We start from the raw sequence: 72,089 nt of genomic DNA, 5'->3' as shown, positions 1-72,089 counted from the left end.
TACTGAACAGACCACTACAGAGCACGGTATTCGGAAAAAGTTTTGCTTGTTTATGATAGCATGATCGAGCACTTTATTTGCACTGCTTACAGGGTGTAAGATGCCATCTCTGTCTATTTTCAGTAAGGTTCATAATCGAAGGGTTGGGAAGGTATAGGAGAAGCTTCATATTGTTCAAGCCCATTGTTTTGCTTGTGTGAAGAGAGTTAGGTTGTTTGTTAACAGTGAGGCTGGATCACCTTATACCTATAGGCTTCAGTGATCTGTACTTTAAATCTATTAAATATGTGTTGTTCCTCCACGCTCGGGAGAACAGGAAATGTACACAGAAACAAACAAATCGGGCGTTAATGTATGCTAGGCATTGCTGAAAGTGAATCATGCAGATTTCTTTTATCTGCTGTTGCTTTATATGTGCAACGTTTCTAACACAGACAAACTTGTGAATATAAATGCTTACGTTTGGGGTAGATGTTTCCCTCGTAATTCAAGTCACAAATGAAATTTATAAGTAACCTGACATGCAGGCTGTTGAGGATGAATTTGTTTTTATACTGTGCATTTAGCTCTTGGTCACGTTTACACGCAGACAAGCAGACGAAGCTGTATTACTGCTGTGTCAGGCCACACGAGCACTTATTAAGTAACCAAGAGAGGATATAGCTTGTTTTGATGATTCCTGGGTTTAGCAAGGGTCGGGGGATAGCATTTTTTTTTTCTTTTTATTGTTCCAAGTACTCGATAAGAAACATAAAACGATGGCTTCTTTTCCTTAAAGTCAAAGTTAACCGAATATATATATATATATTTTTTTTTTTGCCTATTGACCATTGAGGCCGGAGGCCCTGGTCATTAAGGCAAAATTATATATATGTATATACATTGACATATATATACATATATATATATATATATACATACATACATACATACATACACACATCCATGCATATGAACATACACACTTTCATGCACACGTACATATATATATATATATATATATATATATATATATATATATATATATATATATATAATAATTTTTATTTTATTATTATTTTTTTTATGATTTTTTTGGTAATTTTTTTTATATTTTTAACCTTATATTACTTATAAACAAAAATGCCTAATATAAAGACCCTAAAACTAATCACCTAACACAAATAGCTAACCTATACTAAGTCCTAAAAGACAAATAACTAGACCTACAGTACACTAATGGTAAAAAAGCCTCGTCCAAAAGAACACCATCGACTGCAGATATGTAATGCCTTTCTACATTACATACCTGCATTCATCACCTGGTGCCTGTCAGGCGAGGCACAACCTAATACAGGGGACATCAATATATGAAAGGGAACCAGACGAGTCAGGAACATATCCATATACGTCAGCTGTCGGCCCTAATTAGAATAACTTAAGCAAGATGGTATAAGGTATTTACATAATTTATACGAAAAGTGAAGAACCTCGCCCAGCAGACCACCATCGACTGCAAGTGCCCAATACCTTCCTATATTGCACACTTGCACTCATCAGCTGGTGACTGTCAGGCGAGGAACTTGGTTTAATGTAGGGGACATCTATATTAGAAATAGATCAGTGGGAGGAGGAACTATTTAAAATATGTCAACTGTCAACCCTAATTAATATTACAATATATACATATTTACCGTCGATAAAAACCATAACCACACAGTAAAAAAGTCACATCACTCTGATCAGTCCGGTCTCTCTCAAGAAAGCCATCAATTTATCAGTCATAACAATGTCCCCATCACCCAGGATGGTGGAAAGGGTGAAGGGGACGTCTGCTGCGCCGCAGTAATTTATAAGTGAAGCACGTTCACGAATAAATCGCCGACAGCGCAGGATGATATGACTGATAGATAACACCGCATCACAGATGTCACAGTGCGGTGGGAAGCGTCTTTCCATATAAGGTTTCATGTGTTAAAATGGTGGCATTGAGCCGTAACCGTACCGACACTTTTTCTTCCAGGCGACTGGGGCGGTTGGCGGTGTCCCAGTAGCCAAGGTACGGCTTACAGGTCGGAATATTTAGTCTGGTCCACTGACCTTGCCACAGAAGATTTATTGATTTCTTTCCGAGAGAGAGACTCGACCGTAGATCACGAGGAACGTCCCAAGTCTCCTTGAGCTCTACAGCCGACTTTGCAAGTAAGTCAGCCTGCTTATTGCCGTAGATACGACAATGACCAGGCACCCAGATCAGCGTGAATGACTTGTTGCATGAATGCAACTTATTAACGATGCGGCCCTGGATCTCGTGAGAGTCCGTAGTACAAGATGCAATTGCCTGAAGGGCTGATTTTGAATCTGAAAATATGACAAATGAGTCATGTCTAGAATTGAGAGCATAGTCTATGGCTTTGTCAATAGCAAAAAGTTCGGAGGTAAACACAGATGTATGAGTCGGCAACCGATACCTAAGTGCACATTCAGTCGACCACACACTTGCACCCACACATTCACTCGACTTGGAGCCGTCGGTGTACAATTGATGGGACCCCAAGTGACGAACAATGATGTTAAGAAACTATAAAATGGTGGACCTTCGCCTCCGGCGCCTTGGCCTTTGGTGCTGGGAGCCATGAGACCCGAATAATGAAACAAAGTAGACTTATGTACTGTACATACTGCATTTTAGACTGCACACGGAGTAAACAAACCAGAATGTGTGTGTGTGTGTGTGTGTGTGTGTGTTATAGGCTTTAATAAGGTAAGGGAAAAAAAAAAATGATTCGCTTGCTCTAACTTTAGGTTAGTAAAGAACTAAACGATTTGGCTTGTTCTTACTCGTAGTTTCTGGAGATGTAAGTAGACGATAAAACAAATCTTGCAACTAACAAAAGCAAATATAAATAATTTTGTTGTCCGATGCATATTGAAGGTCATTCTGCTTAGGTTGTGCAATACAAGAAGCTTAGTAGTTTATATGCTAACTAAATGTAATCGTTCTGTGGCATTCTCTGCAGTGTTCGTTTGCATTTTGAATGTGTATTTTGGAGCAATAAGCCAATAACTTCGAAGAACGAAGGATCATTTGTTTTATGTGATTTTTGACACACACACACACACACACACACACACACACACACCTGAAATGGTGAAAGTAAAGAAAGACTTGGAAACAAGGATGGAGGAAAAAAACATTAAAAAGGAAGTGAAAAGAATAATCCAAAACAATCCAAAGTTAGTCAGAGATTCAGTAGAAATAAATAAATCAATAGTAATCACTGGTATAGAAGAGGAAGAAATTAAAAACAAAATCACTAGAGACAAAAAGGAGATGGCAAATGTAATGAGCTTACTGAAAGAAGTATCAGAGGAAATCTGTAGTAAAGACATAGAGGAACACAAAAGGTTAGGGAAATATGAGAAAAGCATGACAAGACCTCTAAAGGTGACTTTCCAGAGTGTAAACACTGTGGAAGAGATACTAAAAAATGCAAAGAATCTTATGGAAAAAGAGGAGTTCAAAAATGTATGGATAAAAAGATGTCTAACACAAGAGGAACTGGAATTACTGAAAGAGAAAAGGGAGGAAGCAAAAACAAAAAATGAGGGAAGATCAGAAGAGGACAAGAAGAAATTTTTTTACAAAGTAATAGGATTGCAGGTACGAAAGTGGTACACAAACAGGATGGAAGAAAAAGGAGGAAGTTAGTAGAACCATGTCATGACAAGTATATAAACAAGATGATAAAGTTGATGTACTCAAATGTGGATGGAATGATATCTAAATTACTAGAGATGAATAATTATGTCAGAGAAAATGAACCACAAATAATATGCCTAACTGAGACAAAATTAACACCAAGGATATCCAATGACATACTAAACTTAGAGGAATACAATATATGGAGAAGAGACAGAAATTTAAAAAAAGGAGGAGGAATTATAATATTAACTAAGAAAAATCTAAAAGTCAAGGAAATAAAACTAGATATACCATCACAAGTAGAACTGATTGCAGTAGAGATCGACACATCTGAAGGTAAAGTAATTGTAGCCAATTTGTACATGCCACCCAGATCAACCACATGGGAAAGAGACGAATATGAGGACCTGGCAGAGAGTACAATTCAGAGTATAAGATCCTTGCTACATAAAATGGAAGAGAAATCGGAAAGAATTATACTAACTGGGGATTTCAATACAAATATAAATTGGAATACTCTAGATATAAATAGCCAAGAAAGCTGTTGGGACCAAAAGCTCCTGGATCTCGTACAAGAGTTTTTCTTAACGCAACACGTGAGAGAAACCACTAGAAAAAGAGGACTTGATGTACCTTCAGTGCTAGATCTAATATTTACTAGGCAAGAAAATGACATTGACAGTTTAATATATCACCCTCCACTCGGCAAAAGCGATCATGCAGTACTAAATTATAACTTCAGGATAGCATATGACATAGTAAACAGCAATGACAGTTACAAAAAGAGACTAAACTATAAAAAGGGAAATTATCAAGACCTAAAGAAATATTTCTTAGAAGTTGATTGGGAAAATGAGCTTAGAGGACAAGATTTAAATGCTGTATATAAAAAATTTTGTGAATTTTATGAAATAGGAGTCCAGAAGTACATCCCACAGCACAAAGAAGCAGATAAGAAAATACAGAAATGGTTCAATACAGAATGTAAAAAATCAGAAGAAAGAAGAGATTTGTTGTGGAATAGATACAGAAGACACAATAGTGAAAGGTCGTATAATAATTACAAACAGGCAAGAAACGACTATACAAGAATAAGGAGGGAAGCCCAAAAACAGTTTGAGGAGGATATAATAAATAAAAGTAGTGATCAACCAAAGCTGTTTTACAGCTATATCAGAAGCAAAACCAAAGTAAAAGATATAATACAATCCATCACGGACGAGGGAATCACTTATACACAAGAGAAAGATATTTGTGAAGCACTAAATAAGAATTTCCAATTAGTTTTTACAGAAGAAAAAATTTTGAGAGGGAATATGTGGAACACGCATGTCCACACATACTACCAGATATACAAATAGCAGAAAAAGTAATACAAGAGGAGTTAAGTAGATTAGACAGAGGAAAAGCAAGTGGTCCTGATGAAATTTCATGTTGGGTGTTACGAGAATGTGCAAATGAGTTAAGTAAACCATTATTTTTAATTTTCAAGAAATCCTTGAGTCAAGGGAAACTACCTGATATTTGGAAAAAAGCAAATATAGTCCCCTTATTCAAGAAAGGAAATAGACAAAATCCTCTCAACTACCGACCAGTATCACTGACCAGTGTTGTAAGCAAGGTATTAGAAAAACTTATAAGAAAAGCTTGGGTAAATCATCTAGAAGAACACAGTATGATAACAGAAAGACAGTTTGGTTTCAGAAAAGGAAAATCATGTGTTACTAATCTGTTGAGCTACTATGACAGAGTAACAAACACAATACAGGAAAGGGAAGGATGGGTGGACAGTATCTATTTAGATTTCAAGAAAGCTTTTGACACTACCACACCAAAGACTTTTATGGAAGCTGTACCATCAAGGAGGAATTCGAGGCAAACTGTTTTGTTGGATGCAAGACTTTCTCATAAAAAGAGAAATGAGGACAGTACTAAGAGGAAACTACTCATCATGGAAAGAAGTGACAAGTGGAGTACAACAGGGTTCGGTGCTGGCACCAATCATGTTTCTAGTGTACATAAATGATATAAACAGTAACACTGGAAATGAGAGCTATCTGAAAATGTTTGCAGATGATGCAAAAATACAAAGGAGAAGTACTAGCACAGACTCGTGTAGGGAGCTACAAGAAGAATTAAATAAACTTCATGAATGGAGTAGTACATGGCAAATGGAATTCAATGTGGACAAGTGTCATGTAATCAAGTTTGGTAAAAGTGGAAAAAGACCTGATTGGGATTATAAGTTAGGAAATAAAACCCTATACACATCAGAAAGAGAGAAAGACCTAGGTGTGATTATCAATATCAGACTATCTCCGGCTGACCACAGCAGCGAGAAGGTACGGAACATGTATACACTACTTGCAAATATGAGAATAGCATTCACATACATAAATGAAGACATGCTAAGAAGGATAATAACATCATTCATTAGACCAACCCTGGAATATGCATCAGTAGTCTAGAGTCCTCATCTCAAAAAGCATATAGACAAGATTGAAAAAGTTCAAAGGGCCGCTACAAGATGGATACCAAGCTTAAGGGACCTAAGCTACGAAGAAAGACTAAATAAACCGAATCTACCAACACTACAGGAGAGAAGGAAAAGAGGTGACATGATAATGCTATATAAGTGCATATCAGGAAAGGAGAAAATAGACATAAATGATTACTTAACATATGGAGAAGCATCAGCAAGAGGACACTGCAAAAAACTGCATAAGAAGAGAGGTGATAAAGACGTAAGGAAATTCAGTTTCCCAAACAGAGCAATTGATCAATGGAATGCACTACCGAATGAAATAGTGTGTGCCAAAACAATTCACAAATTTAAGGATATGTACGATAAATATGGTCTAAGACACGGGACAATACGAGCTTGACTCATTCCTGTAAAGATACAATTAGGTAAAATCAATTAGGTAAGAACACACACACACACACACACACACACACACACACACACACACACACAGCAAGAGGACACTGCAAAAAACTGCATAAGAGAGGTGATAAAGACAAGGAAATTTAGTTTCCCAAATAGAGCAATTGATTAGTGGCTTACACTACCGAATGAAATAGTGTGTGCCAAACCAATTCACAAATTTAAGGATATGTAATAAATATGGTTTAAGACACGGACTTGACTCATTCCTGTAGAGATACAATTGGGTAAGAACACACACACACACACACACACACACACACACACACACACACACACACACACACACACGCGCGCGCGCTCAGGCATATACTGTACATACAGAAATAAATAAATAAACAAATATATATATATATATATATATATATATATATATATATATATATATATATATATATAATGTCCCAAAGCTTGACACGCTAGATTTGGGAGGTGATTCTTGGGGCAGTTTTATGCAAAAAATGTTATATAATCATGTGTCCAAATCACAATAATTATAAAGCTACAAGTATTGATGTCCCTGTGGGTGCACTGCGAGGGAAATAAATTTCGCCCATAAGGTCGCCAGGAGCTGTAGCTCCCTAACGGCTTGAAATTTGACCCAAGTTCATTTATCAATTTTTACTCAAAATTATCCTCCCGAAGTTAGTGCAACTCCTAGTACACCATCTCTCTCTCTTACAGTTCCACAAGAAGAGTGTTTAATCAACACTATATAGTTGGGTATGCCGCTTAGTTAGGGTGATTGTTGTTATGGAGAATTTTTTGAAAAGATTAATTCATTAAAATGGTAAAAAAAAAAAAAAAAAAAAAAAACTCAGGAAAGGTTAAGACTTTGTGATAAGAAAATGGCGCTACATGTCGAGAAATGGGTTACTTAATTCATGCTTGTTATTTGCCAAGAATGCACAGCTAATACATGTCCACCGCTTGTAGGAAAATGTCAACGGTTTGCTGGTATCCGTCGTATGCCGATTTATAACTGATATCTGTTTATAAATTTGCAGCAGTTGTTGATAAGTTACATGCTTTGATTTTACTTGTAGAATTTATCCGTGACTTGGCCACAAATGTTCGACATATGCCTGTATGTATCTCTGCCGGATTTCTTTGTAGGTCCAGTAGGCACGTGCCTGGTAGCCACACAAAGGTTATGGGGTCCACACAGGTTGACTATTGAGTAAATGATGAAAATATTATGTAATCAACGAGAGTAAGGTACACCACATTTTGTCTGAGTTGTTGGTTTTTAGTTTACGTATGTATTCATTCTGCACTTAGATTTCCTCCACCCCAGTAACACTGAATAATTTGTACAGCGCCATAACACTAGAAACCTAAGAAGTATTACTGGAAATTTATACGTTGCACAATTCTAAGGTAACTTTCTTCTATTACATTTCTCGCGCAGATAAAAATAAACCAGATAATGTGGGGTCTGAATGTGACTGTGATGGAGAGTTTATTTACGTTTCGATTATGTGGTGAAAGAGGTGTAGATTGTTGCTGAGTACCCCCATTCTGTCTGGCTGAGCAGGCGTATTAACCGCAGGTAAGCAGCCGCCTCCTGCAGGGTCGTTCCGTGCAGTGAACCGATGCCCCTGTGGCAGACAGCGCCTTGCACAACGAGTCGCAGGGAAGAGTGTGAAGGTTGGTTCCTGGATGGATATCCACATTTGCGTCTCTCCCAGTAAACAGGAGCGCCATAGTAAATTCAACATTATTCCGTTATTTGACTACATGGTAGCCACCCAACCTTGTATATAGTTTCTTGGGTTACGGGAAACCATTAGGTTTGTCACTCAGGCCCGTATTTTCGTCAGTTAGGGAAATTCCCAGACATCTCATCCAAACCGATTTATTTTCCATATTACACCTTATTGTCCTCCTCTGTCTTAAAGAAATCCTTCTAATATCGCCACTCTGCTTAAATGACGTATAAAGGTACAATAACCAGCAATTTCCAAAAATAAATAGTTTAGGAAGAGGTGTTAGGGAGCCTTCCTATGCGACGAGAATACAGACCTCAGTGTAGACTGTAGAGCCACCTCAAGTGGAGAAAAGAGTAATAAATGACAGAAGGATGAGGGCAACAGGAAGAGGGGATTGCACACACATAAAAAAAAAAAAAAGAAGAAGAAGAGGGGAGGACACACATTAAAATAAAATAGCAGTACATCAAGTGGGTGGATGATGGCCGCCACCACTACCGCTAAGGGATAGGCTAAACCAAGATCGAATAAACACCAGGTCAACGCATTTCTCGACTCAATTTGGCTTGTTGTGCGCAGGTGACGGGTAGCGGAGGACGTATAAAAGGCGCGGAGGCAAGCAACGTATCAGTTAGTCATAGGAAACCGTATGGGTTGGCAGACAGTGCGTCCTCCGCCGCGGGTATACTTCTTTCCTCCCCCCCCCATTCATTTTCCTGGCTAGCCTATGCCCTTTGTTATGGTATTACTATTACAGTGTACCTACCATATAGCCTACCTAATTTTGCCTTACTAAAATATGAATAGTCGATGATAACCATGTGTGTGTGTGTGTGTGTTTGTGTGTCAAAAGGCAACATCTTGGAAATGCCAGAGGATAAAAAAAAAAACTACATTCTACCCCCTCCCATCAAAAAATGAGGTTTTACAGGTAATTTCCCATTGTAATACAATTTTGAGTAGGGAAGATAAGTGTATAAGTATTAAATGGGGGGAAGGCCGGTCCGACAACTGCAAATGCGCCCCCCCCCCCAACAGACACAAGGCTCCCCCAACTTTTGCCCTAATGTACTTGCATTCCCCTTGTGTGTGTGTGTGTGTGTGTGTGTAGAATCAACTCTCTCTCTCTCATACCTTCTTACCTCCCATCCCTCCTTCCCTACCTTGTGTGTGTGTGTGTGAGTGAAAGAATTATAAGAAAAATTGGATAAATATGCTGAGAACTATCAAACATGCGTCCCTTCTCCCTTCACGGAGGGTGGCCAAGAGGGTGAGAAGGAGGATGATTAAAGAGACATATGTACACATCTTTATGGTCCTTCAGTGGAGGAGTCATACAGCCTCTTTTTCTCTCTCCAAGTGACAGGCAAATCAGAAATCCGTCAAATCAGGGTATGGCAAATCGAATAAAGTGTAATCTCTTATGCTTACTTAGTAACTGAAAAGAACAAAGGAAGATAATCAAGGAGATTGGGAGATGGAGTTAGGCTATTATATATATATATATATATATATATATATAGAGAGAGAGAGAGAGAGAGAGAGAGAGAGAGAGAGTTGAATCCTACATCACAAATAGTATAGTTCCCGCTGAATTATAAACAGAAAACCAGAGAGCGAGATAGAGAAAAATCCTCCGCTTGATCTAACGGAAATGTGCGTATGCGTTGACCTGGTGTTTATTCGATCTTGGGCTAAACATGAATGAGTTTGACTTCGAAAGGAAACGTGGTTGCCCCGTGCGGTGAGCAGATATGATAAATGAGTGTAAGAGCGATAGATGTGGAAGATGATGAGGCTGAGGGTCTGGCAGGGGAACAATCGTTGGTTGAGTGAATTATGTACGTAGAACATGACAAAGGTTTATCACTTTCTTTTTTTTTTAGTTGTTAGTTAAAGGACTAACTCTGTCTGACAGGTATTTCCAGGTGTATCTACAAAGAAAAATATTTTTAAAATATGCAAAAAAATTGAAATGTAAAGTGAAGCCAGGATTTCCGGGGCTTAAATGATGTAGAAATGAGAGTCTGGCCCATTTCACTGGATATGCTGTTGACGGTTCTCCTTTTTTCAGGTTATCTCTTTCGTAATTTTCCTATCCTACATGGCCACTTTCTTATTGAGAAATAGGTCGTCATGATGATGATGATAAAGATGATGCAGTACCTTTGCAATTATGTATTATAGTTTTAAATCTGTGCATGATTTAAATACATATTGCAGGAAGTATTTTTATTATTAAAAGAGGGAGAGCTTTATGAAGGAATATGCAGTCACGCTTGTCTATCGCGGTAAAGTTGTGTTCCTGTGAAACATTTACGTGGGAGTTCTCATTACCTGTATTTTTTTTTTTCCCCCTAGGGGACCAAGAGAGTAGACTGTAGCATCAATCAAGCAGGGCGGTACTCCAAAGGTGGATGGAAAGCTGATGACGGAGAGCTGGAGCTCTTGTTTCATCAGCCCACGGGACTAGTTCCTGACCATCCCCCTTTACTGAAGTTTTTCAGTGTTTCAGTAACACAGTGTTCCTGAACTTGATTCTTCGGAATTCTCGACTCTCTGGCTTCGGCTTTCCTGTCATTCTCTGGCTAAATGTATCTGTGCTGTTTACTTATCCCCTAATTCTACTGACTATGAACAATTCGACTATCTTACTTCTACAACTGAACACATCCTATCCATCTCTCCTTTCTCTGAAATCTCCATTGTAGGATATTTCACTGTTTACCACCACCTTTGGCTCTCCTCTCCTTTCACTGATCCACCCGGTGAACAAGCCTACATCTTTTCTATCCTCAACGACCTAGTGCTGCTTGTATAGCACCCTACCCGTAGCCCTGACCGCCTTGGAGAGAGTTCCAACACACTTGACCTCTTTCTTACAACTAATCCTTCTGCTTACACTGTTAATCTTTCCTTTGCGTTGGGCTCCTCCGACCACAACCTTATCACCTTAACCTGTCCTATTGCTTCAGTACGGCCTGTGTACCCTCCAAAGAAACGTCAGTCATGGCACTTTGGAGCTGCTGATTGTGAGGCCCTCAGGCAGTACTTCTTTGATTTTCCCTGGAATGATTATTGCTTCCATGGCCTTCAGCCATCTTGGTGTGCCATGAGCATTACGGAGGTTATTGTCTCGGGCATGGAAGCATATATTCCTTTCTTATATCCTTTGACTAATTCAAAAAAAAAATTGATTTAATCACGCTTGTTCTAATGCTGTCCACAACAAGAAGGCCTACAAAAGGTACCGGAGCCAACCCACTTCTGAATCACAGCTTCTTTATGTTTCTGCCCGGAATCGTGCTAAGTCTTTTCTTCATCATCATCATCCTGACCTCCTTTCCTCACCCAAGGGCAGGATGAGGAGTAGCAATGTCCAGACAGCCCAGATTTGCCCAATCCAATGCGCTACGCTTCCATTCACTTATCATTCAGGCCCTCGGAATCCTGGCTCTATCGGATACGCCAAAAACGTTCACCACGTTCTGTAGCATCACATAAACGTATCCGATTGAGTCAATCCGGACGCTGTCACGTTAAAAAGGGATGCCAAAATCTCTGATCATTCACTTCTCCTCACAACATTCATCCAGCCAGCACGATCTCTTGTCAGTTCCCTAGCCTCACCGACTTCCAAACCTCTCTTCCTCACACACTTATCCACCATATCACTCCACCTTCTTGGCCTACCTCGCCTCCTCCCTCCTTCAAATTCGCTCAGATATACCTTTGTCACCACTCTATTGTCATCCATTCTCTCCACATGACCATACCATCTCAGTACACTCTTCGATTCTGGTGTCCACTGACTTTCTCACTCCACACCTTTCACGAATCACATTATTTCGTATCCCATCCACCCTGTGTACTCCACATACATTCCTCAGCAGTCCCATCTCCACTGCTCTCACTTTTGACTTTTCATTTTCATATCACACCATAGTCTCACATCCATATCTTAAAGTTGGCACTAACACTCTTTCATGTATGCCTTGTGCAGCTGCAACACTCAAGCCTCTGTTTCTTATCAAGGCCCTCATTGCACCAGCCACTTTTCTTCCTTGTGTCACTCTGGTCTCAACTTCTTTTGCACATTTTCCTCTCTTTTCTATCACTGTACCCAGGTAAATCCTCTCTCACAAGTTCCAGTCTCTCCATTCACTGTAACATCACACTGAGAGTCACCTTCTCACTCAATAACCATCACTTTACTCTTTTTTACGTTTACTCTCAAGGCACGACGCTCACAGACGTCAGCAAAACTATGCACTAGCCTACCAAGTTCTTGTCCGGTACTTGCAAACAGTACTGCATCATCAGTATACAACAAGTTTGAGATATTCCGTTCATCACCATTCATTACCAACGCCATCCCTCTCTCCATTACTCATGTTTTTTATTCTCTCATCACCCCATCCATATATATATTGAACAACCATGGGGACATCACACAACCTTGTCGTACGGCCACACCGATCATTAACCATTCACTTAGATGCCCATTAACTTTCACACATGCCTCACTACCATCATAAAACTCTTGACGGCACCTAGCAGCTTATCATCTACACCGTACATGCGCAAACTTTCCACAGTCCCTCTCTGTCTACTTTGTCGTATGCTTTTTCCAGATCCATGAAAGCCATAAACACCTTATGGGCCTTCTCACAAGCCTTCTCTGCTATCTGTCTCACTGCAAATATTTGATCCACACATCCTCTGCCACTCCTAAAACCACCATGTTTATCACTCACTAGGACTTCTGATATTTCTCTTACTTTCTCTATAATAGTTTTTCCATATACCTTGCCTACCACACCCAATAAACTTATGCCACGATAATTCTTGCACTCACTTCGCTCACCTTTATTTTTGTACAGGGATACAATCACAGCCTTTTTCCACTCTGCAGGCGGTGGCTGAATCGGTAGAGAGGCGGCTTGCAGTCCTAATTGACCCAGGATCGAATCCCGGCTGGGGCAGGGAACAGTTTAAGGATTTGAATTTCCTAAAAAGCAGACTTTCCTGATCTACCAGATGACCCGCCGACATGTCGTAAAAGTAACCCCGCTAATACCAGTACACCAGTCCTGTATGAAACAGCCCTAGAATGTATTTAATATGGACAGTAGGTGTGGAGGTGTAGGAGGACTACTGGGCCTTGGGATAGGCCACTGCCCCCAAGAAATAGGCCCTGAGCCTTTGCCCAGAGTCGGACACTTAAAAAAAAAAAAAAAAAAGTTTCACTCATCCACGCTTTTTTACATATCTTCAACAAGCACCTCATTCCACCCTTTCCACTACACTTGATCATCTCTGCATACACCTCATCAACCCCAGCTGCTTTCCCATTTTTCGGCCGATTCACAGCACTTCACCTGTGCGAGTGTCACGTCTCCTAGCACTGCATTCCTTCTCTGCACACCCCCAAAACCAATTATGTTTACAGCCGCTCCGTTCTCGCTATTCTTTCTGTTCTTCGCTCTGCAAAAAATAATTTCATCCGTACTAAATGCTCTGAACTATCCAACTTGAATTTTTCCCGCTCCTTCTGGTGCCTTGCCAAAAACCTTTCAAACAACTGTACCTCACCATCCTTCCCTCCTCTTTTCCACTCTGATGGCTCTGTAGCTATTTCTTCTACTGATAAAGCAGATTTCGATGCTCAGACTTTCTCCTCCAATACCACCTCCATCACTTCCTCCCCTCCGACTTCCTCATGGCTGACATTACCCCGTCACGTCCCGAGGTTTTCCACACCTCCGACATCCCCCAGTCCCGAGGTATTTTCGATTTTTTTTTTTTTGGCTAAAACCTTCGCTTTTGGTGAGAAACATCGAAAATTCAAAGAGAAATCGCTCACCTGAGGTTTAAAATACCCAATCCAGGTAGGAGTTCCTCCTTACCTGACTGGGTTTTCTAACATGCTGGCACCAAAGAAAACGAGTTCTGTGGGAGGGTAACTATTTTTATCCACTCATAAACGGTATTTATTTATTTACTTGGTACGAATGTATATGTAGTATGAGAGTATATTGGTTTTCAAGCAGTAATAAAGGCATTATAAGCATTGTTTCACTCACTAACTAATCACCATACCTGACCTTTTTTGCCACATTACCTGATCATTATTTCTGGCTGTTTCTTCTTCTAATGCTATGTAAACATTGTCCTCCACATTGTCATCGATTGGGGAATCACTCTGGCCCTGAATATCTGTACTAGCCAGGTCACTGGTAACAGGTCCTTTGCCAAGACAATGGCGTGAGGGGGGGAGGGGGGAGGTTATGTGGTGTAAGGCATTGTCCCTGCTTGGCATCTTGTAGAGGAATAGAGGAAGGTGTCCCGTGTATACATACGAAAAATCACGCGCGAAAATTGAAAATTGTGCAAATTAGGGACCTTGCAATTGCACGACGTACTGGTACGTCACTGGGACTGGCAAATGCAAATTGTTGCAACGTACCCATACGTCGACGGGATGGGGCGGGTTAAAATGTCTTCAGCTGATGTATTTTCTGCCATCACTGGCCTCAATACTAAGAAGGCATATGGGCGTGGTGGGGTCCCTCCTGTTGTTCTCAAGAGCTGTGCATTTGTGCTTACACCCTGCCTAGGTAAACTCTTTCACCTTTGTCTGTCAACTTGTACCCTTCCTTCATGCTGGAAGTTGCTCTCATTCAGTCTGTCCCAAAGAAGGGTGACCATTCCCAACCATCTAACTATCACCCAATTGCTTTAACATCCTGTATCTCAAAAGTTTTCGAGTCTATTCTTAACAGAAAAATTTTAAAGCATCTTTCCTATCACAACATTCTTTCTGATTGTCAGTATGGGTTCCGTCAGGGACGCTCCACTGGCGATCTTCTCAGCTACCTTTCAGACTCCTGGTCATCCTCCTTTCGGGACTTTGGCGAAAGCTTTGCCATTGCACTTGACATCTCAAAGGCTTTCGATCTTGTCTGGCATAAATCTTTAATTTCCAAACTGCACTCTTACAGTTTCTATCCTTCCATTTGTGCCTTCCTCTCTAGCTTCCTTTCTGGTCGTTCTATAGCCGCTGTTGTAGACAGTCACCGTTCTTCTCCGAGATCTACCAACAGTGGTGATTCTCATGGCTCTGCCCTATCACAAACTCTCTTCCTTTTATTCATCAATGACCTTCTAAGTTGTACAATTGACCCTATCCACTCATATGCTGATGACTCCACCCTTCACCTTTCCACTCGGTTCCTGCAGCGTCCATCTCAGCAGTTACATCAACAAACAAGGGATGAGGCTATGCACACATAATGTCTGACTTGGCTCGTATTTTGTTGTTTCTAATGCATCAAAACTCGGTTCTTACACCTTTCAATCCACCAAATCTTCCCCAGGAGTATCCTCTAATGTTTAATAATATCATCATCTTTAACCATACTCCAGGTTTCATTCTCTCAGGATTTATCTTGGAAAGATCATATCACATCTCTTGTAAAATCTGCTTCCAAGAGATTAGGTGTGCTAAGCCGACTCTGTACCTTCTTTACCCTCCACAATTGTTGACCTTATACACGGGTTCTATTCTCCCCTGTGTAGAGCACAACTCTCATGTGTGGAAAGGCTCCCCACATACAGTTCTTCTTAACAAGGTGGAGTCAAAGGCTTTTCGTCTCAGTAGCTCTCCTCCTCTTACTGGCTCCCTTCAACCTCTGTCTCTTCACAGCACTGGTGTATCTTTATCTCTCTTCTTTCGCTGCTTCAGTGGTTACTGCTCCTCTGAACTGTCTGTTTTCACCCCTCCACCAATATGGCGGGCGCGTAGCACCCGTCTAGCAACAAATTCTCATCCCTTTTCTGTCCAACTCTCTAATGCAAGAGTTAACCGTTACTCCCAGTCTTTCATTTATGCAACAGGTCAGCTCTGGAACTGTCTCCCTCTGTCTGTATTTCCTGCTGCCTATGGTCTCCAGTCTTTCAAACGCAGTGTGTCTAGGCATCTCAAAATGATCGGATCTTGAATTTGGCTCTCTATTGTATTTTGTTTTTCTCTTGGAGGGAATTGTTACTGCGGGCTCATGGCCTTTGGTTCCTTCTTCCTCGCATAAAAAAAAAAAAAAATCATCCCTTTTCTGTCCAGCTCTCTAACGCCAGAGTTAACCATTACTCCCAGTCCTTCATTTATGCAACAGGTCATCTCTGGAGCTGTCTCCCTCTGTCTGTATTTCGTATTTCCTATGATCTCCAGTCTTTCAAACGCAGTGTGTCCAGGCATCTCGAAATGAACGGATCTTGAATGTGGCACTCTGTTGTATTGTTTTTTCTTGGAAGGAGCTGTTTGTGGGTTCCGACCTTTTGTTCCTTTGTTGCATTATAAAAAATGATGACAGTTTTATTTTATTCTTGCTACCTTCAGATGATTTTCTTAAATAAAGGAGAGACGTTTCGAAATGGAGAGGTTACTTAGAGCCTACACTGAAACTTTGGCACAAGACATCATTCTGAAGTGGAATACATTATTCTGGAAGTAACAAGAATAATATGAAGTCTTTAGAGTGAAGGGGTTAATTTTGTTGTTTATTGTGTTTTGCTACTGATAAGTTTTTAAGTAATTTAAAATTTAATGAATATTTTTCTCTCCAGTTTTGTGGAAAGATGAGGTTTGCCTCTGTCACCGTGCTTGTAATTAGTTTATCAACATGATTCTGAATAATGAGGTGATGGTGGACCAGTTGTAGGATTATGCTGACAGCTTATATGCCAAGAAATGTATTGCGAATAATGGCTAAAATTTTAAGAAAAGAGAGGGTAGGTGGTGGACATGAAAATGTAAACGATTACGTATTCCTAGTTAACCGTTCATAAGAAATTATTAATTAATTAGTTTATTTATTGCCATGATCAAAAGAATTTTCCATTTTTCATTTTGTGTGAGAAGGGTTTGCCGTCATCAACTTGGATGCGCCGCCATGATGGAGAGAGAGGACCGTAATCACTGAAGAGACAGTACATATAATCTCGAACAGAATTTCAGTGTTTATCATATTTGGAGATACCAACACATGGGAATCTCAGTCCAGAGCTTGTGTGTACAAGGATGACTGAACAGGAAGACAAGGAGTGTTATGCTGGAAAAATTAGAATAACTGGTGAAGATACATATTTGATAACCAACTCGTTCAGTGACTGGGATGTGCTTGATAGGATAAATTACCCAGACATTGCCTGTTATTTGATATTCTCACCAAACCCATACGTAGGCGATGATTTCAAAAGTTTGTCTTGAAGCTTGCACTTAGATGGTTTTGTATCCTGGGGGATGTGGGTATTAGGCCTATTATGTAAGTATAGTTTGCTGACTTTGTCGGAAATTTCTACTGGGGGAGGGGGACAGTGGGGAGGTCAAAGGTCTGACTTGAGGCTCCGGACTTACGCAGACCCCTCCATAGGTAACTTAGGTCACTGTTGATCCTACGGTACCTTGGGCCCCCCATTTGTGGAGACCTGGCTAAGCCACTACCATCTCGAGTATGAAACCATGCTGTCCATCACAAAAATGACTGAGGAACACGTTAGGATTTAAAAAAATAATAATAATAATAAATAAATAACATATTTCCTTATCTGAGTCCAAATAAGCCGAACAGATCCTGATAATACCCATAACTCAGCCGAACAAGCCATAGGCGTTTCCCCTCTCTTCACTTGTTACCTCGCCTGGATGGAATCCAACGAGGTATTGTTTTTGGTTGCTTGTTTATTTCACTGTTTGTTAGCAACATTACGGAAAAACGGTTGAATGAAATTATATGAAACTTCCAGGATATGTGGGCACTGGTTCCCAAAGAAAGTGATTAAATTTTGAAGGTAATCGAGTGACCTTGAAAGGTCAAAATCAGGGTCACCGATTTCAGAGATCTGTAACTTGAAAATGGCTGAAGACAGATACAGTAATTACTATCAGGAACATACAGGCACTCATAATGCAGGCTTTCATTTGGCACCAAGACCTTTGACCTTGAATGACCTTGAAAGGTCAAACCCAAGGTCACGGATATTCAGGGGCTATTACTCGAAACAGGTTGACGATAGAGATATTTACTATTATCAACATGTAGGAAATCCCATATAGGTTTTTAATTGGTACCTTGACCTGTATGGACTTGATGGTAGGTTACTAAAAGGGGTGAAAAGTTTTTATGTAAATAGTAGAGCATGTGTAAGAGTGGGAAATGCTGTGAGTGATTGGTTTCCCGTGAGAGTGGGGCTGCGATAGGGATGTGTGATGTCGCCTTGGTTGTTTAATATTTACATGGATGGAGTTGTAAGGGAGGTGAATGCAAGAGTTTTAGGTGGTCTGAGTCTGGTAAATGTTGATGGTGGAGATTGGAATCTGAAGCAGCTGCTGTTTGCAGATGATACTGCACGGGTGACTGATTCAGAGGAGAGATTGAGACAGTTGGTAGAGGAGTTTGGAAGGGTGTGTGAAAGGAGGAATTTGAAAGTAAATGAGAATAAGAGTAAAGTGATGAAGTGTACGAGGTTGATAGATGGTAGGGGGATGAACATAGTTTTGAATGGTGAGTTGCTTGAGGAGGTAGATTGTTTTAAATATCTAGGGTCACATGTTGCTGTGGATGGAAGAATAGATGCAGAAGTGAAGTTTAGAATAAATGAAGTAGGAAAGGTGCTGGGAGGAATGAAAAAAGTGTTTAAAGGTCGTTCGCTTAGAATGGATGTAAAGAGAAGGCTGTATGAGGGTGTTGTGGTACTGACTGCATTATATGGGGCTGAAACATGGAATATGAGTGTAGCAGAGAGGAAAAGTTTGAATGTAATGGAGATGAGGTGTCTGAGGAGTATGTGTGGAGTGACGCGTATGGATCGGGTGCGAAATGATGAAGTGCGAAGGAGAACTGGAGTTGTTCGGGAGATGGCTGGTAGAGTTGAGCAGAGGGTGTTGTGATGGTTTGGGCATATGGAGAGAATTGATAATGAGCGATTGGTGAAAAAGATAACTAGATCTGATGTGAGAGGTGTAAGGCTGAGAGGAAGACCACGAATAGGATGGATGGACAGTGTGAAGAGAGCGCTGGATGTTAGAGGGATGTCTGTTGAGCAAGGAAGAGTGGCTGTGCGTGACAGAAATAAATGGAGAGAAATTGTGAATGAATAAGTGATGACGCAGCCCTGAGGGGATATTCTCCCGCATTTGGTCTGATCAGCTAGTCAGGTCAGGTGCGGGTAAGGGGATGGGTCTGTTATGATGTGGCAGGGGTAAACCAGTTCTGCTGTCGGGTGTTTGAATGGATGAGTAAATGGAGAGTGTGTCGTCCTGTCTCGGCTACCTCCCTTTCCTTGGGGGAAGCAGCCTAGGTATATAGATAGATAGTTAGACCTTGACCTTTGACCATAAGTGACCTTGAAAGGTCAAACTCAAGGTCACGGATATTCAGGGGACTGTAACTCGAAACTCGTTGAAGATAGAGATATTTTCTATTACTAGGATATAGGAAGTCTCATTTGGCCATTGATTTGGCACCATGACCTTTGACCTTAAGTGACCTTGGAAGGTCAAATGCAACATCATGGATTTTCAGAGGGCATAACTTGAAAATATTTGCACCATTACTTTAGACTTTAATCCATTAACTCCCAGGGTTCCTGTGTGAGGGATTGTGCTGGAAGGGTACTAAGCGTACTGCCCTCCGCCTATTGACTCATAGTCACGAAGTTCATAGGTCCCTACCCCGGGATTCCCTCCATTATTAACTTTTGAAAATGCCCAGTTCCGTCCTACACTGAGGACGCTGGGTGCAAATGGGTTAAATGTGCACTGACATTAAATGGCAGAAATGAGTCAGTATTCAACAGCAATAAAATAACTGCTGTCGGGCGAGGTTTGTTGTGCCTGACACCACTTGTTTTATATTATTTTCTACCTGATTTCCGACTATCTTTGGTAACTTGCAATACTCTAAATGTTTCTTTCGATCCTTCATATTATGACAGCCGTGGACGATGCGAGAACACACCATTATTCAAGCAGAGAACGAAAGGCAGCTACTTTCCATGCTGCTTGCCATCCCTATCTTGACGGACATCAAGTTTGATGACATAACATGAAAACCCACTTTACATGATGGTTTGCAAATTGTGAATTGAGTTCATCCTGTAAACAGAGCCAGTTACCCAGTGAACTTGAGGTGTTCAATACATGAGGCAGTGATGAAGTGGGATACCTTCGCGTGGTGCCACTGGATGAGCAGGTGGCTCCGCTACCTGGTCACAAACACCCCTCAGTTCTCTTCCTGTCCCTCAAAAGGAGGATGGCGGACTGTAGGAGAAGGGCAGCTTCAGCCTTCAGTCCACTGTGTTCACATTTCTGGTGAACCAAGGGCTACGGCAACAACTACTACTACCACTGCTGATTAATGAGGCCCATCTTGAACCTTTCGCCATAGACCCCCAAATTCCTAAAGCCGCCAGTGTCTGCATCCAAGAGACACACAGGAATGGAAGAAGCGAGGGAATGATCAAAATTCTTAAACTGAGAAAGTTTACAAGAGTTTGCACAAAATCTTAATACTGCTCTACTTTGACGACTTGAAATGCTCTAATCCCAGATTTGTTAGTGAATCCTAATTGTATTGTTGGTTTTCATATAAGTGAGGTGAAAGCTAGGGGTCAATGACCGAATTGCGAATGAAAGCAAATAAGTAAAGAAACTATGTCAGTGAGGGTAGGACAATTTCTGGTTGCCTGTTGATCCTTTTGCACCCAGATTATTATTCCTGAACTGTCTGTTGAATAGCCAATTTATTTTTAACATCTGAGCATGTACAAAAAGTAATTCTAGTCCGATAGGTCCATTTGTTGGTTCTTGCTTGCAATTATCAAGCAATAACAACACCATGTCTATGCCACGGACATGCATTTGAGTATATTAATGCTATTCCAGTGTGTGTTTTTGAATGATGCTTAATACTTTCCAATATTCAGATAATCTGGCAAGTAAGTTGCTTAATGTTTTTTGGACGCTGATGAAACACTGTATTCTACATCTGTCCATCATAGTCATTTTTTTCTTTTTTCTCCATCAAGAGCACATACTGTAGGGTCCCGGGACTAAACTATTCCGTCCCTACATTGAAAATTGTGGGTGACCAGCCTCACTTGCCTCCGAGTGATACGTGAGCCATGAGCAATACCTGTAAATTCCAATCAGCTTGAGCGCCTTAACCCATTAGACGACTAGGCCTTATTTGGTTACATGACAACTATCCAACGAAATTAATAGTGTCCTGGGTTACAGGAAACATTTTGACTATTCGTCCAGTGTAGAGTCACCTGGAAACAGTACACCAAGTGTGTGATTGGTGGGAACCCCCAGCCACCACTAAAATTTTGCTATTCATTAATTTTCAAGTTCAAGGCCACCCATGCCCTGGCGCCTATGGGCCCTTCACGAGGTTAATCCGGCATGATGGAGATTTTCGTCCTTTTACAACTTTTACTTCAAGCTCATTGCCGGAATAAGAACATACTGAAGCTGTACATCTTTTTCATTACACTTAATTCGACACTAGCCCTGTATACTAATATTAATATCTTATTACAGCTCACTATTCAAGAGATGGCAATTTTAGGTCGAGTTAAAGTGGACCTAATTACCTCTATCATCTGTTCGCTGTCTGTGTCTTGTATTTATTCTAGCCTTCTCTTAACCCTTCTGTTACTACCATTATTATTATTATTATTATTATTATTTTATAATGAGTACCACTTAGTGGTAGGTGGTGGCGACCATCATCCACTCACTTGAAATAGTGCTTCCTTCACCTTTATAATTCCATTTCTGTGTCTGCACCCCTCACATATCACTTCTCCTTTTCCTTCTGTTACTTTGTTATTCTTCTTTCTGTTCCAGGTGACATTGCACAGAATGACAAGCCTAATGGTTTCCTGTAACCCAGAAAACCATTTACAACGCTGGGTGTTAATCATATAACAAAATAACGGGGTGATATGGAGCCTGCTATGGTACCGGTGTTAACTGGGTGGGGAGACATAATGCGGCGTCCATCCGGGAACCAAATCTCCATACCTTTCCCCGTGCCTCACTCGAGAGGCGCTGTCAACCTCAAAAATACATCTGTTCACTGCATGGGTCGACCCTGCATGGGGGTTGCCTAGCTGCGGCTGTTGGGTTTGCTGGACTAGACAGACCGGGTTTGATCAGCAACAACAACCAGCAATAGCTTTGGTTCTCTTGTGTAATAGCAACACACACACACACACACACACACACACACACACACGCTCGCTGGTGCAGTGGTAACGTTCTCGCTTGCCATCTGGTAGACGGGAGTTCGCGCCTCGCTCAGGTTGCGAAAAGTTTCACTAACGAAGTGTGTGGTTACTGTCCCCCTAGAGCAAGGGGACGGGTGTGTGCGTGTGTGAAGGTCACAGCCTTGCCCTTAGATCGGACTGTATGAGCTCTCAGCTTCCTTCCGGGAGGGTAAAAGCTGGCGATCACGACCATCAGGTGATCTTGACCGACCCGGTGAATTACACACACACACCGCTCGCTGGCGCAGTGGTAGCGTTCTCGCTTGCCATCTGGTAGGCGGGAGTTCGCGCCTCGCTCAGGTTGCGAAAAGTTTCACTGACGAAGTGGGTGGTTACTGTCCCCCTTGAGCAAGGGGACGGGTGTGTGCGTGTGTGAAGGTCACAGCCTTGCCCTTAGATCGGACTATATGAGCTCTCAGCTCCCTTCCGGGAGGGTAAAAGCTGACGATCACGACCATCAAGTGATCCTGACCGACCCGGTGAATTACACACACATACCGGTAGTATATATATATATATATGTATATATATATATATATATATAGAAATCTATATAGATATATATATATATATGTGTGTGAGTGTGTGTGTTTGAGCGCAAAGAACTTTCCATATCTATCTATAAATCTCTCTATTATCTGCACACACACACACACACACACACACACACACACACACACATATATATATATATATATATATATATATATATATATATATATATATATATATATATATATATATATATATATATATATATCGGTGTGCATATGGAAGAACAATGCTATATATACCATAAATTATTCCCTTCAGTCCTAGGAATCATCATCATCATCATTGTTAAAATAATGATAATAATAATAATAATAATAATAATAATTATTATTATTATTATTATTATTATTATTATTAACCCTTAAACTACGACTGGGTTTCCTTAAATTGAATAACATAGCAATGTTCAGTAGAACGAAACGACGTCCTCAGATTTAAGCGAATGAGTTTTAGTAATCAGTTTACTTCTCTCTCTCTCTCTCTCTCTCTCTCTCTCTCTCTCTCTCTTGTAATAGCCTAATTACAATTCTTTCACCTGTCCTAGGCGGATATTATTTCGTGTAACTCGAAGGCAGAATTCAACATTATTTCAGCACTTCGTCCTTTTCGTACCTCCTCTACGCAACTAGCGCCAAATTCTGTTGATTTTGTGTTATAACTCGGCATTTCGGTTGGAGAGACGGCAATTTTAGGACAAGTTAAAGTGAAAAGACTATAGCAAAATCTGCCATGATCGAGTAGCCACACCTTCCCTATAAACAGTCGTGGTCTCCTTGGTGTGCAGGGTGATTGCACTTATTTTTAGGCTTCCCTCAAATTATCATGGAGTGCGGTAGCACTATGGCTCAGGTTCAAACTGGCGTCCCATATTACAGTATAGGATATACGAGCATTCGCGCGTAAACGATCGCAAAGCTTGTTCTAAGCTTATGAACTAAAAGACCTTTGCTATTCAAGGGCAAAACTGCTAACCGCAAAAATGTCGAATTTGTTCTTTTTCTTTACGGTATTTCTTTCTTTTTCATCAGTCATAGCTCCAAAACAAAAAGGCGAACGCGAGCGTACTTGTTATGCGGCGTGTTCTGGGCCCCGACTCCTCGGTTCCAGACACGGTGCGGTTCTGGGTTCTTTATTCCCGACCGGGTCAGTGTCAAAAGCACACTTATATATTATCACAAGGCAAGTACAGACAAGGTTCTATGATCAAAACAAAGGAACTGCAATGACTGAAAATAACAGATACAATAATTACTCTCTACCTAGTTCAGCAAGTCTTACCTTTTACACGGAATTACACCTTCCTGATACACAGTGTTGCAAGCAAGGCTGCACAGGGATGTCAGACAATACACAGTATATCCTCTCTCCAATGCGTATGACAGTGTATCTCCGTCCTTAACTCTACATATCCGCGTCGCAGTTACGAGATCCTAGCTAATACAATGTATCCGCGTGACAGTTACGAGGCCCTAGCTACTCTTAGTCCTTATACGCACTTTATAGGGGAGAGACTATATTATAATGACTGGCGCTAGGTACGACAGGTGTGTACCGCCTGAGACGATTATATATCCTGACCCCGAAGTCTAGGTGTCCGCGTGACAGGTACGAGCTCCTAGATAATACATCCGAATGGCTTGGACAGTGTCCTAGCTAACCTTATATTACACACGCGGTACAGGGGACGAGTGTACACACTACCTTGCATTAACCGTTATGGGAGGGGGTGGGGTGGAGGGTCTGGGGAGGGTAAGTATACTGGGAGACCGGGAGGGGGGAGGGACGCGGACACTGGGGATTGCGGCTCCGTGAGGGAGCGAGTAACACTGGGGAGGGCGGTCACTGTAGGGAAACGGTCCAGTATATGGGTGTCGGGCACTCCGCGTGCGTAATAGGGTTCACTGTGGCGTACTGGGGCGAGTCACACTGGGGAGGGTTGAGAGAGTATCACTAGGGCTCGGGGACAGGGGGAGGGCCTTCGTGAGGGCCGAGACACTGGGGAGGGATTTGGGAGGGTCACCAACAGGATCTACTACTCACAGTTCTGGCGGAATGGAGGACAGGCCCATGGGACAGGAAGGCCTATGCCAGGAGCTTCAGGAGTTGGCGCAGCGTGGAAGGTGGGACGCTCAGTGAGTAATATAGGAGCGGGTGTTCTGCAGGGTTGCCACAAGTCCTCAGGGAGTAAGTGGGTGGTGTATGGGGTGGCTCCCTAGCCGCAGCGGCCCGGCAGGAGGGCGGGCTCTCTGGGCTAGGGCCAAAGAGGGCCAGGAGGCACGCTGCTCAGCGTTGGCCCTTCATCATAGTTGGGGTCCTGGGGGAGAACCCGGGGAGGCCCAGGGCTGGGGTTGGACTGGAGAGGGCGGTGCCCGGGACGAGCTGCTGGGGCATCCTGCAGAGGCAGCCGTCCAAGCAGGGCTGTGGCCTTGCCGTCGGGGATGAGCTGCGGCCTCTCGTCCTGGGGGAGTCCGACAACACCGGGGGCTGCAGGGACAGGCCACCGGCTCATGGGGACATCATGTCTGCTCTGGCTTCTGGTGGAGTCCCTGAAAAGAGACAGGAGTCGTCATCTGGTGATGAGGGATGGGCAGAGGGACACCTCACTTCGGCAACAGAGGGGTGGTCGGGGCAGGAGGTACCTGTCTTTACCGGAGCCTGGGGATGGACTGGAGGAGAGTGGTCAGGGACCGACTCTCCGGACTCCACAGGCCCTGACGGCGGGGAGAAGGCGCCCGATGGATATGCCTGGCTACTGCCACAGCTCCAACGGAGGCTGCACTCCAGCCGTCGTTCTGATGGCGGGAAGAGGGCGCCTGATGGATACGCCCAGCTATGGCCACAGCTCCAATGGAGGCTGCTTTCTGGCCGTTGTCCCGAAGGCAGGGAGAAGGCGCCTGATGGATACGCCCGGCTCTTGCTACAGCTCCGATGGACGCTGCTCTCCGGCCCTTGGTCTGTAGGCAAGGAGAAGGCGCCCAATGGAGACGCCTGGCTGTTGCCACAGCTCTAACGGAGGCTGCTCTCCAGCCCGTGTCGCAAAGGCGGGGAGAAGGCGCCCAATGGATACGCCCGGCTCTTGCCACAGCTCCGACAGAGGCTGCTCTCTGGCCTTTGGGTCTGGGTTTCCCGTCCCGGAGACAGCACTAATGGATGGCAATGGCGCATCTGCTGCTCCTTGTGGGGGATAGCAGCCCTTGAGGCTCCTCCTGAGTCATCTATCAAAAAGGAGACTGATCCAGGGGACTCGGCATCTGAGGGTCTGCTTGGGAGTTTGTCTTTAGAAGTCCCACCCCAATTCTGGCGAGCGATCCCTCTGCCGGAGTGTAGTGTCCTTTTCCTGTATACTGCCGGGTGGTCTGGCTGCGGGGAAGAGGGGCATCGGGGCGCGAGGGATATAAGACGCTCTTGCCCAGAAGCTGTGACAGGTGAGCCAGCCTCCCTGTCATCTCCTAGTGGGGTGGGTATCACTCCCCCCGGGTCCCCCGTACTCTCCTCCTGGTGTGGTGGTGTCGGGCTCACCCCGCCGCACGGGTATTTCAGTACTATTCACCAAAACGCTGCTTGTGAAGTGAAGATGTTTCATTTCATGTTCAGAAAAGCATTCAGGCTACGGTTCGCGAGTTACGGCCTGAAAACCGCATCGCAGTCACGCGTAAGTTCATTTTACTCAATATGGTTTAGCAACAGCTCGCCTGCAGTTAACGAATGTACCAAAACACTTCTCTCGAGATGGCACACTTGTTTCAGTCTTTCAGTTTGGTATGCATGCAACAGTCCAAATCTGACGCTTTATGCATAATTTCCACAAAAAGATTATAAACTAGAAAACAAAAATTTCCTTCCAAAATGATTGTTAAGGAGTAGGAATGGCAAAGGTGCACATATAAGAAATGAAAAAAAGCACAGAAACAAGAGAGCATTCAGGATGGGAGGAGATTTGGATACTTATACCGATTACTACATTCCACCAGCTACAAGTCTGTGGCTAAAGAGTGGAATGTAGTAATGGGTATAGGTCTCCAAATCTCCCATCCTGAATGCTCTCTTGTTTCTGTGCTTTTTGCATCTCTTATCTATGGACTTTTGCCATTCCTACTTCTTAAAAATAATATTAGAAGAAAATTTTTGTTTTCTAGTTGTCATTAATCTTGCTCGAGCCCAGTATTCTCTCTCTCTCTCTCTCTCTCTCTCTCTCTCCCTTGCTCCGACCTTCCCACCCTCTCTTTCCGTCTGGTCCTACAGATCTATATCCCCCTCCCCTCTCTTTTCACGTTACCTTGGCAACTGACCAGGTGTGACTTCTCATTAAATGTTTTTTTCCGTGCTAGTAGCAGAGAGAGAGAGAGAGACTCAGATTGCTATACAGATCACAGACTGTCAGCGAAAAAGTGCTTTTCAGTAAGCACTGTTTATATATATATATATATATATATATATATATATATATATATATATATATATACACAGTATGCTGTCGGGCCCTGCTGCGGATGTCACTGATTGCACTGCGCAGTTGACCCTTGTGCGGTGTGGTGCAGTGAGGATCTGTCCCTTCTCCCCTTTGGGGTTAAGATGCGAATGAATGTGTTTGAATGGATGAGTAAATGGGGAGTGTGTCGTCCTGTCTCGCTTACCTCCCTTTCCTTGGCGGAAGCAGCCTAGGTACATAGATAGATATATACCGGTATATATATATATATATATATATATATATATAGATATATATATATATATATATATATATATATATATATATATAGATATATAGCGCGCTATATATATATATATATATATATATATATATATAGACACATTTACACACACACACACACACGCATGCGCCGGTGTTGTAATTTTCGGTTTATTTATTCATTGAGACCAGTAGCTGAAAATTCACAGGTCCTTAATCTAGTATCCTAACCTAAGGGGGTCAACAGGCTGACTCTGGCTGCTCCTGAAGAGCCCCTACACACTGCCAAGCCTCACGTAGGCTGGAGTTAGTCGTAGGCACAGCTGCTATACTCTACCTCCTTATATTCATACACCATAATCTTGGTCTACTTCTCCTTCCAACCCCTACCCTCACTGTTATACACTGTATCTCATTACACTCCCCCACCTTGTCCTTGGTCTGCTTAGCCTCTCAAACACCCTTCTCTCTTTACACTCTCTCTTATCAGTTCATGTTCACTTTTATGACCGGTTTTAAATTGGGGTGACGAAACTGACCGCCAGTATGGTGGTAGTTGTGGTGGTAGTAAGGGATGGTGGTGTGGTGGTGGCTGTTTTGGTGGTAGTAAGTGATGATGATGTGGTGATGGTAGTTTTGATGGTAATAAGTGGTGGTAGTGATAGTTGTGGTGTCGGTAGTTTTGGTGTTAGTATGTTATAATGGTGGTGGTTGTGGAGGCAGGTGTTATGAGGATGGGTGTGTTGGTGCTGGTTGTTACAGAGGAGATAATTTCGGTGGTGTTAGTTGTGGTCATGGCAGTTGTAGTGATGGGTGCATGCTATGATTGTTGCGATGGTGCTGGTGCGGTCGTTGTAGTTGTGGTGGTTATGATTATATTGCGGTGGCAGTAGTTGTGGCAAAGGTGGTTTTGATGATGGCAGCTGTGGTGGCGGTGGTAGGTACTTATAGTAGTACTTGTGGTAACATCTTTGGTGGTGGTAATTGCGAAGGTAATGGTTGTATTGTGATAGTTGTGGTAGTGGTTGCTGTGGTGCTGATGGCTATGTTATGCTGAAGGTTGTAGTGGTGATGGTAGTTGTGATGATGGTGGTATTGATGGTGGTGGTGTTATGGTGGTATTGGTGGAAGTGCTGATGGTAACTGTAGCAATCAATGTTTTATACATAAATATAAATAAATAGATAAACAGATATAGTTATATACAGATAGAGGTAGATATAGATATATAGAGAGATACAGATAAATAGGTTGATAGATAAATAGATATAGATATATAGTTAGGTACAGATAAATAGGTACTGTAGATAGATGGACAGGTAGATATATAATAACGTATCCTTTTGGCGGTGTAAGGTGCAACAATCGTCACACGCCACAGATGTCACCCATCTATCTGATGTCAGCTCTTGGGCGCTGATACCAACCGTTGCTGTTGAATAATGCTTGTGTTCTCTTATTCAAGACTGTTGTGCTGATACTAACAAGAGTGCTTTCCATACATGCTGGTGAGCTTTATGCAGGATCAAGGAAGATATTAGCAAGAGTGTCTTTTCTCGCATTGGAGTGTTTTGTGGTGGATCAAGTCACACTGCTTTAACGAAAGTCAAATCCCCAAGCTGTTCCCTACCCTGGCCTGAAATCGATATTGCATTCTTTCAGTCAGCAGTCCATTACTCTACCCCCTCACCACCACCTGTCACTCTGCCGCTTGTTGCCATGGTGGTGGTGGTGGTGGTGGTGGTGATTGTAGGTGTGGTGTGTGTATTACTGTGGTAGTGGTGGTGGTGGCTGTGGCAGTACGGTACTGGAGATTGTGGTAGTCGTGGTGGCTTGTGTTGTGGCAGTGGTGTTTGTTGTTGTGTTATGGTGGTGTTACTGATAGTGGCTGTGTGTGTGTGTGTGTGTGTGTGTGTGTGTGTGTGTGTGTGTGTGTGTGTGTGTGTGAGAGAGAGAGAGAGAGAGAGAGAGAGAGAGTATGCTCTTATACTTAGCACACAAAACCATTCGTGTTCACAAGCATATATAAATACAGGTCAGAATAGCACACACACACACACGCACACACACACACACACACACACACACATATATATATATATATATATATATATATATATATATATATATATATATATATAGATAGATAGATAGATAGATAGATAGATAGATAGATAGGTAAATATAGATATAGATAGACAGATAGATACAGATTTATAATTATATATATATTTATATATAATGTATCAGTGCTTGTGTGTGTGTGTGTGTGTGTGTGTGTGTGTGTGTGTGTGTGTGCGCCTGAAGAAAATGGGGGAAGAAAGTGAAAACACGCACAAAATATCAGTATAGGAGAGAGAGAGAGAGAGAGGAGCAACATGGAACTTGAACTAAATCACGTAAGTAAAATCATGGCAGATATTTAAAACAAGCAGATAATTATTATATAACAAGACACACTTAATTCAGTAATCAGCAAGAAATCTGCCTTCATATATAATTATTACAGAAGACGATTATCCACACTTATTATTCCAAACCTGATTATCCCAGACTTGATTAGCCACTTAATATCCACCTTGAGTATTCCGAATCATTATCCGGTCTGATTATCTTCATTCTGATTAGCCAGTCTAATTATACTCATCCTGACTAGCAAGTCTTTTTATATCGAACTTGATTAGCCAGTATGATTGTCCTGAACCTGATTAGCCAGCCTGATTATCTTGAACCTGATTAACCAGTATGATTATCCTGAACCTAATTAATCAGTATGATTATCCTGAACCTAATTAATCAGTATGATTATCCAGAACCTCATTAGTCAGTATGATTATCTCGAACCTAATTAATCAGTATGATTATCCTGAACCTAATTAATCAGTATGATTATCCTGAACCTAATTAATCAGTATGATTATCCAGAACCTCACTAGCCAGTATAATTATCCAGAACCTCATTAGCTAGTAAGATTATCTTGAAGTTGATTATCCAGTATTATTTTCTGAGACTCTGATGTGGCCAGTATGATTTTGTGAGAATCTGATGTTACGTGAGAATCTGTCTGATCAGCTGGTCTGATTACCTTAACCTGATAATTCTGTCTGATTATTCTGAACCTGATATTTCGACCCGATTATCCGGAACCCAGTTTGATTATCTGTCATTCTTATTATAAAGTCTCCCAGCATAATAATGCAGATTAACCATATAGATAATTGTTTAGCTAACTAACTAACCATATGCATAATTCTCAAGATGCATGATTACTGTATACAATATTATGAAGTTACCAGACTCGCTGTATCTACAGCAGCCCATGCGAGGCCCACTGCACGACTGGATCTTCTCCTTCGAGGGATAGTGACGGCCAGAATTAACTCTCATCCATGGTGGCGAGGTACGAAAGAGGGATGGGTGGCTGTACGATGTGTGCTGCATGTGAAAGTCTAGGTGTCATAATGGCTGTTCGTATGTATTGTCTGTATATTTCCCATCGGTAGTTACCTAGTTAATGCATACAGAATTATCCAGATATCTGATCAGCTTGTACCTAATAAACTATGCTTATAACTGTCCAGGCAGTTGATTAACCATAGACATGATCAATGATACCTAATTAAACATACATATTTACTGATATATGATTAACCATAGACATGATCATTGACACCTAATTAAACATACATATTTACTGATATATGATTAACCATATCCAGAATAATCTTACTTGATTGTCCACATGTATAATCGCTAATACAAGATCAACCGTATCCACAATTATCCAGGAATACGATTAATCATGTACAGTACATAGTTAGCGAAATCTGAATAACTGTATGCATAACTGAAAGCTGATTACCAGGTACTATTGCGGACAGGAGTTCTTAACCACCCTCGTCCTGCCAACCTGTGTATGTGGCAGAGTCGCATTCACGAGCACAAAAGTTGCCTTCGATGCATTTCTGTCGAAAAATATTCCTTCAGCTTTGGGCTTGTACTAATGGATAAAGCAATAGTAATATTTACTTTGAAGGTTTGACTCTGATAACACGAATATATCAGACTGATTATTTAATAACTTGTTTCTCGTATAGAGCCAAGCAAGTGATAAATATGTATATTTGGTTCCACTCCACGACTTCCTGTAGGTCTGAACCAGCGAACATAGAGTGAACAAGTTCGAAGCATTCATTTGTTAACAGGAAAGAGAGAGAGAGAGAGAGAGAGAGAGAGAGAGAGAGTAGCGGGTGCCCGTGAATTTTAGAGGAATGAGGTGGAGAAATGAGGTGCTCAACACAGTTAAACAGGGATTTTTCATTTCGTTTCGGTTGGCTTTCTATGCTTAAATGGCTAAATGAAGGTAAATTATGAAATATAATAACTGGATGACGAAGTGGAAATAGCGTCTGGCTAATTGTTGTTTGGTGCAAGGTGTGCACTGTGCAGTGGTAAGCCTAATTCCAGGCAACGATGGCTGTTAAAAGTTGGATGTTTTAGGTCCCATTTATTTTAAATATTTCCATGTATGTTTACAGTACGTGTATGCCCCTATGGACCTATTTTCATTAATGACTTTTTTTTTTTTTCCAAAGACGCCTACTTCCCTCGAACTAATTTTCCCCATTGATGTATTTTCTCCCCACGGACCAATTTTTCCGTCGACCTTGAATCTCTCTATGAATGCAGGTTTCCTACATGGTCGTATACCCATGGATGTATTTTTCACAATGAACCTATTTTCCCCATAAACCTGTTATCCGACGTGGTTATATCACCCACTGATGCGTGCAGTTGAAACACAGACCTCCTAACCAACAGACGTATTGCTCGATGGACCTGTTGTAACTCACTGGATATATATACCTACTTCAGCATGATTCCAGAATAATATCCCCTGTGGACCGATTTTCCCAACTCGGACATTAACTCAATTCACCTAATCCCAGAGGCCTGTTTTCCCACAATCCGTTCATCCATCTACACACCCACCCATCAACGCACATATCCACAACCTTACTCAATACAGTATGTCTCAAAAGTAGGACGACACAAACCCGTCTCTTGCCTTGTCCTACAGGTAGCCCCACCACCAACCTCACTTAAACAATGCACGAACCCCACTCCACCCCACTTAACCAGCCCAAAAACCCTTTCCCTCCCTCTCGCCCACTCATTCCACCTAGTCCGCCTGTTAAACAAGCAGCCTACACTAACCAATCCACCCACCCAGTTACCAACCTACCAATCCGCATATCATGCTCCACAAGTCAGATGACTCTCAATTCAACACACACACACACACAGAGGCGGGGTGGATTTCCTTACACGAAAGATGAGTCTCACCGCTTAACTCAGTCTGTCGATAGAAAATAGTACCGGGTACTCTTTACAGGGAGTTTGCCAGGCCATAGATAAGGGGCTTCATTCCGGCTACATACACATGATTTTATGCGATATGAGTAAATATGGTGCTCAAGCTAAACAGGGAATTTTTCCTTTCGCTGATGACGAAGGAGTTTATTTATCGCACGATAACGTCTCGTCGGACAAAATGAAAGATGGGTTTTATTCTGGGTAAAGCCAGTTGACTTTGTCAAATAATTTGGCAGGCCGCGTAACTTCTGTTAGATGCCTTATGTTTGCATTTTTTTTCTCTCTCTGGTGGTTAGCACCTGGAGATTTTTTGCGAACTCGTAAGTATTTTTCTCATTAACTGGATATTTCTCTCTGGTCAGAGAGGCAAATTACTTTCTTAAGCACAGCTTTTTGTTAAATCAACAGCATTTATCTACTAATTCATTATTCCAACGAAAGCAATCCTATATATATATATATATATATATATATATATATATATATATATATATATATATATATATATATATATATATATATATATATATATATATATATATATATATATATATATATACACACACGTTCTCCCTACGTGTCAAGTGGGGTTGGTGGAGGATTAGTGCCCCTCCCTGTAAAACAATTAACTCTAAGCCCTTGGCCACCCTGCTTGGGATACATGGCGTCTGGCAATGAATATATATATATATATATATATATATATATATATATATATATATATATATATATATATATATATAGTATAGACAGTATATATCACACTGTGGCCTGTTTTCAGTGGATCACAGGAATCCAGGGTTTCTCATCCCTTGCATTTCCCTGCGCCAGTCTGCCTCCACCTCATTATTCCAAAATTCGCAGGCACCCACCATACACGCACGCTCTCTCTCTCTCTCTCTCTCTCTCTCTCTCTTGCACCAAACAAATGAATGCTTCGAACTTGTTCACTCTATGTTTGCTGGTTCAGACCTACAGGAAGTCGTGGAGTGGAACCAAATATACATATTTATCACTTGCTTAGCTCTATACGAGAAACAAGTTATTAAATAATCAGTCTGATATATTCGTGTTATCAGAGTCAAACCTTCAAAGAAAATATAACTATTGCTTTATCCATTAGTACAAGCCCAAAGCTGAAGGAATATTTTTCGACAGAAATGCATCGAAGGCAACTTTTGTGCTCGTGAATGCGACTCTGCCACATACACAGGTTGGCTGGACGGGGGTGGTTAAGAACTCCTGTCCGCAATAGTACATAATCATTGACACCTATCAAACCTTACAACTGATGTACAGTTAACAATAAGCAGAAGTATCGATGACTAATTTATCGTATACGTAATTACTGATTTACCTGATTAACCGTACTCTCAGGTACTCACACTTTGATATTCCGGTCTTGATTACTCATGTTTTAACCTCTTCACTCCGATGACGTATTTATTCAATCTATTCCAGCTTATTGCAGACGATTTCATTCAGGTGAAGAGAGGCCACTCAAACTAGAGGGGTTGGATATGGTGCTCATTAGCCCCAGTGATAGCAATAGGTAGTCCCGAAGCTGAATTAAATCGTCTGGCAGTAGAAAGAGTAAGATATAAAACTACATCACCGGATTTCAGGGATTAACCATGCGTCATTAATTCGTATTTTCACTCTGGTATCAAACTCCACCTGTATTTCTGGCCGTTTCCTACCTTGATACTTGGGGTGCTTCTGAAAAGCTCCAACCCGATAGACGGCACTTCGGACTCTTGTTTAACAGCCCCGCGCTCTTTAAAAGGCCTGTTTCTCCTTGTTAAATATCAGCACTGTTGTATGAAACTGTAAATGACAGTACAGTAATGTTACATGCCATAATACAAATAGAAAACATAATTATAACGTAGCGTGAATTGTTTTATTTATCATATACGGAAATGAAATCTTCATTGATGGCAACTCTACTATTTCACTGGTACCGTAATATCACATTTCTACGACCGTGTGGGAGTGAGGTTCTTAATATAAAGTTAGCTCAATCTGTAAATTAAACCTAGTGGGTACCTTGACTCGTTCAGTCTCTATGTTGGCATTAATTTAATGTTGAGTAAATACTGGCATCCATCATCACACTTCGTCCGGTCTAGGAGACGGTCCCAAAACCAGGATGAGGACGGACGTTGAAGGTAAAGCAGACATATGCGTTTACTATATATATACTGGGAGTTAAGTTCTATCTATATTCACGATCTGCATAGCTGGATGTAGAGGAATTCAAGGTAAGTGATTGTGGACCGTGAGAAGTGTAGAACAAAACTGGGGATTGCCCTGTGCAGCACATACGTGAAAACTGCATGTCCTAGGCAGTTTTCACGCTGACTTAATTACCAAGAACCTGACAGTTTTTCAAGATTAATATTTCAGTGTTATAATTCCTGTACGCTCATGTAGTAACCCCTTTAGCACGACATTTTTCCTTTTTTTTTTTTTTTTTTTCCCCTAAGCGGAGTACCATCAGACTGTTTTACACACTTGAGGAAAAACTGCTCGTAGTGAAAGGGTTGATGAATGCTATAATCAACTTCTGCTGTACTATAAAAAACTGAAGCCAAAAACCGTCGGGAGAGACTGATGCGGATATTCAATGGGGAACTTTGGAAGTTTTTGTTATGCTGGATGTTTTTAGACCGACTTCTCGTTCTAAAGACACCAGTGACTGAGCGGGGTCCTCTTTCTAGACCGGAAATAGAACACTTACAAAGGAACAGGGCATAAAAACTCGGCAGGACACCTTAACACATCTATTGTCATAGTTCAATTCCCCTACAATTTACATACAAAGGTACACTGAATATGGATGGGGTAAAGTGAAAGGTTATTAATATTAGCATATCACATGGGCACTGTGTTTACACCTGATTTAATACGAGAGAATATTACATAGTCGTAGTGACACTGTTCATACACTCGGTCTCTTTGGACTGTACGTGGTAGGTTGATCTCTTAGCCACACACTAGTATATTACTCTGGTTCTGGGGCGCTTAGACATACACACAGCATTCTGGATAAACTGGAGTAGAGACCTTTATGGATAGTGTTTCTGTCTCACTGTTACTATATCACCTTCAGTCACTGTCACTGTTAAGTCTTTAGCACAACACTGGGGTCTGGAGGCGTCGTCACTGGGCTGCTGAGATCTGGGCATAATTGAGTTGGCGCCCGGGAGTGAGAGGGAGCCCTTCTGGGGAGCCCTCCTGCAGAAGGCACGGAACAGCTCTCGGGGGCGTCACGGCCCGGGCGCGTGTCTGGTCTGGGGTGCGGGGAGGCCCTTTTTTGTTTGGGCCTCGACCTGGTGAGGGGCCCTCTGGACTGGGGCCAGACTGTGTCAGGAGTCGGGCCTGCTGCTTCTTGCTCCTGGCGGAGGGCTGATGGTGAGGGAGGCCAGAGTGGTCCTGCCCTGGGGTCCGGGGACTGGCCCTGGAAGGAAGGGGACTGCAGTTGTCACTGGGTGGGGGCGCCGTCAGGGGTTGACTGCAGCACCTCGCCTGCAGGGCATCCGTCAGGGTCTGGCGTTATCCAGGGGCAGACTGAAGAGCGTGAGCCCCGCCCTCAGTGACAGGACCTCGCCACCACTCCTGGAATGGCAGCACCTCTGGGGAACCACACCTGGAGGGAGAGACAGAAGGGCGTCCCGTGCAGCCGAGGGGTGGAGAGTGGGCCGCGCAAGGGACCTTCTCCTCTGGGAGAACCTTTGGGACTGGATGAAAAGCATACAGTGGCCATCCCTTCCCCAACGCATACAGTGGCCGTCGTCGTGGTGCTGCTCCCGAAGGAGGAAGAGACAGATGAGGGACGTACAGTTGCCGTTCCCTCCCCGACGCCTACAGTGGCCATTACCTCGGGTCTGCCTGCCCAACGAGAAGTAGCTGAGGGACGTACAGTGGCCGTTCCCTCCCTGGTATGTACAGTGGCCGTTACCACAGGGCTACTCCCGTAGGAGGTGGATGAGCGATGTACAGTGGCTGTTCCCTCCCCGATGCGGACAGTGGCCATCATCGCGGCTCCATTCCTCCTGCCTTTGCTTGTCGGTGTGCATACAGTGGCCGTCACACCGAGGCAGGCTCCAGTTGTGGCTGCAGCAGAAGGACTTACAGTGGCCGTTCCTTCCCCGATGCGTACAGTGGCCGTCGTCGCAGAGCTGCTGGGGGAGACAGCTGAGAGACATACAGTGGCCGTTCCCTCACCAGTACGTTCAATGGCCGTTACCGCGGTGCTGCCTGGTACTGTATCTGGAGCAGTCCCACTCCGATCCAGACGAGGGTTTTTTTTTTTTTTTTTTTTTTTTTTTTTTTCCCTATCGACCATTGGGGCCGGAGCCCCTGGTCATTAAGGCAATATATATATATGTATATATATTGACATATATACACATATATATACGAACATATATATATACATACTTACATACATACACACATCCATGCATATGAACATACACACTTTCATGCACACGTACATATATATATAATAATTTTTATTTTATTATTTTTTTGTAGTTTTATTTTTATTATTTTTATTTATTTTTTAATATTTTTAACCTTATATGACTTATAATCAAAAATACCTAGTCTAAAGACCCTAAAACTAACCACCTAACAGACAAATCACTAACCTATACTAAATCCTAAGAGACAAATAACTAGACCTACACTAATGGTAAAAAAAAAAAAGCCTCGACCAAGAGATCACCATCGACTGCAGATATATAATGCCTTTCTACATGACATACCTGCACTCATCACCTGGTGACTGTCAGTCAAGGCACAACCTAATATAGGGGACATCAATATATGAAAGGGAACCAGACGAGTCAGGAACATTTCCATATATGTCAGCTGTCGGCCCTAATTAGAATAACTTAAGCAAGATAATATAATGTATTTACATAATTTGTACAAAAAGTGAAGAACCTCGCCCAGCAGAGCACCATCGACTGCAAGTGCCCAATACCTTCCTATATTGCACACTTGCACTCATCAGCTGGTGACTGTCAGGCGAGGAACTTGGCTTAATGTAGGGGACATCTATATTAGAAATAGATCAGTGGGAGGAGGAACTATTTAAAATATGTCAACTGTCAACCCTAATTAATATTACAATATATACATATTTACCGTTGATAAAAACCATAACCACACAATAAAAGAGTCACATCACTCTGATCAGTCCGGTCTCTCTCAAGAAAGCCATCAATTTATCAGTCATAACAATGTCCCCATCACCCAGGATGGTGGAAAGGGTGAAGGGGACGTCTGCTGCGCCGCAGTAATTAATAAGTGAAGCACGTTCACGAATAAATCGCCGACAGCGCAGGATGATATGACTGATAGATAACACCGCATCACAGATGTCACAGTGCGGTGGGAAGCGTCTTTCCATATATGGTTTTATGTGGGTTAAAACGGTGGCATTGAGCCGTAACCGTGCCAACACTTTTTCTTCTAGGCGACTGGGACGGTTGGCAGTGTCCCAGTCGCCTAGGTACGGCTTACAAGTTGGAATATTTAGTCTGGTCCACTGACCTTGCCACAGAAGATTTATTGATTTCTTTCCGAGAGAGAGACTCGACCGCAGATCACGAGGAACGTCCCAAGTCTCCTTGAGCTCTACAGCCGACTTTGCAAGTAAGTCAGCCTGCTCATTGCCGTAGATACGACAATGACCAGGCACCCAGATCAGCGTGAATGACTTGTTGCATGAATGCAACTTATTAACGATGCGGCCCTGGATCTCGTGAGAGTCCGTAGTACAAGATGCAATTGCCTGAAGGGCTGATTTTGAATCTGAAAATATGACAAATGAGTCATGTCTAGAATTGAGAGCATAGTCTATGGCTTTGTCAATAGCAAAAAGTTCTGAAGTAAACACAGATGTATGAGTCGGCAACCGATACCTGAGGGCACATTCAGTCGACCACACACTTGCACCCACACATTCACTCGACTTGGAGCCGTCAGTGTACAATTGATGGGACCCCAAGTGACGAACAATGATCTTACGAAACAAGTGGTGGACCTCCGCCTCCGGCGCCTTGGCCTTTGGTGCTGGGAGCCATGTGACATCGACTGTAAAGCCGGGTGGCTCCCAAGGCGCTATATTTTTAAGCACCAACTTGTCACAGTCACTGGGGTCCACATCAAGCTCCTGAGTCAGTAAGTGGAGGCGAGCGGCAAGTGGCCGACGCACCCCCCGCAGAAGGTGGTGGTATTGACGCAGGGGGGTACAGGCCACATTGCCGATATTACATTTCCTAAATGTCCTTACACCATAGGACAAGGCCAGGTGGTCACGGCGAATTCGGAGAGGAGGCACATTCGCCTCCACTTCCATACGAGCTACACGGGTACACCGGACAGCTCCAAGACACATTCGCAAACATTTATTCTGCAACACATCCAATCCTTTCAGAGTGGCATCGGATGCCGAGCCATACACCTGTGCGCCATAGTCTAGCTTCGATCGAATAAGGGACTTATACACCATTAATAAAGATTTTCTGTCGGCACCCCAGGTAGTACCCGCTAGGTACTTGAGGACATTTAACGGTTTATCACAACGAGCAAGCAAAGTATTAACGTGAAGTTTAAAATTCATTCTACGATCAAAATGTATTCCTAAAAATTTTACAGAATTTTGAAAAGGTACCGCCTGATTATCCAAAGTTAAGCACAAATTAGGTACGTTACGATTAGTGAAAACTATAGCGGCACACTTACGTACGGAAAACTTAAATCCCCACTGCAAGGCCCATTGGTGGACGGAGTCAAGGGCTGCTTGAATCCGCCCAGCCGAAAATTGTGCATTACGGGAAGAGTGCCATATTGCACAATCGTCAGCGTAGAGTGAGTATTTAAGATTCCTCGGGATGGGAGCTGATGACAGAATATCATTGATCATAATACTAAATAAAGTAGGACTAAGCACACTTCCCTGTGGCACCCCGTTTTCCTGGATAAATATATCCGATGTTACGTTACGGGGCAATTTGACAGAGAAAGTTCTGTCCCTTAAGAAATTTGAAATAAAAACAGGCAAATTTCCTCTTAAACCATAAGCATAGAGCTTCATTAGTACACCGTGTCGCCAGGTCATGTCATAGGCTTTATGGATGTCCAGGAACACCCCTATCATGAATTCTTTATTGGCAAATGCCTCTGCAATACAATGCTCAAAATTCATTAAATGATCTAGTGAACTTCTGTATTTACGGAAGCCACATTGTTGATCATTTAACAAATTCTTCGACTCTAAAACAAAAAGAAGCCTGTTGTTAACCATTCGTTCCATGACCTTACATAGACAAGAAGTCAACACAATAGGACGAAATGAAGTGGGATTCATAAGACGACCAGCCTCTTTGGGTATCGGTATGACGTGCGCAAAGTGCCATGAGTTTGGGAACGTTCGAGACGCCCAAATCTCATTGTACAATGCTAACATCTTAATCAGGTTGTCCTGATTAAGATGCTGGATCATACCGTACGTGATGGTGTCTGGTCCAGGGCTGGTGTCTTTACAGGATTTAAGGGCAAGGAGCAGTTCATCTAGCGTAAACTCTTGGTTGTACGGGAGTTTACGTCTTCTGTGGCAAAGTCTAATATCTGTAGCTCAGCCGTGCGTTTATGATGTTGGAAACGCGGGTCATAATTGGCTGAGCTACTTACATGAGAAAAACTCCTGGCGAGGATGTTAGCAACGTCCACGGGCTCGCCATAGATGTTATTATTTATTTGCAAGGTGGTAATGGGGAAATATGGGCCTTTATTATTTAATATTCTTATGGTGGACCAGACTTTACGTAATGGTGTCGTACGAGTCACCGTGGACACAAAGGACCGCCAGGAGTCACGTTTGGCCCTTCTTATTATTCTCCTTGCCTCAGCCCGTGCCTGTTTGTATGCAATAAAATTTTTCTCAGTGGGCTGACTATCAAAAATCCTGTATCTCCTATTGCGTTTTCTTAATGCTTGTCGGCAATCCGGCGTCCACCAATGTGCTCTATGCTTCGCATGAACTGTAGAAGTCTTGGGAATAGCAGCCTCAGCTGCGTGTAATATGGAAGTAGTTATATTTTCGACCTTAACATCTATGGTCTCCCCAGATATATCTAAATTGGCGATCCTTGAGAAGGATCCCCAATCTGCTTTCTTATAGTTAAATTTTGGAGGTGGAGGGTCCGAAATGATGTCGCGTGTATAAGAAAGACAGATGGGTAAATGATCACTTCCCAAGGAGTCGTCGTAAGGGTCCCATGAGAGATCTTGATGTATACCAGGGGAGGCCAAAGATAAGTCAATGGCCGAAAAGTTACCAGTACGATCATCTACACGAGTCGCTCTACCATCGTTCAGAAGACAGAGGCTGGACTGTAGTATTAGGTCGGCTACTTGCTCCCCACGACCATCGATCCTCAAGCTACCCCATTGATAGTGATGGGCGTTAAAATCGCCCAACACTAACTTATTCCCAGGGAGATGTTCAACTAGTGAATTTAAAGCATCACTATCAATGGGGCCATGTGGAGGACAGTACAGAGAGCAAATAGACAGATACTTGTTATTAAATTTTACTCTGCACGCGACAGCTTCCAGAGTAGAATTTAGAATCACTTCTGTTTGTGGGTGTGATTTATGTGTGTATATGGCAACTCCGTGACCTTCATATCTTCTATACGAGTGATAGTGTCTGAACTGTGGAGGATCAGGGTGATCCTCCAGGCGCGTCTCCTGTAAACAAACAACGTCTGGCCTGTGTATAGAAAGCAAGATTGCTATATTGTGTAACTTATTCCCAATACCTCTACAATTCCACTGTAATACAGTGAAAGCGACGATTTAGGATTTTCGTTGGGGGCCAGTGTGCTTTGTCTTTTTTTGTCTCCCGCCGGCAGGCGAGCGACTACCGGGGGACCTATCCCGGTGCTTGTTAATGGAAACCTCCATATTGTCATCAATAACTAGGTTCCCAGCCTCCCCCGAGGAAGAGCTAACCTTTCTCTCCCTCGCTGGAGTAGGAACCGGAAGGACATGAGGACGTGACTGTTTCGTGAGGGTGGTCATGTTGCTTTTACTAGACTTGTCAGGCTTCGTTTTAGGCCGTACCGATGAAGAGGCAGCAGCAGCCTGAGAGTAAGTTGATGCCTTAGGGATGTCAGTGAGAGAGTTGGAACGGACAGGAGGTCGAGATGGAGATGTACTGTGAGTGGCAGGAGGGAGAAAGACAGGGTCAGTCTGGGTCTCTACAGAACACATCACAGGACGGGACATTACCGCCGAAGCATAGGACCTATTCGGCGTGGGAGTTGCATGCAACTCCTTCACCTTTTTCCTAGCTTCGTAATAGGAAATGCCCTCAGTTGCCTTCATTGTGCAGACTTCCTTCTCCTCCTTCCACTTGGGACAATCCCTAGAGGAAGTGGAGTGAGCGCCCTTGCAGTGAAAGCAACAGACCGTCTCAGATGTACAATGTTCCGCATCATGACCCTGGCTTGCACACTTGCCACACACTGGCTGGGAAGCCCGACAAGTCTTCGAACCATGCCCATACAACTGGCATTTCAAACAACGGAAAGGGTTAGGGATGTATGGTCGAACGTGAATGATTTCATAACCAACTTTGACTTGACTAGGAAGAGAAATTTTGGCAAATGTCAAGATAATAGTTGCTGTCTTCGTCCTTATGCCTTCCGAATAACGAGTTATGAATTTAGCTTCAATTACATCTTGCTGCGCCAATTCTTGTACGATTTCGTCCTCGCTCATCACCATGAGATCCCTGCAAGTGACAACACCCTTGCAAGAATTCATGGAGACTGGGATTTTGGTTTCGACATCGTAACAGTGGAATTTACGCAGTTTCAGCAAATCTCTCACTTGTGACGAGTTAACAGTTTTTACCAGGAGATCTCCGTTAGCAAGTTTTTTCACTTGTTCGACTTCTCCTGCACAGTGGTCAATCACCTTCTTGATAAGGAAGGGATTGAGACTGGACAGGGGAGTCGAACCTAGAGCATGGATAATGACGAACGTGGCATTGTCAACAGGAACGTCAAGTGGGGCACGAGTTTGGCGTCCGTCAGTCTGGGGGTGGTCAGTCCGGTCGTTACATTCGTCAGGACCACCTCCCCCCCTGAAGGGGGGGGAAGCAGCAGGGGCGTCCGTCATAGCAACCACTTCCCCCTCACGGGGGAAGTGGGAAGAAGGAGAAAAACAAGCAAGGGACAAGGTACCTGGGAAAGACACACCTAGTCTGAGATTACCCTCTCAAACCACTCTCGGGAGGACGCGCCCGTGTGTATCTCACACCCCAGAGCGATCAGTGGGGGGTACACTCCAGAGGTGAGTAAGCAAAGGCAATCTTAGGAAACAGATATAGACACTTACTATATCTCTAAAGGGCTGGGAGGAGAATTAGTACTAGCTAACCTAACTTTATTGAAAAACGCCCTAGTGGCGGAGGAAACAAAGCTAAAGCCGGTGGGGCAACCCTGCAGCTAGAGGAGAGCCAGAGAAACACGTCTGCACACTCCACGACCATGCATCAAAGTCCCCAGACGAGGGCTGGTCCGGCCGGGAAGTAGTGTCGCATTCCTGCGACGTCGTGGTCGGGCAGGTTGAGGGGAAGAGGGACACAAGGTCGGGGCTCCGGCACCCGTCTTGCTCTGGGCTACTGTCGCATTCACCTGGCCCGCCGTGGTGTCCTTCTGGGGTGGGGGTAGGGCTGCGGCTCCGTAGCGGGGTGAGGGGTCCGATGGCGGGGGCGCGCATATTAGTTTTAGCCAAGCACTTGTTTCGTTTGTCAGTCTCTCTTTTGGCGGAAACTTAATGATGTATTAAATTATTTTACATCGGCCATCCGAGCTTAGAGACAGTCCCCGTTCCAAATCATGATTTATCCCCCTAGGAAAACGCGCTACCACTACTCATCACTGAGCTCTGTAGTATGGAGCAAGGCTTATAAGAACACTAGACCTTGGAATGAACAGGCTTTCTCATGGGCAGCACCACGTAGTTTGTGTGCCCGCCGCCAGGAGCTCAGGGCGGCGGTGATTTTACGCATTACACCCAAAGCCAGCGCCTTTGAAATCAGGCGATTAATTGGGAAAATGTAGTGCCATGGTACACTGTGCAGCAAAAATAAAAAGCTGAGTTAAATCTTGCCTTCTGAAATGTTCAATTTTATACTGTAGTTTTTTAGCCAAGCACTAATTGTTTGTGTCAGTCTCCCTTTTGGCGGAAATTTAATATTCTACATCAGACATCCAAGCTCAGAGACAATCAGTCCCCGTTCCAAATCATGATTTATACCCCTAGGAAAACGCACAACCACCACTGAGCTCTGTTCTATGGGGAGGCTTTCTCATGGGTAGCGCCGCGTCGTCGTTTGTGTGCCCGCCGTCAGGGGGTCAGGGCGGCAGTGATGATGTTTATGCACTGCAACCGACGCCCGCGCCTTTGAAATCAGCCGATGAATTCGGAAAATATAGTGCCATGGTACATTGCGCAGCAAAAATACAATGCCATGGACCACTCCTCAGTTTATGTAAGTAACAGCGAAACAGAAACAACAAGCTGAGAACAGTGTGGAGGCGAGGAGTGTGGGTGTTTCAATTTGGCGGCCAAAGTCACACGCTTCCTGGGGAAATAGCCCCTCCATACTGAAGACCTCAGTGGCTACCACCACTTTCAGTTAAGTCTCTGAGCCCGGATGGCTGATGAAGAATAATTTGATACATCAATAAATTTCAGCCAAAAGAGACACTGACAAACAAAACAAGTGCTTGGCTAAAACTACAGTACATATCGAACATTTCAGGAGGCAAGAATTAACTCAGCCTTGTGGCAGCTTCATTAAAAAGCAATATATGAGGCTTTTAAAACCAGAAGGCTGCAAGTATTGTTTATTTTTTTTTATAAGTCCCTAAAGTTTATTTATCAGGAACTACTATACTGTAGACAGACAGCTGGGAACTGCTCTATTTTAAAGGTATGGGCATTCTATTACCCACGCCTTTTAAATGAAGCAGTTCCCAGCTGTCTATCTATAATAGTTGCTGTGAAATAGAAAACTTTAGGGAAGTTTATCTCATTAAAAAAAAAAAAAAAAAAATGGTGTTTGCGGCCTTCTGGTTTTAAACGCCTCATCCTGATGTGCCAGGTTTTCAAAATTCGGGTTTCGTTTTTGGGGAAATAAAACAACGAGAGCAATGTATTTTCTCTTGTTGTATATTTGTTACGAAGCTTTTTCGGTACTTCAGTAGTGTATGACGGTATTTTGCTACACAGGTTCTCACATCAACAGAGAAAAATCACGGTAACTTAGCACGTACTCGGGGCGGACAAGCTGTTAACGGTGGTGGCCTCTAACGGTGGGCAGCTTCACAAGTCTCCTACTCTGAAGTTAATAAGGTATGATCTGTTTATCTCTTTGCCCCTATTGGAAGAAAAGGAATAATAATAATAATAATAATGAAAGAAAAGCATTCAGGAGCCGAATGCTAATCGCCCGCCAGAATATGCTGTTGGCCATGTTACAAGCTCGGCGAGGGGGCGGGGGCAGATGGCAGAGCGGCGCCCCTCCGGAGGAGGGGGGCGTGGGGATAGCTCAAGCCGTTTATGATATACAGTATAATGGTGCTAAAGGCGGGCGAACCCTGGATAGGTAACCATTTTTTTGTTACTATATTAGGTAATGTGGGGTTTGACGGATCCCACGGAAAAAAATAAAAATACTTCCGTTTGAGATATTTCAAAATGCTTCAGTACACAATTCAACCCATTGTCTTTAAATAGGGCCAGAAAAAATAAAGTTTAATTGAAAAAAATATATATATTTTTTAAAGTTTATACAAAAATGATTAAATTTTAGGTATACAAATTTTAAAATTAAATCTTGCAAAACTGAAAAGTAATATCATGATTCCCTGGATGGCCTGCAGTAGACCAATGTTGGGTCCTGTATACAAAAGGAGAAAGCAAATTTAAAAAAAAAAAAAAATCACAAGAGGACTCAACTGAGGTTACATTATAGGTAACCTGGGGTATGACATTCCCAATGGCTCTACAGTATAGAGCAAAATCAGAGCCAGGTACAGCTATGACTCCATCATCCCCATGAAGAGCATCACTAGGCAGGAAGGTAATGAGACGGACAGATCTGTAGAACTTATGCTCATATTTTTGAAAATTAAGTTTCGGGGACTGGGGTTTCTGATACCCCACGTTACCTATTTAGGGTTAAAAACTATAGTCGCAGCGCACGACTCTGAGGTTGTCATTATCGTGCCCTGGCAACCTACCATTCAAAAGTGCGTCCGATTTCGTATTATACACGAATCATATTATTATGTATGAATATATTATACACGAATATTATTATACACGAACATATACACGAACCACATGCGACTCATATTATACACGAAATCAGAGCACTTTTGAATGGTAGGTTGCCAGGGCACGATAATAATAACATCAGAGTAGCGCGCCGCGACTGTAATTGGCATTTGGCAGCCATTTTGCTGACCTTGACCCAGAGTCACCATTTTCGAAATCGTCCAAGATTTTGGCCATATGTAGGTACCGTGAAGGTTTCATGTTGATAGCTCAAGCTGTTCATGGGATATAATGGGAACACACCCACACACACACCCACACACACCCACACAGAGGCTGGCAAAAACATTATCGCTCCTCCTTTGTAAAGGCGGGCGATAATGAGAGAGAGAGAGAGAGAGAACATTTTTAGACATACAGTAACATGTTCTCATTATCTGGTATCGTTAACCACCTCACCACCACGATGTCGATTTTGCTTTATTCCTGCATTCTCTAAATGATATTACAACATTATGTTTATTGGAGATTTTTCGAATGTAGGGGGTTAGATGTTTCCCTCATTTATCCCCTCATTACTCGACGGTTCCCTATGGAGAAGTCGTTTGGCGGTAGCAAGAATAAACTAAACAAACACGTCACGTAGTGAAGGGGTTAATTATTGAATACCAATAAAGGAAATTAATAAATGGAAGTTTGGAGTTCTATTAAATTTAAAGCTATGGCACCACCGAGAATGAACTGAATCGTACCGTTCCCATTGATTCTTGTTGTGACAAATTAAGCAGTACAGTGCGATAAACGGAAAGCGTGCTGAAGTGTAGTTGCTCATGATTATAATACTGCCTAAGTTATTTCAATATTGATTTTTTGGGGGGACAGGGACGTAGGGGTAATTAAAACTTTCAATTCTGTCACAGCTGTTTTTTTTTTTTTTTTTTTTTTTTTTTTTTTATGTGTCCGACTCTGGGCATAGGCTTCACAGCCTGCTCTCAAGGCCCAGTAGTCCTCCTACATACCATACACCTCTCTACATGTCACCTCTTCGGCGCTAACACCCACCGTCCATATTGAATACATGCTAGGGCTGTCTCATACAGGACTGGCGTATTTGGTCCTGGTTTCCTCAAATTATCTCACTCATACCATACTTTAGTAACTTCAGAAAGATAATTGACAGAATAACGTGGTTTCGATCGACTGTAATTCCAGAGGTCTAAGATATCTGTGCTCTTGGGTGCGGAAAACACTCTAACATTTCTTCTTTACCAAATTATCTCTACTTTTGGCCAATTAACATGTCACGAACCGGTATGTTCTTTATCCAGATTATGCCGATATATGAATATTATAAAATATTAACATCCCAGAGGATACGAACTTCTTCACCCCGACGGGTCTCTCCTAACCCGAATAAAAAAATCTGGTGCAAGCCAATTAAAGTACAAGGTATGGGAGGTTAATAGAAATTGTTTACAACCCCACACCTCAGTGAGTCTCATATATGCTGAATAAAATTATCTTGCGTTAACAAGAAGTTAATACAAAGGTGCAGCCTCTTGCTGAAGGGGTTAAGGGGTACTGGACGAAGTGAATCAGGGACGAAGTGTTCGAGAGTCTTCTTAATTCCCAAGCATGCGGCCACAAGTGTTCTGATTTATAATGCATTGTCTGTGCTTTATGGATGTCAGCATATTTTAGCATGAGGAAATAACATACTGGCTACAGTACACAGTAGGTTTCAGAAATGACCATAAACATCATCCAGTTCGAAAACTACCTTTTAGTTTGACATAATCGTCTGGAGATAGCAGGAGAAAATATAAGTACATCCCCTGGCTGAAGTGATTAAAAGGTTACGTTTCCGGCTAACTAGTGACTCTGGACGTGGGGCCGGATTCATAAACAAACTTCCAATTAATTTCGTTGTAAATTTGATTTTGCAGGAAGCACAAGAGACACGGAATGTCTCTGCACTCATCTTTCGTTGTTCTTCCTGCTAAGGGAAACCTTCATACAGACAAGAACTGATCAATTTCCTATTGTTATGGTCTCCACTTTATGGTTGAGACCATGCTATATTTGCTCAGTTGCTTTCCTCTTCATCTGTCTTCCAATTTCCACATTGGATGCCATTCCTTGATTTCTTCACCAGCTCTTCAGACATGGTATACACTTATTCTTTGGTAAATAACATTGGACGTCATCCTCTTCTTCTTTTTTTTTTTTATTTACCTTTTACAGGGTTTTATGGTGTCAAAGATCATACCACGCACACACATATATTTAGTGAATTGCATGAAATGTGATGAAGCAAGTCCTTAGAGTTTACTAACTTTTGCGAGGAGGTATTGGTGAGTGCTAAAGATTTTCTCAGTGATCATTTTGCATTCCCTTTGGAATGTGTGCAGTCATGAATAAATCATATTTTTTGCAGAAAGAACAAGAAACGTGGTAAGCTTCTGCATTCACTCATCCTCGTCCCCGTTACTAACTCAGATATTCACAGTTAGGAAATAATAACTTAAATAAAGTAGTTTATCGTGTCATTCATTGGCTGATTAGCAGTGAACAAATCATCACAGGACTGTATTCTAGATGCGTACAAGTCTTCGTAGTATCTCTTCCTCAGGGATTTATTTTGCATCTTAGCTTAAAATTCCATTGAACGCTATTTATCGCGTCAGTTTCGAAACAGTTTGCAGCAGTAACAAACAAGAGGTTTTTGAAGTGTTCATATTAAATCGTAAAGGATGAGGTCTCACAAAATCTGCAAAGCCGTTTAGAGATATTCATAAAGGATCATAACCATTTTTCACGGTAAAAAGTCGCCATAACAGGATCACAGAGTTTTGATTCATGTATTTTTCACTGTTATATTAACTCCAACTTCATTGTGGAGTGGTTGGATAGCTGTATTATAAAAGAAAACGTATAAACAAGCAGCCTTCTATTCGAAATTAGCTTCAGAAAGTTTATAAATACGGCCCTGAGAACACGCTGCACGGGTATCAAGATTAAGGGTCGTTTACCCGTCTGGGACTCAATTTTTTTTTTTTTTTTTTTTTTTTTTTTTGTACCTACGTCTTTCGATATGGCCATTTTGGATAAATAGAGGAAAAATAAGTTAAAAATAGTCGCACCTGGGAACACAAAACTTTTCCATGACCACCTTATTGAGGTGCTGTATTTTATATTTCCTCCTTAATTGCTACTTCAAGGTGTTCGTGTTCAGCTTAGGAGAGACCTCTCAGGGGACCAGATTACCCTTCATGAACCCCTTCACTACAGGAAACCTCCCCTAAATCCCTCAGTATGGTGACCTAATTTTAATTTAATTCCTGCTACAAACAGACGACTTTTGGTCAACTTGGGAAGGATCTGTATTCAAGGGGTCAGATCAGGGTGTGTCTAAACCTTCCATTTAAAGAAGTCATTCGTAAGGTGAATATATTCGTCTGGAGATAGCAAAAATATAATTTATAATACGTCAGTGAACTGAAAGAATTAAGCTGAATATTATCGTATCGTCTGGTAACGGTCTAATTGATATGAAAAGATGTCATCGGGTCGGTTAGGCATACAAACTGTCTTCAGCTTGCACACTGATACTTCTGAAGGTTATTACGGGGTGCAGTGGATATTATTATGAAACTGCGTGTATTGTATTACAAGTGTCTAGAACCTTGGCAAATGTGTCTTACCTAGAAACATTTGTCCACGGGTCGCATTCCCACAGGCTTAGGAGGAACCGTAGCACCTCTTCCAAAGTGGTATATTTTGCACACAGCTTTAACCCATTCACCACCAGGACTGATTTTTATATTTTATTCCTGTTATTACCAGACTGTTTTGCCCAGTTAAGAAAAAACTCCTCGAACTGGAGAGGTTCAGTTCGGTACAGCCTTCAACCCATGCAGTACGGTATAAGAAATCTCCCCCAAGCTGAGTATAATCGCCTCGAAGTGGCACAACTTTACGCAAACAAGAGATCTCCGGCATGAACGGATTAATGATCTCTTGTATTTTATGTTGTCTTAATATCGGCATTCTGAATAATCAAAATGCGGTTCAGGATAAGTGTACAGTACAATAGTACGGTAATAAAAAATAAACGGGTTGCGGAATAGCGCGCCTAGGAACCTCTCAAGCCTCCCAAAATTCGGGCCAAAACGTAATGCCCAGTAAGTGACACAATCCAGTTCCTACGCACCAATCCGCTTATTTCTATCTTTATTGATAGTTATTGGCTTCTTCAGCATGAATAACTTAAATTCTCCAGCCCTAGCCTTTGTAACGGCACTATCTTGTACGCACACACACACACACACACACACACATTAGAGGTACTGGTTCATCAGAAGAAAGCCAGTCCTCTTACAATCAGCGACCTCAGACAGAATTAATCGCGGGACCTCACAGATCCCAACTTCTCACTCTACCACTACACAACCATACCTTCTTTATAGAATATCTGTTTTGGCATCGAGTGTGTGTGTGTGTGTGTGTGTGTGTGTGTGTGTGTGTGTGTGTGTGTGTGTGTGTGTGTGTGTTTAGTTTAGGAATGTAGTGCTTTGTCGGTCGCTATTACTGTTTGCCCTTACTTCTCAACCTTTCTGTTTACTCGTCTTCTTATTTGACTACTGGTGCTTGCCCGCAAAAATTTGCGGGACTAGCTAATAGCCATTCCATCACAAAATGTTTGCACATGTCATTAGTTTCCATATCGTTATTGAGCCCACAATGACCAGTTCTGACTACAAGGTGGAAAAAATATAATATTTTCTCCTGTAACGATATCCGAATTTCGCGCTGTTGCGTTCCGCGCGATCGCTAGTTTTTTTACGACACTCCCTGAAATTAGCCTGACCTAATGCAAAAATAATTAGGTTGCTGTATAATACTGTTCTCACGAAAGAAACGAACAAACGCACAGACAGACACACATACTCAGCTTGATTTTATTATTTAGATGGTTGGTATTCTCGCCAGCTTAGGAACGTTTCTGTCACCATTTTCTTTTAAATCTATCATGGATGTAATACCAAAGTATATCTTGGATGTTACACCACAGTATTCTCTTTCATAGTATTTATAACCTTTTAATACTGACATATCTTACACGAATAACATACAAGGCAGTAATAACGTGCCATATACAGAAATAATTGGTTAGAAAGAGGTGCTAGAAAGCCTCCTCAACTGATTAGAATACATGTACCATGTATTAGTTTCCATGTCATTGCTGGTTCTTGTTAGCAGCAGGGACTGACCTAGGAATGTACTGGTGTCTTGAGTCACTCATTGTACCCACGAGAGAACTGGGCCATGCAAGAGTCCTAAGGGTGGCCCAAACAATCATCCCTGTTTCTAATTGGATGTTAGGCGATGTTACCTGATCGTGCCAGCTGAATGCTGACAAGGGTTCTTTTGGGGTATCTTTTTAGGGACTTGTCCCCATTTGATGCTCTCTCTCTCTCTCTGTCTCTCTCTCGTCAGCGTGGGTCTTGAACTAGGTGAGGAAACATTAACTGCTTCTCGCCCTCCCTTTCTCCTTATCCCAATCCCCCCTAATGTATAATATACAGGTACACGATAGAAATATTTCTATTTAGTTCGGTCGTGCCTTCTGGAGGGTCCGGCAAATAGTGTGAACAGTTGTAGTTCTCGTCCTTAAATCATTGGTTAAGTTTTGACAGTAATAATACCGAGTTTTATTGTTGAAGTATACACACATTTTCGCTTCTTTCATTTTCTGACAGTCTTTTATTAGTGCTCTGATTGATTTTTCTCATCCGTTATGTACCTCTCTCTCTCTCTCTCTCTCTCTCTCTCTCTCTCTCTCTCTCTCTCTCTCATGTACACTGCTCCCCCTTCCTCAGACGAATAAGCTCTTCAATCTCCGTAAACAGCCCCCTGTCAATAAGATTTGAAGTCTCCTGTATGAGCTCCTTCATACGCGGGTACTCCTTCCTGTGTGCTAAATCCATCACCGTGCACTGCATATTCTGACTCTGGTTCTGCTCGCGCGTCATCTTCTGCTGCTTGGCCGTGTAGTACTGTCGCTCTTTGGTGATCCGGCACTTCATGCAGTTTTTATGGTCGTTTCGTCGGAAGCGGCACAACCATTTGTGTCCCCTGATGTCTGCATCGATGTTGTGGTTGGCGCATAGTCGACACCTGGACACACAAGACAAGTTAAAGTGAGAGATTAAGTAGGTGTGTGTATGTGAGCGAGGTGGAGGGGAAGAGAGGGAGGGGGAGACCGAGGATAAGATGGAGAGATGGAATAAAGAGGTATATGAAGGAGGGGGGTGTAAGCTGGGGGAAGAGCAGCGAAATGGCAGGGGACAGGGGCGACATGGAGATGATTGTCTGTGGCCATGCGTTGCAGGATTAAGGCACCTAGTAATAGACAGATAGGTAGATAAATAGATTTTTCTGGATGTTATCACTTGAGTCTTGAGATGCACATGACATTAATACTCCAGTACCTTTATTTGGCGCGTCTGCCATGCAGTAGTTATGTATCTATATTAAATTAGTTTATAGAAACACCTATTAATTGCGAATGGCCAACGTTTGTGTGTGTGTGTGTGTGTGTGTGTGTGTGTGTGTGTGTGTGTGTGTGTGTGTGTGTGTGTGTGTGTGTGTGTTCTTACCTAATTGTATCTACAGGAATGAGTCAAGCTCGCACTTCCCCGTATATTTAACCATTTTTATCAAACATATCCTTGAATTTATGAACAGTTTTGACACACAATTTCATTCGGTAGTGCATTCCACTGATCAAATGCCCTATTTGGAAAACTGAATTTCCTTACGTCTTTATCACCTCTCTTTTTATGTAGTTTTTTGCAATGTCCTGTTGCTGATGCTTCCTCATATGATATATATTCATTTATGTCTATTTTCTCTTTCCCTGAGATGCATTTATATAGCATAATCATATCTCTCTTTCTCCTTCTCTCCTGCAGCGTTGGTTGATTCAGTCTTTCCAGTCTTTCTCCATAGCTTAGATCCCCTAAGCTTGGTACCTATCTTGTGGCAGCCCTTTGTACATTTTCAATCTTATCTACGGTATGTGTTTTTTGAGATGAGGATTCCAGACTACTGATGCATACTCCAGGGTTGGTCTGATGAATGATGTTATTATCTTCCTCAGCATATCTTCATTTATATATGTGAATGCTATTCTCATATTAGCAAGCAGTGTATATATGTTACGTACCTTCTCACTAATGTGGTCAACTGGAGATAATCTGTTATTGATAATTACTCCTAGGTCCTTCTCCCTTTCTGATATGTGTAGGGTTGACCTTCCAAACTTATAATCCCAGTCTGGTTTTTTCTCACTTTTACCAAATTTAATTAGGCTACATGACACTTATCCACAGTAAACTCCATTTGCCATTTATTGCTCCATTAATGAAGCTAGTTTAATTCCTCTTGCAGCTCTTTGCAAGAATCTGTGTTAGTAATTTTCCTCTGAATTTTTGCATCATCCGCAAACATATTTAGATAACTTCCATTTCCAGTGTTAATGTCTATGTCATTTATATGTACTAAAAACAAAATTGGCGCCAGCATTGAGCCCTGTGGCACTCCGCTGGTCACTTCCCTCCATGATGAGTAATTTCCCCTTAATATTGTTCTCATTTCCTTTTTTCTGAGAAAATCCTGCATCCAACAGTAGAGATTGCCTTGGATACCTCCTTGATGGTACAGTTTCCATAGAAGTCTTTGGTGCGGTACTCTGTCAAATGCTGTCTTAAAGTCTAAACAGATACTGTCCACCCATCCTTCTCTTTTCTGTAATGTTTCTGTACCTCTATCATAGTAGCTTAACAGATTAGTAACACATGATTTTCCCTTCCTAAAACCGAACTGCCTCTCTGTTATCATACTGTGTTCTTCTAGATGTTTTACCCAAACTTCCCTTATCAGCTTTTCTATTATCTTACTTACAGCACTGGTCAGTGATACTGGTCGGTGGTTGAGTGGGTCCTGTTTGTTCTCTTTCTTGATTAGGGGAACAATGTTTGCTTTCTTCCAAATATCAGGTAGTTTACCTTCACCTAAGGATTCCTTAAATATTAAATACAATGGTCTGCTTAACTCTTCTGCACATTCATGTAGCACCCAGCCTGAAATTCCGTCAGGACCATTTGCTTTTCCTTTGTCCAATTTACGTAACTGTTACTGTACTTCTTTTTCTGATATTTGGATATCTGGTAATACGTGTGGGCATGCATATTCCATATCATCTCTCTCAAAATTTTTTTGTAAAAACTGACTGAAAGTTTTTATTTAGTGCTTCACAAATATCTTTCTCTTGTGCATAGATGATCCCCTCATCCTTAATGGATTGTATTTTATCTTTAACTTTAGTTTTGCTTTGGATGTAGCTGTAAATAAGCTTCGGTTGGTCACTGCTTTTATTTATAATGTCCTCCTCAAACTGTCTCTGAGCCTCCCTCCTTATCTTTGTATAATCATCTCTTGCCTGTTTATAGTTGTTATGTGCCTTCTCACAATTGTGTCATCTGTATCTGTTCCACAGCAAGGCTCTTTTTTCTTTTGCTTTTTAACGCTCTGAATTAAAACATTTCTTTATTTTCATTTCGGTTGCTTTGTGCTGTGGGATGTAATTTTGGACTCTTGTATATATATATATATATATATATATATATATATATATATATATATATATATATATATGTATATATATATATGTATATATATATATTATATATATATACATATATATATATACATATATATATATATACATATATATATATATATATATATATATATATATATATATATATATATATATATATATATATATATATATATATATATATATATGTGTGTGTGTGTGTGCGAGCACTATTTATATGTGGAGTAACCTTCCTTATGAGATAAAATACTATTAATATGTACTGTACGATAAAAAAAAGTAAATCACTGCTAACATTCACTGTACCTCTGTCTCCGTTTCGTCTTAGTCTGTTCACTGTTGTGAGGTGATGTGTTGTCTTGGCTTGGTGAGTCTGGCGATGGTGAATCAGGCGAAGGTGAAGCTGCAGGGGGCTCAGTCACGTGTGACACTCCCTGCTCCCTGTAGTGTTGTTGGGCCTCCATCTCTCGTTGATGGTGTTCGTATTGTGGTTGTTGATGCTCGATCTCTCGTTGATGGTGTTCGTATTGTGGTTGTTGATGCTCAATCTCTCGTTGATGGTGTTCGTATTGTGGTTGTTGATGCTCAATCTCTCGTTGATGGTGTTCGTATTGTGGTTGTTGATGCTCAATCTCTCGTTGATGGTGTTCGTATTGTGGTTGTTGATGTTCGAGTTCTCGTTTATGATGTTCGATCCCTCTTTCTCGGAGGAGGTTGATCTCTTGGTGTTGGAAGGGACTGATCTGATGGCGTTGGAGAGAGTCAGCCTCGTTGTGGTGGAGGGGTTCGACGTCATGGTGTTGGAGGCGGTTGACGTCATGGCGGTGGAGAGGGTGGACTTCATGGTCTTGAAGGGGGTTAACCTCGTGGTGTTGTTCTGTACGGAGCTGGAGGGGGTTGACCTCATGACACTTGAGGGGGCTGACCTCACGGCGAAATGAGTTGTCGACCTCATGGCATCGAATCGGGTCAGTCTGTAGGTGCTGGGGAGGGTTGACCTTATGGCGTCGTTGGTAATTTCCCTCATGGTGATGCTGATGATGACTGTGGTTGTGATGCTGAAGGTGGCTGCCTTCATAATGGCTGTAGGTGTTGTGGTGGTGAAGGTGGTTGGTGTGGTAGTGGTGGTAGGTGTTGTGGTATTGGGGCTGGGTGTAGTTGTGTTGCCGGAGGTGGTCGCCCTCGTGGTACACCCGCTGGCCGTCACCGTCATCGTGACGCTTACTCACGTCAATCCCACGACCTCCGTTGAAAAAGTCAAATTTCTTGCGCGGACCCGTGGACATGCTGCCCTGACTCTGAGAGGAAACAGGTCAGTGTTAGGATAGTGTATGACCAGGCTAGTGTCAGATAAGAGTGAATTATATTCTCTACAAATATGAAACAACATTTTGAAAACTATGCAGTTGTTGTTGTTGTTCTTGCAGCTCATCCGTAGGTAAGCAACCACCCCTGTGGGGTTGTCCCATAAGTTCCATACACCGTTGATGTTGTGTCTGCGTCTTAGTGTGGCGTGTTCTGTGCAGTGCTCCATTATGTATGTTATACTGTGTCGGCCTATTCTACAAGCTGAGCATGTGTCGTCTGTGATTACACCAAAACCAAATTTAAGCTGGGGAGGGCTGGGTGATGTCCAGCTCTACAGTAAGTCTGTATCTAGGTGAACTCGATTAACTCTGTTTAAGGACACGTCCGATGAGTGTATGTCAGGAGGGGGAGCTTGTAGTATGATGTTATTGAGGTGTTGTATTGTCCGGCGCGTGAAGTGAGTATGTAGGTGTTTCTTTACTGCTAGTGTTGGACTGGCTGGGGGTGGGATACTGTTGTAGAGGGTTTGATAATATTCTTGTTGTGACTGTTACGTGCCTAGGTGTGCTATGTCTTTGTCATGTAAAGACAGAATTATTGTGTATTGGCACAGGTTACTGCATAGAACTGTGTGTCCCTCATATCAAGGTGGTCTCTGACAGGAAAGACCTGGTTGTAAGTGAGCTGTGGGAATGGTTATGGTGCAGCCGTGGTGATGCGGAGGCCGTTGTTCTGTATGATTTGCAGGGTGTTGTAGTATTAGATATGATGGGAGCCCCTGTCTGGGAGACATTGAACATCAGTAATCTAATGTATTGGTTGTCAGTTAAGGAGAGTGTTTCTTTTTGTTGCTCAAAGTTTGTTCCTGTGGTTGCCCTGAGAGCATGGAGTCTGGGAGTGCATCACCTCTTGATGTCTTGTATCGTACATGGTCCTTGAAGGTGAGTCAGCTGTCGTATATCACTTCGAGGATCTTATTGAGGGTGTGTGTGGCACATGTACATTAAGTGTGATGTAGGGGGAGTACGGAGTACCGGAGTTTATGTTTACTGCCGGTGATGGGTGTGGTGATGGATTTGGCTAGGACGATCGTCAGCCTGTTGCCCTTTACCCAAGTCTGTAGTGTGTTGAGGTAGTCCCGTTGCAGTGTGCATGCTGTGTCTGGAATGTGGTGTGTGACTGTTATTGTGATGTCAACTGCATATGAGGCAATGTTCGTGGGTGTTTGGTGAGTGTGGTGATATCCTGCATGTATAGGCTGAAGAGTGTGGGTGAGAGAGTCGAACTCAGTTTGGAAATTTCATGTTTACGATGACTTGCTCTGGAATGTGTTTGTTTACCGGACATATAGTTGGCAAGCCGGCGTTCGGTGTTGATCTCCGTGGTTGTGTTGTATATCTTTGTGATTAGTTTGCTTGGGGGAATAGAATGAAAGGCTTTGCTGATGTCTATTGTTGTGAGAAGTGTGCGTTTGTGGGTGTTACAGTGGTGATGCCAGTAAGATTAGTCAGTAAATAATTTGTAGCGTGCAGTGCTGTGAATCCATATTGTGATGGAATAACCGGGACATGGGGAGTGACTTAATTGAGAGTGAGACGTTCAGTTGTTTTGGATGGAGTGCAAAATAGTGTTGTAGGTCTGTACTGTTGGGTCTTTGGTTTAAGTATGGTGATGAGTGTTCCATGTTTTCAAATACTGGGACTACTACAGTGTGCGTGTGAGTTGCTAATATTTGTGAGGGCCAGGATGCCTTGTGGTCCTAAATGTTTGAGGTGCATGTTGCTGATGCCGTCCTGGCCTGTGCTTGCAGAGTACTTTATTTTCTTGATAACGTTATGTCTGTTCTGGAGTGAAGGGGGCTGCAATGTGTTTGAGTGAAAAGGACCCTCTTTGTTCAGAGGGTTGTTTTTCAAACGTAATGAGTGTCGGTGTTTAGTGACTTGTGTTTGCCTAGTGGTTTACGTATTTCCTTGTTCTTTGTAGGATGAGATGCGTTGGATGTTTGGGGTGATGGCCACGTGGGTCTTGGAAGTGCATATTTGTAGTTAACGATACTATTAAGTATTTTGTAGAGCCATGGGGGTCTGTGAAATGACAAGGTGTTGTTACAAAGGCCTTACAGTTTTCAATTTTCTTTGTACTAATTACTTGTTGATTTCATTGTTTAGTTTTTGGAGCCTTGTGATCATGTCGTGTGTGTGTGTGTGTGTGTGTGTGTGTGTGTGTGTGTGTAAGAGGTGAGTTTTGTTAAGTCTGTTGCAGTGTCTTATGTCTTTTATTGCTTCGTAGAATGTGGTGTTTGCCTGCTGTGAGTACGATGCTGTTGAACTTTGTAATGTGTTTGTTAATGTTGGTGATGAGTGTATTGCCTAGTGTGCTGAAGTGTTGTTGTTTCTTCAGTGAATTTTGTTCCGTCTGCTTTCTTGTAGTTTGTGTATGTGAGGCATGATCGCTTTGTTTGGATTGTACTTCTATAGTGGTTTTTGATTGGGAGATGATCTGTAACGAGTTTGAGTTACGTTCTCTAGGAGATGTTGAGCGCAGGTGCTGGCAGACAGAATGAGATGTCTTAGGAGGAGGGGTACGGTTTGCTTGATGTGGGATGAGTGTGTACTGTGAAATGGCATGGAGAATGCACACATGTTGTTGAGTTGTGATGCAGCATCGAGGCCTCGGCAATTGTTCTGTGTTCATACCAAGCAGTGATTTTAGTTTTTAAGTCCCCAGCAGCGATAGTTAAGTGTCTCTGTTAGGGGAAGGAGCTGAGGGTTGTATTGTTCTGGTACAGCATGGGAAGTGTCAGGGGGAATGAAAATGTTAAAAATAAATATATATTTTTTTGTTTGTGGCTTGATTTGACACTGATTAATTGTATTTTTAATGTTGTGTCATTCTGAAAAAGTTATTGTATTGTTTATGTTGTGTCTTTGTAAAGGATTCATGGGTATATGTTTATAATGAGGACTCCTCAGTGGCCCTCGGTTCTATCTGAGCGAATATGTGAGTATTGTCTGATTTGGGGGTCTGTTTTGTGTGTGTGTGTGTGTGTGTGTGTGTGTGTGTGTGTGTGTGTGTGTGTAGTTTTGTTTCTTGTAAAGTGCTATGTGTATGTCGTGGTCGTGAAGGAGTTGTTCTGTTTCTGATGTTTTTTTGTGGAGGCCATCAACATTTAGCTGTAGTATGTTTCAGTGTGCTCGAGACGGTGTACATCTGGTGTGTGTCTGTATTGTAGGTGTAGGGCTTGTGCGCAGGGACTGAGTTGTGATGCCTGTGGTTGTGCAAGTGAGAGAGATGTTGGAAGGGGTCGGGGGGCTGTGGTTGGTGTGAGAGGAGTGTTTGTGATGTGTTGCACCTGTCACACGCCCATGTGCTGTGGCGTTGTTTGGCATTTGTTAGTGTAATGCATGTGATTAGTGTAATGCATGTGATGTGGATCCATTCTCTCCATGAAGTGCACTGAACAGATCTACATGTGTCTTGCGGTTGTGATGTGTATGTAGCAAACAAGGCATTTGTATCATGTCTGCAGCCCAGGATCGCTGTCGATGTCACTGACTAGTGTGAGGAGGGAAATAACCATTGCAGATCATTTCCCGTAGTGTGGAAAACAGTGTTGGGCGCAGCTGTCCCCACACAGGAAATGGCACCCCGCCAGGATGGACCAGGGTCCTCCTTGCAGGATGCAGGTCAAGATGAGAAGGTTCTGTTCCCGGCCAGGAATTACATCTGTTTCTCTCCACCCAGGGCAACGGCGGCACACAGGAAGCTCCTCGCCACCTCATTGTAAATGAAGTCTGTTGATAAAAAGTTGAAAAGTGTCCTTAGAGGGAACAAGCGCATTCTGTTGCTATACTTACGTAAGTGCTTGCCCTGCCAGGGGCACCACAGCTTTGTTGCCATGTGTAATACCAAAGGTGTTGTGGGAGCACAAAAGTAGCCAAATTTCTGTCTGTCTGTCTGTCTCTGTCTCTCTCTCTCTCTCTCTCTCTCTCTCTCTCTCTCTCTCTCTCTCTCTCTCACACACACACACACACACACGTAATGATTACAAAACTCCATGTATCTCATCACTCATATTTCACTAATCAAAGAGCATGGCCAGAACACCTCCTCAGAGGGCATCACTCTGGACCAAATTCGAAGTGTCAGGGTCTAGAGATTTGCTATACATACATACATAAATGCATACAAACTGAACGTCAGTAGTGTATCTGATGATCATACAGAATGGTGAAATGGGTATGAGTGAGTCTGTAGGAGGGATGAAGAGGTGCTTGTGTATGACATAAGAGTTTGGTAGAACACAGGTACTACCGGTATGTACTGTAGGTAAGTTGAGGAAGCTAAGGAACTAACAAGAAATCAAAAGGGATGCATGAAATACAGGGTTTACATAGGCTGCTGAGCGGTTTTCAAACCAGAAGTGGTGCCAAGGCACGGCAAACCCGTCCCCGGCTGTCATTTTAGTGCTGACGTACAAACACAACAGGATACCTAGTCAAAGATGTCACATATCAAATTTGGAGTAAATCGGGTGAAAATTGACGATTTTATGTCCATATCAAATTTTAGGCCCGACCCACCTGACATTGACCCCCCCACCGCTAACTTGGGGGTGGCCCCCCTGATGTAATGAGGCATGTTATGCAGATTTGAAAGATTCACCTTTAGGTTTTGGTTTTATGTCGACATGACGAATTCGAAAGGAGTTATGGCGAAAGAAATATATATTTTTTATTTTTACATTTTTGGGGGCCTACAGCCTGGGCCTTGGCCCAATTTGGACTACAATTTAATCAAGTGATCAGAAGGACATAGCCCATCATCCCTGTAATTTTAGTCAAAATCGCACTGGTACTTTTCGCGTAAAGTTGTTAACAGACAGCCAAACAAACAAACATACAGAAAAACCGAGTGAAAACAATACCCGTCCTCGAACTCCGGAGCGGGGACGGGTAATTAGATTGTTATGAAGTGAAAAACATTTCCCACTCATCTCTCTTCTGTGAAGCTCAAGTTTTTGATATGAAAAAACACATTAATATTTTGAACAGTAACAGGAGTTAGAGGTTATCAGGTGCTTATGGCAGGGGGAGGCGTGGCTCAATCGGTAGAGAGGTGGCCTGCCGTTCTAACGGACCCAGGTTCAAATCCCCGCTGGGGCAGGGAACAGCTTAAGGATTTGAATTTCATTAAATCAAGCTTTACTTATCTACCAGAAGATCCGCCGACATGTAAAAATACCCCCGCTAATTCCAATACACCAGTCCTGTATGAGACAGCCCTAGCATGTATTCAATATGGATGGTGGGTGTTAGCGCCGAAGTGGTGACATGAAGAGGTGTATGGTATGTAGGAGGACTGTTGGGCCTTGATAGCAGGCTGTGAAGCCTATGCCCAGAGTCGAACACACACAAAAAAAAAAAAAAAAAAAAAAGTCACACGACTTCAGCGGCGATTGTGTCTGTCAGTTACAGTGACGCCACGGGAGGGGCTAATTTTTATAATGTTTTACTGAAATTACATTTACTTATTCGATTCTGAAGAAAATTAATAGCTACTTATTAAAGAAATGTACCATCGGAAAGTTACTGCCAGTATAAGGAAACAAGAAGTTCCTTGTGGAAAAGAGGTGTACACGGGCCAATACATATATCATTTCACCATCCCGATTTTTCATTTCTGAAGACATCTGAAGCACATGACAAAGGTCTGATTGTTATTTACCACCAACAGCGCCACAGGATACCTTTTACTGGAGTCTCAGTAAACACCCAGAGACCTGCAAGGCCGTCACCTGCCCCGGGACACATGCTCCCACGTGAGGCTAGACCTGTCAGCCAGTACCTTGGCCTGGTTGTTTTACAACTGTCTCTCTGAAATATCCTTACTATAGTTCTTTCACCTTAACTTGGCGCAGATTTTTATCCTTTTGCAGCCTGTTTCACGTAACCCAGTGACAGAATAAGACGATTGATGTAGCTTTACCTCCTTTCCATAGCACGTCTTCGTAACTACCATCATATTCTAGTTTAAGCCGTTGTTACAACTCAGTATTTAAGATGGGAGACTACACTTTTAGGCCAAATTAAAATAAGAAGGGTATAGTTGGTTTCTTCTTTACCGCCAGGCCTTGTCAAGAGATCCAACCTCCACCCCCCCCCCTCTCTCTGTTTTACTGATCGCTGAGTGAGACTTTTTCTTCCTCTTCTGTTCTGCCGGTGAAATGGAGACTCTTGGGAGTTTTAAAGGATAGTTTTGGTATGCAGACATGTAAGTGTTCATTTCAGGGCGGGTCCACACGTGTGCTGGAACAAGTGCTGGCAATATGTAAACAACACAATAACGAACAAGCTGCTAACATGCTCGGAACAGCGGCGTCCAGACCATGTTGGCAACATCATGATGAAGTCTCAGCTGCCTCCCATAGACACACTTATCTCACTACCTTTGCTGCCAGCAAGCTCGAAGCTGCATTGAAACATGTTTGCATACATCTGTCCAAATACTTGTGCATACATGTATTCAAACATGTTGCCAGCTGTGTTGTCAACACGTGTTCGCGGGCACGTGTGGACGCGCCTAAGAGTTTTAGATGTGCTGGTGAGAGAACATTTCTGAGTATCGCCATTCCCCTTTTGCATTCAGTTACCAGCCTTTCTGCATAAAATCTTTAGTTTTGCTTATATTGAATATGTAGTTTGGAAATATTTGACCTACAGAATAATATCAATACCGGCATTTCAGGTCATAGCAAAAAAATAAAAAATAAAATAAAAAATAAAAAAATAAAATAATGGTCATATAGGAGATGTTAAGACAAGAGGAAAGGAATAAGAAGGAAAGGTAGGAGGAACGAGGAAAAGGTGCGAAAAGTGATGCAGTGGCAAATTAACCCCTTCAGTCCCGAGCTCGCGGAGCAAGAGTGGATGTTATGTTTTGATCGTGTGTGTGTGTGTGTGTGTGTGTGTGTGTCTCCTTACCTTACCTAATTGTATCTTTACAGGAATGAGTCAAGCGCGTACTGTCCTGTGTACTGTATTAAACCATTTTTATCATACATATCCTTAAATTTATGAATTGTTTTGACATACACTGTTTCATTCGGTAGTGCTTTCCACTGATCTATTGCCCTATTTGGGAAAGTGAATTTCCTTACGTTTTTGTCACCTCTCTTTCTGTGGAGTTTTTTTTGCAGTGTCCTCTTGTTGATGCATCCCCATAGGTTATTATACTCATTATTTCTCTTTCCCTGAAGTGCGTTTATATAGCATAATCATATCTCCTCTTTTCCTTCTCTCTTATAGTGTTGGGAGATTCAGTTTTTCTAGTCTTTCTTCATAGCTTAGATCCCTTAAGCTTGGTACCCATCTTGTAGCGGCCTTTTGAACTTTTTCAGTCTTATTTATGTGTTTCTTGAGATAAGGATTCCAGACTACAGATGCATACTCCAGGGTTGGTCTGATGAATGATGTTATTATCTTTCTCAGCATGTCTTCATTTATGTATGTGAATGCTTTTTTATACATGTTCCGTACCTTCTCACTGATGTAGTCAGCCGGAGATAGTCTGTTACTGATAATCACTCCTGGATCCTCTCTTTCTGACATGTGTAGGGTTTTACTTCCTAACTTGTAACCCCAATTTGGTCATTTTCCACTTTTACCAAACTTGATTACATGACACTTGTCCACTTTGAATTCCATTTGACGTGTATTACTCCATTCATGAGGTTTGTTTAATTCTTCCTGTAGCTCTCTACAAGAGTCTGTTAGTAATTCTCCTTTGAATTTTTGCATCATCAGCAAACATATTTAGATAGCTTTCATTTCCAGTGTTACTGTCTGTCATTTGTGTGTGTGTATATATATATATATATATATATATATATATATATATATATATTCTATTATATATTCTATTATATATATATATATATATATATTCTATTATATATTCTATTATATATATATATATATATATAGATCTATATATATATATATTTATATACCGGTATATAAAGTGTGTGTGCGTGTGTGTGTTCCGTCAAGTGAAAACAAATCAACCATATTAATTCTAAGAAATTCTGTTGTCTCAACGTTTTGGGTAACCCTGTATCCGTCACATTATTTTTACCTGGGCGAAGCCGACAGGTTTATAAGTGGTGCACCTAGGGAACCTTTTTTTTTTTTTTTTTCCTCATTCAAGGAAAGTTCGAATATCTGCTCTTGGAGAGCTATGAGCGATTTTCTTGTGAAATACATAGTTGCTCTGCTTGAAATTTTGACTTGATTTAACATGTCAGCTGTTGTGTCAGCTGACACATCAGCGTGACTATTAGACGATTTTTAGCTTCGGTTATAAGAAGGCATTTTAGCGACTTATGAAAAAGAAAGTTGCCCTGCTTGAAATTTTGAGTTGATTTCATGTCAGCTGTTGCATCAGCTAATGCGTAGTTTCGCCTCAGGCCTATGAAGATACTTGTTGATGGCAACATCAACAGCTCATATCTCTAAAGGGATAAACTAAGTCCTAAAATATGTAAGAGTTGTGTTAGAATATATTAGCAACATTTATAGAACAGGAAGTTGTTAAACCAGTCGTATTGGATAGTAGTGGAACTTTAATAAAGTCTTTTTTGCAATTTACTGTAGATTCAATTGCCAAAAGATTTTTAATAATACGAATTTTCTCGCCATACTATAAAATTCCGTATTAGTTACGAAGTGTAACGAAACGTTTGACTGTTCAGTATATGGACTCACCCATTCCCTCCAGTGCATATACGAGTATATTTTAATCAGGGCAACGCCTATTTTTTTCTAGCTGGATCTGAGGGATTTTGAAGTTTATGTATCTCTGGTAATTAAATATTTAGACATGTCTTTACTTTGCTGTAGTGCCATCATCATCATCCCAACTCTGATTGCCACCAATTAAGAAAAGTGTAGGCTTTAAACAAAGCACACGTGTGGAGTGGTCAACCAGCATGTCCCTTGGAATGTGCCATACAGTCATTCACATGCTACTCAATCCTCTGAAATCCCTGCCCCACATTTCACAGACAAGACCTGCACGTACATATTCTTTTTTTTTTTTTTTTTTTTTAAAGATGGGTTTCATATAAATACCTCTTCAAATAGGAGTTTCGTTGCCTGTCAAGTTTAAAAAGAAAGGGGAGGGGGTTGTCATAGTCTTCTCCGTACGTACTTCTTCCATCCATTTCGATTCGTTGTCCATTGTTGCAACTTTCACGTCTCGCTTTCTCACAGTTCAGTATTAGTAAGTATGGAAAACAGGACAAATTATATATCATTGTTATAAACCTTCGTCGTATGTTTGGAGATGAAAAGCACAGCAAGAGCATCTAATTAGTTTAATTTGAAGTTTATCTGTAGTGGTATTAACGGTATCAAGGCATGACAGCGTAGCAACAGGCACAACAGCATGAAAACAAGGCAGCAAAACAAAAACACTAATTTCAAAACAAAACGTCAAGCCATCCACAATAGTATCAAAACAAACCAGAAACACAAGTCGCAGCCGGTCAAAAAAACAAAAAAAAGCCAAAACAGCATAAAGCATAACATCATGAAAGGAAAAAAAAAAAAAAGGCGATAACGTAAAGCAACAGGAACGAAACTCCCACAGTTCATAGTACAAACCATCAGCCACACCCAAACAAAACAAAACATCAACCACAACAAAAATGACATCAGCCAAAAGCACAGCAAACCATCGGCCACAACCAAACCGAACAAATCAAGAGTTCAGCCACAAGAAAAAAAAAAAAAAAAAAAAGCCACAGGCATATAAAAAACAAAACAAAAAGTCCGTGAATCACAACCAAACAAAACAGCCACAACAAAAGCAAAGAATCAGTCCCAACCAAACAATGTAAAACGTCAGCCACAACAAAAACAACGCAAAATCAGCCACAAGCAGGCAAACAAAAATCAGACTCAACAGAAACAAAACATCAGCCACAGCCAAACTCAAATAAAACTCAAGCGAAACGAACCACACACACACACACACACACACACATCACATCACAGTTAACAGAAGAAAACATCAAGCTAGCAAAGATCAGACTCAACAGAAGCAAAACATCAGCCACAACAGAGCATAACAGTAACATGACAACAAAACATCAGCCATCCACGAACAAAACAGTTAATACAACAAGCCCATTATATAAAACAATATAGACTGTTTTTCTGTTCATTATACACTACGTTGAGATCACGTTAATAAGCAGAGCTAGATTCCTCTTAGCCCGGTGACGCAAAAAAAAAAAAAAAAAATCAATTTGTGACCACCTTAGTACAGTAGTGAAAGTGTTGGTAAAGGCTATATCAGACTCCTCAAAAAATTGTACTCACCAAAAAAAAAAGATGCAATGTAATTAAAAATATGACCGACCGTACTGAAAGGGTTAAAATCGAATCAGATTATCTGGCGTCAGTCAAGCAAGAAAAATACTATATAGTCATGAGACTGAAGGAATAGGCTAATTGAGACGGCTTCTAAAGAGCTATTAATCACTGTATTCATGCTAACTCCGGATGAATTGTTCTGCTGAGACAAATCGTAGTAAACTGATCAGGGGCTAAACCCATATCTAATGGCCCTTGTTTTGCTGTGTACAGCCTTAGGCATTTTATTCAGGGTAACAAGATAATTCTGTTTGACCAGGAGATAGCCTGGCAAATGGTTTGGCCTGCGCTGAACATGGAAATATTATAGCCTGTTAAGGAAGGAGAGAGAGAGAGAGAGAGAGAGAGAGAGAGAGAGCATTAAACGACAAACCATTTACATTCAAACGTTCATCCGACATTCGTTGCAATACAGTCATTATTTAATACACATTACTTACATAAACACTGACAGGCATCCAGACACCTCTCTTCTGTTGGTAGGGGTAAATGTAGCTCACTTTTCTTTTATTATCTTACTTCATTTTTCTTAGCAGTATTCGATTTTTCCATGTATTTCAGTAAAGTTTTCAAAAAAGAGCTATTGTAATTCTTAATAATCTGAGAGAGAGGGGGGGGGGAGTGAAAGTGCTACAGACTAGGAAATACCTTAAAAGAAAAAAGGTAGTGAAAGGACAATTATAGTGAACTGTGAGGAAGGCTCGGTTTAAGTGAGAGACAGTGGCAAAGAATGGGAGCTAGCAAAGATTAAAAAAGAATAATAATTTTAGTATTCAAAGGAATATGAGACGGAGATAAAAGGGAGTGTGTGTGCGCGCGCGAGTGAGAGTGAGGCAGAGAAGGACGAGTTTCTCCCCTCCTCTGTACACGTAGGAACACTGAGCTTCTCTCGTGCCGTCACTGCCGTGCACAGCATTGCAATATTGCCCGAAACAGTCAAGAAAACATATCGTACTCACCACCTGACTTAACCATCACATCTCCCATATGAAATAACACTGTTTGCTACGTTCACTGCATAGTTAACATTATTCACCCACTAGAATGACGTAAAGTAGAGGGGGTGTTATAATTTACTGATGATTATGTATACGCCATGCACGTATGTCTGGCAGGGAGGAATGTTATGCTCACTTCAGGGTTCCAGCAGATGGTACAGCTGCATGACTCACATTCCCGGATAAATAATGTTAGTTAATACGTAATAGAGATATGTAACCTCTTATGGCTCACTTATTATGTACTGTAAGCATAGTGATGTGTGAAATGACTGCCAGTGCGTATGTGTGCATGGCAGAGCTAGTGCTGTTCGTTTGTCATGCTGTAAATGATCAATAAATGTTACGTCAGCTCTGGCAGACGGATATGATATACGCCTTTGCTGACAGTCATGTATAGACAGAGTTAACCATTTTGGAGAGTAAGGTCTCACCATATTTTGTTCTGGCTACTGCCAGACGATTTTATACAGTTGAGGGATATACAGTTACTGCCATCTAAAGGGTTAACCATTCAGGCAGTCCCTCGTATAGTAAGTTATGCAGGGAGAGGCCATCATTATTAAACAGACAAATGCAGAAGCATTATAATGCCAAACAGCAGCCAGTTAATGACACTGTGACCTTGCAGGAAGGACTGTAGTCATATTTAAGCTTTACCTGTACTATTTTTGGATTGGCTCGTCAGTATATATTGTCAGCCCTGCTTGTTAAGTGCGAAAGCTGACATAATGGTTGCCCTATGCTATAGGCCACAGGTTCCAAACTTTTATCGACTGTACGACAAAGAAACTTTCTGTGATGCAGCCGTTAACGCACTTTTATATTAAAAAAAATAATAATAATAATGTAAGCAGAATATAAATTGGTTTACGAGTATACTCAAGATCTGTACAGAGCAAAAGGAATTGCATAAAACATAAAACTGTACCTGTCTTTAATCACATAAAGATTGTTTCTACAATAGGCCTAACTCTTCTACGTTATATTTCATACAGATAATGTTGCAGAATAGTGACTTTGTATTAATAAACCATTAATACATATTCTAAATATAAAATCCTCAGAGGTGTCACCCTGATTAAAATAGTATAGCTTTATCCGTAATACATAAATAACAAGAATGTTATACACGGCGCTCGAAGGTAAAACGAATATGTATATTAAGTAAACAAACATACAGGCATTTTGATTAAGGAACTGATTTCATCGAAACAATTTTGTATATAAAAACTTTGATTCAGGCATGGTAGGGATTTAGTCATTAGTTTATTTTCTCAAAAAAGAAAAAAAGTAAATGATTATAATAAAGTAAAGGGGACATTAGCAACATTATAAGTTTTTCAAATCCACTACCGTACCACACACACACACACACACACACACACACACAAGCTGCTGTAGCTGTTTCTTCTGCTGATAAAACAGAACTCTTTGCTCAGACTTTCTCCTCCAATTCCACCTTAGATGATTCCGGTGCTGTTCCTCCATCTCTGCCCCACCCCCCGTCTTCCTCTTGGCTGACATTAAAATGCCTTCAATTGATGTGAGTTCTGCCATCACTGACGTCAGTGCTAACAAGACATATGGGCCTGATGGGGTTCCTCCTGTTGTCCTCAAGAACTGTACTTCTGTGCATACACTCCTGGTAAACTTTTTGACCTTTTTCTTTCAACTTGTAACTTTCCTTCTTGCTGGAAGCTTGCTGTCATTCAGCCTGTCCTAAAGAAAACCAGCCCTCTAACTATCGCCCAATTGCTTTAACATCATGTGATTATAAAGTTTGTGAATCTATCCTTAAGAGAGAGAGAGAGAAAAAAACTGCTTTCCTATTGCAGTCTTCTTTCCGATCGTCAGTATGTGTTCCGCCAGGGACGTTCCACTGTCGATCTTCTCACCTTCCTTTCAGACTCCCGGTCATTCTCCTTTCGGGACTTTGGCGAAAGCTTTGCCACTGAACCTGGCATTTCAAAGGCTCTCGATCAAGTGTGGGATAAATCTTTAATTTCCAAATTCCCCTCTTACAGCTTCTACCCTTCTGTCTGTGCCCTCATCTCTAGCTGCTGTTGTAGACGGACAGTGTTCTTTTCCTAGAGTAGTCACTAGTGGTGTTCCTCAGGGCTCTGTCCTATCGCCAAACCTCTACCTTCTATTCATCAATGACTTTCTAAGCTGTACATCTAACCCAATCCATTCATACGCTGATGACTTCACCCTTCACCTTTCCAACTGCTTCTTCTCGCAGCGTCCAACTCAGCAGTTACTTCAACATACAAGGGATGAGGCTATGACACACCTAATGTCTGACTTGGCTTATATCTCTGATTGGGGTAAATGTAATCATGTTTTTAATGCATCAGAAACTCAATTCTTACATCTTTCGACCCGTCAGAATCTTCCGCAGGAATATCCTCTAATTTTTAACAATATCCAACTCTGTCCTGCATCATCTTTGAACATACTTGGGGTTTTAGTTTCTCGAGATCATGTTGGTAAGATCATATTAATTTTCTTGTAAAATCTGCTTCCAAGAAATTGGGTGTGCTAAGCCGACTCCGTACCTTCTCTGCACCTGCACAATTGTTGGCTTTATACACGGGTTTTATTCGCCCCTGTGTAGAGTACAACTCTTATGTCTGGGACGGCTCCCCGCAAACATCTCTTCTCAGCAAGGTGGAGTCAATGGCTTTTCAAACTCTCATCCTCTTACTGACCGCCTTCAACTTCTGTCTTTTCGCTGCTCTGCTGCATCTTTATCTCTTTTCTATCGCTCTTCAATGGTCACTACTCCTCTGAACTGTCTGCTTACATCCTTCCACCACTACAGCAGGCGCGTAGCACCCATCTAGCAAGAAACTCTTATCCCTTTTCTGTCGAACTCTCTAGTGCAAGAGGTAACCGTTACTCGCAATCCTTCATATATGCAACAGGTCAACTCTGAAACTGTTTTCTTCTGTTTTGTACATCGTACTTCCTATGACCTCCATTCTTTTACTCACAGTGTATTCAGGCATCTCGAAATGAACGATCATGAATTTGGCTCTTTTATTCTTTCTTGGAGAGAACAATCTTGCAGACTTCTAGCTTTTAGTTCCTTCTTCCTTGTATAAAAAAAAAAGCAAAGGATCGACATGTCAATTGTTTGTTGGACTTTTAGGACCATATTATTTAAACTGGGCGCATAGTTGTAAATAAACCCCAGTTCTTATGGACAGTTTCTGAAAATTTACAGAGAACAAAAAGTGATGATGATGGAACATATTTAATCCATTTTGTGTTGCTGACAGCGCTGTATAGTGTGAGATACGGACTTACCATATAAAACAAGAAACGGTCCCAAGGCACGGTAAACCCGTGCCGACGTATACAACAGGATATCTAGTCAAATATGTCGCATATCAAATTTGGAGTAAATAAAGTGAAAATTGACGATTTTATGCCCATTTGAAATTTTAGGCCCGACCCACCTGACATTGATCCCGTACCGCCAACAGGGGGGGGGGACCCCTCTGATGTAATAAGGCATGTTATAGGATGCAGATTTGAAAATGCACCTTTAGGTTTTGGTTTCATGTCGATATGACGAATCCGAATGGAGTTATGGCTTTTTTTTTTTTTTTTTTTTTACAAGTTTTGGGCCTACAGCCTGGGCCTTGGCTCAATTTGGCCCAAAATTTAACCAGGTGATCAGAAGGTCATAGCCCATCATCCCTGTAATTTTAGTCAAAATCGCACCAGTAGTTTTCGCGTAAAGTTGTTAACAGAGAGACAGACAGACAAACAAGCAAACAGACAAACCGAGTGAAAACAATACCCGTCCCCGAGCCCCTCCGGGACGGGGACGGGTAACAACAACTGTAGGCTAAAGCCTACAGTTGTTCCACAAAGGACCGTAAAAATTAGGAGTTTGCTTATACTTTCGCGCACTGACTTTATGCAGCCGTTAATCTTTACATTTTTCTCATTGTGTTTTTGTCT

At 42.0% G+C, this 72,089-nt stretch overlaps 1 protein-coding gene across 1 annotated transcript; it reads right to left on the bottom strand.

Moving 5' to 3' along the window:
- Positions 1–52,535: 52,535 nt before the first annotated feature.
- LOC145401906 (uncharacterized) lies at positions 52,536–67,573 on the bottom strand. Its single transcript, XM_080274012.1, has 3 exons — positions 67,554–67,573; positions 55,673–56,664; positions 52,536–52,860 (listed from the first exon to the last, which is right to left on the bottom strand). Exons 1-3 carry the CDS (start codon positions 67,569–67,571, stop codon positions 52,536–52,538), a joined length of 1,335 nt encoding a protein of 444 aa, XP_080130138.1. The 5' UTR covers positions 67,572–67,573.
- Positions 67,574–72,089: the final 4,516 nt, after the last annotated feature.

The sequence above is a fragment of the Coenobita brevimanus genome, chromosome 57 (genome assembly GCF_032717465.1).
Source record: "Coenobita brevimanus isolate Jiangsu-jjx chromosome 57, ASM3271746v2, whole genome shotgun sequence".
Lineage (NCBI taxonomy): Eukaryota > Metazoa > Arthropoda > Malacostraca > Decapoda > Coenobitidae > Coenobita > Coenobita brevimanus.
Note: the sequence above shows the minus strand (reverse complement) of the source record. Positions and strands in the feature narration are given on the sequence as shown.

Coding starts and splice junctions, on each gene's coding strand:
- LOC145401906 (XM_080274012.1), bottom strand. Junction 52,861..55,672: donor AAGACGAAACGGAGACAGAG/GTACAGTGAATG, acceptor TTGTGTGTCCAG/GTGTCGACTATGCGCCAACC.